Source organism: Marmota monax, unplaced genomic scaffold (assembly GCF_021218885.2).
Source record: "Marmota monax isolate L192 unplaced genomic scaffold, Marmota_monax_Labrador192_F-V1.1 WCK01_AAM20220418_F8-fsc00100, whole genome shotgun sequence".
NCBI classification, from domain to species: Eukaryota; Metazoa; Chordata; class Mammalia; order Rodentia; family Sciuridae; genus Marmota; species Marmota monax.
Genome location: NW_026693872.1, coordinates 3,644,410 through 3,708,772, shown reverse-complemented (window position 1 = coordinate 3,708,772; position 64,363 = coordinate 3,644,410). Strand labels below are relative to the sequence as shown.

At 39.2% G+C, this 64,363-nt stretch overlaps 2 protein-coding genes and 5 non-coding genes across 9 annotated transcripts; 6 read left to right on the top strand and 1 right to left on the bottom strand.

Moving 5' to 3' along the window:
• The first annotated feature begins 33,000 nt into the window (after positions 1-33,000).
• Positions 33,001-39,208, top strand: Eif4a2 (eukaryotic translation initiation factor 4A2). 3 transcript variants are annotated; one of them, XR_006855721.2, is made up of 12 exons: positions 33,001-33,102; positions 33,908-33,953; positions 34,043-34,175; positions 34,459-34,598; positions 35,359-35,527; positions 35,617-35,726; positions 35,958-36,101; positions 36,389-36,526; positions 36,766-36,855; positions 37,092-37,171; positions 37,591-37,701; positions 38,416-38,556. XR_006855721.2 is itself a non-coding variant. In XM_046462603.2 (11 exons), the coding sequence occupies exons 1-11, from the start codon at positions 33,074-33,076 to the stop codon at positions 38,558-38,560; spliced, it is 1,224 nt and encodes a 407-aa protein (XP_046318559.1). In that variant the 5' UTR covers positions 33,001-33,073; the 3' UTR covers positions 38,561-39,208. The 3 variants fall into 3 exon arrangements, 1 of the variants encoding a protein (XP_046318559.1); XR_006855722.2 differs by having other exon boundaries at positions 37,591-37,697; positions 38,416-38,555; XM_046462603.2 differs by lacking the exon at positions 37,591-37,701 and having other exon boundaries at positions 38,416-39,208.
• LOC124105489 (small nucleolar RNA SNORD2) lies at positions 34,290-34,358 on the top strand. Its single transcript, XR_006855744.1, has one exon. It is a non-coding gene; the product is annotated as a small nucleolar RNA SNORD2 (small nucleolar RNA).
• Positions 35,762-35,888, top strand: LOC124105485 (small nucleolar RNA SNORA63). The gene has a single exon (XR_006855739.1). It is a non-coding gene; the product is annotated as a small nucleolar RNA SNORA63 (small nucleolar RNA).
• Positions 36,133-36,312, top strand: LOC124105488 (small nucleolar RNA SNORA81). The gene has a single exon (XR_006855742.1). It is a non-coding gene; the product is annotated as a small nucleolar RNA SNORA81 (small nucleolar RNA).
• On the top strand, positions 36,571-36,702 carry LOC124105483 (small nucleolar RNA SNORA63). Its single transcript, XR_006855738.1, has one exon. It is a non-coding gene; the product is annotated as a small nucleolar RNA SNORA63 (small nucleolar RNA).
• Positions 36,892-37,031, top strand: LOC124105486 (small nucleolar RNA SNORA4). Its single transcript, XR_006855740.1, has one exon. It is a non-coding gene; the product is annotated as a small nucleolar RNA SNORA4 (small nucleolar RNA).
• A 10-nt stretch (positions 39,209-39,218) lies between the features above and the next one.
• Rfc4 (replication factor C subunit 4) lies at positions 39,219-55,158 on the bottom strand. The gene is made up of 11 exons (XM_046462604.2): positions 54,917-55,158; positions 53,541-53,683; positions 51,909-51,987; positions 47,280-47,359; positions 44,209-44,328; positions 41,745-41,888; positions 41,181-41,301; positions 40,481-40,606; positions 39,636-39,716; positions 39,449-39,565; positions 39,219-39,373 (listed from the first exon to the last, which is right to left on the bottom strand). Exons 2-11 carry the CDS (start codon positions 53,669-53,671, stop codon positions 39,278-39,280), a joined length of 1,095 nt encoding a protein of 364 aa, XP_046318560.1. The 5' UTR covers positions 53,672-53,683; positions 54,917-55,158; the 3' UTR covers positions 39,219-39,277.
• Between the last annotated feature and the right edge of the window lie 9,205 nt (positions 55,159-64,363).

Here is a 64,363-nt window from a genome sequence, read left to right as displayed (position 1 = left end):
CTCTCTCTGCCTTGCCTTCTTCACCCTTCTCCTGACTTCCAGATAAAAGCTAGAAATACACTTGTTTACCATTTTTATAATTTGGACAGTTAGAAAAAGATAAAAAAAAAACTTTTGTATTCATATGAGATCTATCATCTTCTTATTATAACCTCCAAAAAGTTTAAGTAAAATTTGAAATTATATTTCTGATCCAGGTAAAGGAGAAAATAGGAAAAATAACAAAGTAAAACATGATAGAGATTTTATATTTTCTTTAATGAAAACATTTATTGAATACCTAGTATAGTCTTCTGCTGGGAGCCATTAGCCAAGTAGGTATGACAATTTCCTTGCCAGTGTACCCCATGTTGCTGACATTTTGCAGTGACATTGCATGTAGGTGACCTTGCTCAAGGACCAAGGCGGATTAGGGTGTTCCCGGTTTAAGATGACCGTGTTTAGGGCGTTCCCGGTTTAGGTTCCAGGTTTAAGGTTTAAGATTATTCCTGCTGGGAATAGGGCGTATCCTGCTGCCTGAGTTCCCCTTGAGTTCTCACGGGATTTAGACAGTATATTTTGGAGATAGAAGCCCAGTGGGATTGGATTTGGGCAGAGGAGGTGGATTTGGGCAGAGAACGTGGATTTCCCCAGAACGTGATTGTAGACGGCTGGTGTGAGTTCGGGAATAAAGAGTTGCTGTTTGAATCTACAAGCTGTGTGGTGGCTCGTGATTGGGTGCCCAGCCAGACTGCGGCATTTGGCGGCTCGTTCGGGGAACGTCTAAAGCTTGGAGGTAAGTGAAATTGCTCACCCCTGAGGAAGAGCGAAAGAATGGGTGACCAATTCAAAAAACAATGTGTTATTGTTTTGATTTATCTTGTTTTTGTTTCAAGCTGCCTATCCCTAGAAATTTCTCAGGCAAACTGGAAAAAATGGTTGACTAAAGGTTTGAAGTTTGTCGGCCCTGAGGAAGAGAAAATTGATACAACGATTTTTTATTCCATTTTTGTTTCATTCAGTTTCGGCTTTGTTTTGTGTTATCTTATTGGGTTGCGTTATCTTTATAGTAGATTAGAAATTAGTAAAAAACAAACCGAAAAGATGTTAAGTAAATTGTTAGAGGTTCAGACCATGGAGAAAGACATTTTAGATCAAGCAAAAGAGAAGGTCTCTCGAGCTAGTCAGACAGAGGAAGAAAATTTAAAGGAAAAGGGGTTATTAGGAAAAAGGCCACAACAGGAGGCTGTTACTAACTCTGTTTTATCACAAGAGGGAGTAATTCAACCAACAGCCCCACCGATGGAGACAGCTGAGTGGCCCTCAAACCCTGTAGTTGATAAATGGGATCCTGAGACAGGACCTCAAAGATTAGCATGCCCTGTACTTGAACAGGCAGGAGGGCAGCGAATTCACCGTGCTTTAGATTTTTAAACAGTGAAGCAGTAAAAGGAGGCTGTAACAACCTATGGCCCCCAAGCTCCCTTCACGGTAAGCATGGTCGAGTCCATTACTAACTTGGACATGACGCCAGCAGATTGGGCTAGCATGTGTAAATCTGTACTAAATGGAGGACAATATTTGTTATGGAAGGTTGCCAATGAGGAATTTTGCGCGGAGACAGCTAGGCGAAATGCAGCAGCCGGTTACCCTCAAAGAAATCTAGATATGTTGTTAGGAAAAGGACCTTATGAGGGTCAACGGCAACAAATTGAATATGATCCTGCTATATATGCACAAATTGCTGCAGACGCAGTTAGGGCATGGAAGACTTTACAAGGACATGGAGATTTACAAGGTCAGCTATCTAAGGTAATACAGAGAGCTAATGAACCTTATGCTGACTTTGTAGATAGGCTAATTCAAACGGCTGCCAAAATTTTGGGGGATACAGAACAAGCAATGCCATTAATAAAACAACTGGCTTATGACCAAGCAAATCGTTGCTGCAGAGAAGTTATTAGACCATGGAGACATGAAGATTTAAACACATATATTAAATTATGTAGAGATATTAATGAACAAGGGCAAGTTTTGGCAGCTGCAGTACAACAGGCTTTAGATGCCAGGCCAAAAACATGCTATGATTGTGAACAAACAGGACATTTTAAAAGGAATTGCCCCATAGGAGGAGGGTTTAACAAAAGTAGGTATCAAAGGAATAGAATACCGGGTATTTGCCCACGATGCCGTAGAGGGAGACATTGGGCTAATGAATGCCGTTCTCAAACCACCATAGAGGGTACTCCCTTATCAAAAAACGGACAAAGACCAGGTATTTATCCACGATATCGTGGAGAAAGGCATCAGGCTCCATTGCCAAAAAACGGACAGGGGGGCCCAATGCTCCGGGGCCCACAACCACAAATCTACGGGGCAGTGGAGGAACCCAGCAACACCATCAGGCTAGTGCCCAGGACACATTGTCCATTAAATCCCTCATCAGACAAACCCGAGGGAGCGCAGGGTTGGACATCTGCACCTCTGCCAGAGCAGTATTAACTCCAGAGATGGGAGTTCAAATCATTCCCACAGGAGTAAAAGGACCTCTTCCCCAAGGAACAGTAGGCTTATTATTGGGACGTAGTTCATCTACATTAATAGGACTTATGATAAGTCCTGGGGTAATTGATCCCGATTATGTAGGTGAAATAAAAATTATAGCTAGTTCTCCAAGAGGTATATCAGTAATTTCACCTGGAGATAGAATAGCACAGTTGTTAATAATACCCAGCCTACATAATAAATTTCCTAGTCATAGTGTAGAAAGAGGTTCCAGGGGATTAGGCTCCACAGGTGTAGATTGGGCTATGTTGTCTTTAAATTTAGATTCTCGCCCAATGCTAAAACTAAATATTCAAGGTCATGAGTTTAATGGGCTACTGGACACAGGAGCTGACCTTAGCATCATATCTCATCAAGAATGGCCAAAACATTGGCCATTACAACAAGCCACTCAAACGCTTCGAGGCCTAGGAGTGGCGACTAATCCCCATAGAAGTTCTATGATATTAGACTGGAAGGATCCTGAAGGATGTGAAGGAACTATACAGCCATATGTATTGGATCATCTTCCTGTAAATTTATGGGGACGAGATGTCCTAGATCAATTAGGTTTGACGTTAACAAATAACATCAATCCTAATGCGCCCACTACTAGGGCTAGACAAGGCTTTAGGAAAGAAAAAAGATTAGGAAAACAAGGGCAAGGTATAGCAGCACCAGTACAAATAGATCAAGGAACAGACAGACATGGGTTGGATTTTCAGAAAGGGCCACTGAGACAATCAAAATTACTTGGAAATCAGAAAGACCAGTGTGGGTTCCTCAGTGGCCCCTGACTAAAGAAAAGATACAAGTAGCCCATGATCTGGTCAAACAACAATTAGCGGAAGGACATATACAACCTTCCATATCTCCCCATAATACTCCCATTTTTGTCATCAAAAAGAAATCTGGTAAATGGAGATTATTGCAAGATTTAAGAGCCATTAATAATGAGATGGTTGTTATGGGACCTGCTCAATCAGGGATTCCTCAATTGTCTGCTTGGCCAAAAACCTGGCATGTTTTAGCTATAGATATTAAAGATTGTTTTTTTTCAATTCCAATTCATCCCGAGGATAGTCCACGTTTTGCATTTACTATCCCTGCATTAAATCATGAAGGTCCTGATCAGAGATACGAATGGAAAGTACTCCCTCAAGGGATGGCTAACAGTCCAACTATGTGTCAAATATATGTTAACAAAGCAATCCAGCCACTTAGAAATCAAAATCCTGAACTACAAATATTTCACTATATGGATGATGTATTATTGGCACACAAAGATAAAAACATATTGCTGGAATGTTATGCCACACTTACAAACTTATTAAAAAATTATAATCTAGAGATAGCAATAGATAAAGTACAATTAAATTTTCCAATTAATTATTTAGGAGTTCTATTATCCTCAACCATGGTCCATCCACCAAAAATTCAAATACGAGTAGATCAACTCAAATCACTTAACGACTTTCAAAAGTTATTGGGAGACATAAATTGGATAAGGCCTTATCTAGGTATACCAACAGGAGAGTTGGGACCTTTATTTGATATTCTAAAAGGTCCATCAGATCCAAATTCACCCCGCATGTTAACTCCTAAAGCAAGAAAGGCATTAAAAATTATTGAAACATATATGGAAAATATACATTTGGATAGAATTGATATAAGTTTGCCTTTATTATTTATTGTACTACCAACAAAAAATATTCCTACAGGAGTATTTTGGCAAGAAGGTCCATTATTGTGGATACATTTATCTTATTCTCCTAACACTATTCTTACTAGGTATCCTGAGGCTGTAGGACAATTAATACTCAAAGGAATAAAAGCAGCGAAGGGAGTGTTTGGAATTTCTCCCAATAAAATTATTACTCCATATACTATGGATCAAATTGATGAGTTAGCTAATGAGTTAAATACTTGGGCAATAATCATGTGTAAATCTAATGTTACCTTTGATAATCATTTACCATCTAATCCTTTGTTGTCTTTTTGGTCTAAACATCCTGTAGTTTTTCCTAAAATGACAAGAAAAACACCTATCATGAATGCTCCAAATATATTCACTGATGGGTCAAATAATGGTACAGCAGCAGTAGTTACCCCAGATCGAACTTTTACATTTTTAGTACCCAAACAATCAGCTCAAAAGGTAGAGCTTAATGCAGTTTTACAAGCTTTTTTGATGTTTAAAGATTCTGTATTTAATTTATTTTCTGATAGTCAGTATGTAGTTAATGCTATAGTATCTCTTGAAGATGCTGGTAGGATTTCCCCTTCTTCTACTGTTTTCTCTTTGTTTTCCACTATACAAAGTCTAATCTGGGACAGAAAAGATCCATTCTTCATAGGACATATTAGGGCACATACAGGATTGCCTGGAGCCCTTAGTTTAGGCAATGATTTAGCAGATAAAACTACACATGACATGCATATTTTCTCTACATTTGAAGAAGCTACAAATTTTCATAAAAGGTTTCATGTTAATGCTAATACTTTACAAAAGCGTTTTAAAATAACTAAGGAACAAGCCAGACATATAATAAAACAATGTCAAAATTGTGTGACATTTTTACCACAAGTTAATCTTGGAGTCAATCCCAGAGGACTGATACCTAACCATATTTGGCAGATGGACGTCACACACTTGCCAGAATTTGGAAAATTAAAATATTTACACGTTACAGTCGATACTTCTTCCGGATTTTTGATGGGCTCCCTTCATGCCGGAGAAAAAACTAAAGATGTTCTAGCTCATTGCTTACAAAATTTTGCCACTGTGGGCGTTCCTAAACAGTTAAAAACCGATAATGGTCCTGGCTATACCTCTACCTCTTTTAAACAATTTTGCTCATCATTTGGTATTACTCATATAACAGGAATCCCATACAATCCACAGGGTCAAGGCATAGTTGAAAGAGCTCATCAAACTATTAAAACATACTTATTAAAGCAAAAAGAGGGAATTGGAAAGGGGTATATATCCCCCAAAGATAAACTTAAAATAACGCTTTTTACTCTAAACTTTTTAAATTTGGATTCATCAGGACTTAGTGCTGCGGAAAGGCACATGTATCCAAAAAATGTACATAAGCCTAAAGTACTTTGGAAAGATATTCTAACAGGACAATGGAAAGGTCCTGACCCAGTGATTGTCTGGAGTCGGGGCTCTGTTTGTGTTTTTCCACAGGGAGAACAGCAGCCGATTTGGATTCCAGAGAGATTAACTAAAATAATTTCTACAGATCAAAAAGAAGATGATTTGACTCAAATCCATAACAGCTGATATCCAGAACTCCAGCTTGGCCATTCTTACATCTGCAACAGTGATTAACCAGGATGCTTTTTTCAATAGCTATTTTATTATTGCATTTTCCCACATCATAAAGTTCTATTTTATTTTTTGAGCTCATACAAACCTAGGTTAATGTTTTTCTGATCATTTTTATTTTTTGACTGTGGAGTTTTTAAACATTGCAATGGAGATTTCACCTAGATAAAGCTACAAGGCCTTTACTATTTTCTTATGTGTTGTACGTTTGTGTGCACTCTTGTGTTTTGTGTTGTATGTCTGTATGTGCATATGTCCATATTTCTTATATGAGGAGCGCTCTTGAAAAAATGGATCCGAATTATTATTATTTTTTTATTCACGTGATTTAAATGGTTTAATTTAAATTAGGTAAACAGCTGTTAAGGATTGTTTTTAAAGGTGGTTAACAGATCTGTTTGTTTACTAATTTAAATTAGGTAAACAGCTGTTAAGGATTGTTTTTAAAGGTGGTTAACAGATCTGTTTGTTTACTAATTTAAATTAGGTAAACAGCTGTTAAGGATTGTTTTTAAAGTAGGTTAACAGATCTGTTTGTTTACTTTCACCTTTCCTTTTCATTATATTTAATAATTCTTTTCAGGATAATGTCTTTTTAGCATCATTGCCAGAATTCCTATCTTCATCCCAGTGCCGGTGAAAACAAAGATAAAACCGAACTACAGCTTCTATGATAGCTATCACAGTAAACTGTATAAACTGATGCATCAATGAGTATAACTCAACAAGTAATGCTCAATCAAGGAGTCAACTTACTTTGGGAGGAAATGGACATATTGATAGATTCCTCTGCTTTGAACTGCTTGCAGAACTTGCCTGGACTATGTAACTATCGTTTGGTGCAGCGAATTGTGGTAATGCTGGCATATCTTTGCTTATGGTGTCACTAGTGATGCAATTTTTATTTCCTTGCCAGGGCACCCCATGTTAATTGTGGTAGTGCTGACATATCTTTGCTGATGGTGTCACCAGTGATGCAATTTTTCCCAAGGAGCCGTCAATTGGCTTGGTGTCGTGGCATTTCTGTATCCTCCTCCCTTCTGCTAGTGATGGTCTAAAATTTGGGGGCCAATGGCTATATGCTGGACCAGTAGTCAGTGACGGGTATGATCCAATTGCAGTGGTATCAACCTAAGACAGGAGGCTGACGCCTAAAGGGCAGTTTTCCAATGACGGGTAAGAACCATATGTTGAATTGGACAACCTACCAGGCACGGTCCTTAAGCCACATTGCTTGTTGTTTAATTAATCAGAAGGGGGGAGATGCTGGGAGCCATTAGCCAAGTAGGTATGACAATTTCCTTGCCAGTGTACCCCATGTTGCTGACATTTTGCAGTGACATTGCATGTAGGTGACCTTGCTCAAGGACCAAGGTGGATTAGGGTGTTCCCGGTTTAAGATAATCGTGTTTAGGGCGTTCCCGGTTTAGGTTCCAGGTTTAAGGTTTAAGATTATTCCTGCTGGGAATAGGGCGTATCCTGCTGCCTGAGTTCCCCTTGAGTTCTCACGGGATTTAGACAGTATATTTTGGAGATAGAAGCCCAGTGGGATTGGATTTGGGCAGAGGAGGTGGATTTGGGCAGAGAACGTGGATTTCCCCAGAACGTGATTGTAGATGGCTGGTGTAAGTTCGGGAATAAAGAGTTGCTGTTTGAATCTACAAGCTGTGTGGTGGCTCGTGTTTTTGTGCCCAGCCAGACTGCGGCAGTCTTCCACTGTGGTAGACCATATACTTTCGTTGTGTAACTTAATCTTTGCAACCCACCCTGAGGCCCGATGGTCATCTGTCTTTTATAATGAGGAAATTGCAGTTTGCAGTATCCTGCCCAGGGTCACACAGTTAATAAATGTCAGAGCTGGCATTCAAACTCAGACCTTTAGGACTCCATTATGCCATGTCATCCTGGAGTTTTATTATCAATATTATCATTATAAAAAACACACCAAGATAATCTTCTGACTCTGAAATGGTCGATATCTCAACCCCCGCCCCCTCCCCAAAAAATTGTTATTAAATATCTCATAGCTGATGCTATAATGAGTACTGTTCAGGATAAACCAGGGCTTTGTGGTGAGACAACCCAAGTCCAAAAGCTGGCAATTTAATTACCTTTTCAAAACCACTTCCTAAGAAGAAGAAAAATAAAATTGAAAAGATATAAATCTTTTCCTTCAAAGAGCTTGCAATTCTCTTGGGAAGACAAGACAAAAACTTATGATACAGAGACTTAATCCAAGCCATGATCATTTGTGGAGCAGTAAGCAGATCTGAGCAATGTAAAAAGAAGATTCAAAGAGGTGGAGCGACAAACTTTGAAAGGCAGAATGAAGCCCACTGGGTTTACAGTAAAGTAGGCAGTAAAGTCCCTGTCATAGTTCCTGACATGCTCAAAAAGTATTTAAGACCAATTATCCAGAAGGTTCTGGGTAACATGAGTCAGCATGAGATGAGACTGCTCCAGCTATCTCCAGACTACCACATTTTAACAGATGCATAACTTCTCAGGGATGACGTATAAAGCCTCTAGTTGTCTATGCAACATGAAGTACTGTACTTCTACTTAATGCCTTTAATCTAAACATGAGTTCCCTAGGACCTAGCACCTAACTCTCTTGCTTTTTTAAAAATTTATTTTACAGTGCTGGGGATGGAACCTATATATGCATATATGTGTGCTAGGCAAGCATTCAACTGCTGAGCTACATCCCCAACCCCAACTTCTTCCACTTCTAAAATATCTGCACTCTCCCCATATCAGGAGCCAAAGGCACACCCCAGGTGTATGACCCTGGCTCTGGAACCACATAGCTTCATCCATTTATGCTTCTCTTCAGTGCAGGAATTCCCCTGGTTCAGTCCAACTCATGTTCTCTACAAAGCCTGGGCCTAACTTCTCAAGCAGAAGGCCTTTGCCAGCTTTTTACCTCACCCTTTTTTCCCTGCTAAGCCTGAAATACTTAACTCATAGGAGGATACACACCTGGGGACTCCGTGCCAGCCTTACCCATGCTTCCCATCCACTGTATCTGTACCTTGTGGGAGAGGTCCCATCTCTCCGATGCCCCTCTGAGAAGGCTTGAGAGGACCCAGGGGTTACAGTGACAACCCACTCAAACCTTAGTGGTTTTTCCCTGTGGAAGTTTTGAAGATCAGAAAGCAAAATACCATCTCAATGTCTTGCAAAAAATGTTTTTGTTAAAGTATTTAAGGTTGTCCCTCCAGCCTTTACAAGAATCTCCATTTTGAACACCATTCTGTCTTTTGCAAGACTTTGATGGGAAGTATTTCTCTGTATATTCACATTAGAAGCAGGACAGTGAGATGGTGAAGAACCAGGGCTCTGTAGTGAGACAACCCAAGTCCCAAAGCTGGCAATTTAATTACCTTTTCAAAGCCCAAGTTTCCTCATCAAAAATATCAGGTTAATAATATACTCACCTCATAGGCATGTTATAATGATTAAAAAGGAGAAATTCTTATAATTGTCATAATGCTTAGCACATGATAAACCCCCTGGGAAATATTTTGTCAGAAAAGGAGATTCGTGTGACACAGCATATGTCCCTTTGTGCCTTTGCAGGTAAACTCAGGATTCAAATGTTGTAATCAACTCATAACAAGTGGTTGGAAATATTTTCTCCCTCACTTCCACTTCCTTAGGTTCTTAATCTTGGCCACACATTAGAATAACCCAGGAAGCTCCAGGTTGCCTGTGTTCAAAGCTCTGGGAATAGTTCTGGATATCAGTATTTTTGAACTATTGCTCACTTAGTTCTAATGAATCCAGGTGTGAAGCTAATGGTTTAGGCCCTCCCTATTTTCCTTAAATCTAATTATTGAGTTTTATATTGTTCTACTTTATCAGCACTTTCACATTTTGGAAGAAATAGGAAGGAAGGTTATAAAACTCATGAAAAATGGATGGAGGGCTGGGGTTGTGGCTCAGTGGCAGAGCACTTGCACCACGTAAAAATAAACAAACAAAATAAAGGTGTTGAAAAAAATGTTTTTAAATGGATGGAAGGATGGGTGGATGGGTGGGTGACTACTGTATGCATTAGGATTATCACAATAAGAACAGCAGGTATAAGATGGATATAAATGGCATTTCAAAGATATATAATAAAAACAAACAGAAACAAAAATAAATGAATTATTGAGTCTGAAGAATGAAGGACAGTAATGAATAAATCTAAGTGACAATTTTTCTAGTGTAGGTGCCTTAAGAGAATGGTAAGACCATTAACACAATCGAGGAAACTGAGAGTTAGTTGATCTGTGCTTTCTGGTAACTCATAAAGAAACATACCAGGGCTGGGATTGTAGCTCAGCTGGCAGAGCATTTGCCTTGCATGTGTGAGGCACTGGGTTAGATCCTCAGCACCACAAAAAAATAAATAAATAAAATAAAGGTATTGTGATTGTCTACAACTAAAAAAAAAATATTTAAAAGAAAGAAAGAAACATACCAACCTGCTGGGTGTGGTGGCACATGCCTACAGTCCTAGGCACTTGGGAGGCTGAGTCAGGAGGATCACAAGTCCAAGGCCAGTCTGGACGCCTTAGCCAAGCCCTGACTCAAAAAGTAAAAAGGACTGAGGATGCAACTGAGTGGTAAAGTGCCCAGGGGTTCAATCCCCTGTTACCACCCCACCCCCGCAAAAAAAAGAAAAGGAAAAGAAACACCTACCACATTTTAACAGCTGACTAAAGTCAATATGCAAATTAAATGGAAAACACTATTACTTCCCAGTTCAAATTGATCAGAGCCAAATGGTCAGGGTCATTTCATTTACTTTGATATTTGTGACACTTGTCACACAAACAGGATAGTGTCATTAGGCACTCTTGGACTAAGCTTATAGAAAATGTGGGAAATGTCAATTACATATCATATCAAAAAGAACAGAAAGTAATTATTCTCTGAAAGTCATCATAACTTCGGTTTCTACTACTGAATAAGAAATGACCCTAGCAAAAGTTTTGGTTCTAGCAACTGCCATTCTGTCTTCTCTAATGCAGCAATTACAGATGGCACCGTCTCTAGTGGCATTTAATATTCCCATTAGAAATGGATGGAATGGTAGTTCTTGAGGGAAAAATAGTGCCAGCTTCTTATCAAGTACTATTTACTGGCTGGGTGATATTACACTGTGCCTACTTGCCTAAGCAGGAATTAAGTTTTCAAGAAGCCCCTTTACTATCTGTTTCTAAGCTAGAATTACCCAAAGGAGAAGTGTGTGAGAAATTTGTAAGACGGTATGAAGCAGTGGCCATTGTTCTCTGAGTGTCACCAGGCAAGATGCAGGGAGAGATGGCTGACAGATCAAGGGATTGCAGCCTGTCTTCTCTTTCCTGCTTTGCAGCCGCTCTCCCTGTTGCCCACCAGCCTGGCCTATTGCCACACTAGACCCACCAGGGGCAAGAGCCTTCCACAAATTTCTTTACTAGCTCCCCTGCCCAGTCCTTCTGGCAGATGGCTGTGCATGTCCAGGTTTGATTTGTCCAACATCACAATGCTTTCAGAAGACTGATTAGTAACTTCACTCTAATCCTTTAACTTCCCTTTTCTGTGCTTCACTTTTTTAGTTCCTCCTTTCTGGGGAGAAGAGATATTGCCAGAAGAGGGTCTGGAGGAGTTCCAAGGGAGAGGGAGAAACCCAACGCAGGACCAGCAGGGTCCTTAGCTTGTGTGATGGAAAAGAATTCTGCAAGTGTCACTCAGAGGCATAGACAGAAGTTTATTTAGGAAAGCACCTACATGTTCTAGGGAGATTGTGGGCTATTGAGAGAGAGAGAGAGAGAGAGAGAGAGAGAGAGAGAGAGAGAGAGAGAGAGAGAGATGTTTTGGGAGCTCCCAGCTCTTTTTTAAAAAGAGAATTTGGTAAAAAGTGGGTATGGGAAAGTGCATAAGGATGTAGGAATATCATCAGTCTGGTGATTACAAAAGGATTTATGGTGATCTGGTATTTCTCAGGATCCTAGTGTGATGGAGTCTCCATTATTGGATCGGTAGACAACACTGGGAAGTCCTCTAAATTATAGGCTTCTTAAAGTGTCATCTCTCTCTTGGCTTACTTGATTTATTGAAGGGCTAATTAACAACGCAAAAGGTAGATATATAGATTTCCCAGGAATTTGGGAGTGATAGGCTTGGGAGAACTGACTTGGGGGAATGACAGGCCTGGAAAAGTATGTGGAACCTCTGAACTCAGACTTTATTTCCTTGTCCTTCCTTTAGATCTACCTATATTTATTTCTTCTATCCTGCCTCTCCCACAATGCAGATCAACTTCCTATTGCAAATTCCCTAGGCCATAGTACTCGTGGGGTTCTGCTTCCGTGATCCAATCTTGACAGAGTAGAATATGTTCTTAGCATGCACCAAGCTCTGGGTTCAATCCCCAACACCAAAACAAAACAAAATCAATCTTGACTATCACCCTAGACTTTCCCCCTTACCACTGTACACATTCTATTCTGTTGCTTTCAAATACCGAATCAGATCCAGTAATGCATGTGCAATTGAACATGTCCTAAGGAATGATTAAAGGCTGATCCAACCCTCAAGGAGATCCCAGGTTAGTGGAAGACACAGGCATATAAAAATACATATAATGAGCACAATTACAATGGTAGAGCTCTGTTTAAGCTGCAGTCAGAGGACAGAGAAGTCTGAGAAGCTGTAAGAAGCTGAGAGGTCAAGGAACCATCTCACACATCATCATGTTCCCAGGGCTCAGGCACAGTGTCCAACAGAAAATTAGTGTTCAATAAATATTCTGGAACTGATTAACTAAACTGATTTTGTGTGTGGCACAATGTAGAGCCCCAGGCATTCAGCATAGTAAAAGGTAAACACAGTGTATGTTTTTTCTCAGTTTACAATTGAGTGCAGCTATTCACAAATTTTAGCACACATCAGAACCTCCTGGAAGGTTTATTAAAACCCTAGTTGCTGGGACCCATTTCCAGAGTTTCTCATTCAGCAGGTCTGTGATGGGTCTCTAGAAGTGGCATTTCTAATAGCTTCTAGAAGTTTCTTGTGCTGCTGCACTGGGGACCATACTTTCAGAATCACTGGGAAAATGCAGTGTTTCTCAATCCTGGCTATATATTAGAATCACTTGGGCAATTTATCTTTTTAAAAAATACTTAGTTAGGAGCATCAGCCCACACCTACTAAATCAGATTTTAAAAGCTCTGTAGGTAATTTTAACATCAGGTCAAGACTGAGACCACTGATATGACAAATAATGATCTCGGAGTTATCATTAATTGCTTGTTTCCTATATACCAGGTATGGCCTGAAGATCTAATACATATTATCACCTCTTTGAACCCCATTTTGCAGGTGAGAAAGATGAGGCCCAGAGAAATGGGATAAGCTGGCAAGATCACATAAGCAAGTGTTAGTAGGGAGGCAGGAGTGAATCAGGACTCACTGACAAGAGTTCATGTTCATAGTTGCCAGATGACAGTGCGATATGCACCTCACAGAAACAGTGTCCCTGATTTGAATATTGAATAATGAATTGTTCTCTAGTTAGGCAAAGGGGCAAAGCATTTCAGGTATAAACCCTGAGTTCCCCATGTCTGCAGGCAGGAATTTGTAGGTATTATGGGAAGGATTTCTGAGCTAGTTAGGAGGACAGGAGGAGATGACCTTGGTGGCCCACACTCTTCTGAGAGTCAAGAATTCTATAATGAAGAAATCTAGAACCTGGGGCTGCTTCATTTGTAGAGACCTAATGAGACCAAGAGGATAAGGAGAGGTAGGCATAAATACTCAATCAGAATTGTCCTGAAAGAATAATAAGCTTATGTGTTTTTACTGTATTTAATACCTCTTTTTTGAACATGTATTACTGCTTGGTCCTGAAATCTTCTCCATCCTCAAACAACTTTATGCTAGTTATTTAAGGTCTATAAATATTAGTAAATAAAAGCCAGGAAAAAGTAGGACTGAAGTCATTTTTATTTAAATATTCTTTTAAATGTTAAAATTCATTACTAATTTTTCTTGGGGCTAGAGTTGTGGCTAGGTGGTAAGTGGTTGCCTGGCACATGTGAGGTTCAATCCTCAGCACCACATAAAAATAAATAAATAAAATTATCATGTCCATATACAACTAAAAAAAAATTTTTTTCTAGGTAACTGATCAATGTCCATTTTTGCTTTTATACACTATTTTTATGATATTTGCCTTAATGTTTAATGTGAAAAATAGAAAATACAGAATAATGAGAAGATAATAAAAACTATTGTAAGCTCACCAACCAGAGGAAAGTACAGTTGCAATTTTGATGATATCCCACTCTGCTAGAATACTGGCGCCAGCTGCTGCACACTGGCAGATTCCTTTGGTGGGTCCTGCCTGTGAGCCCCAGGCCCGGGACATCCTCTACCAGCCAGACAGCCCCCCCACACACACACCACGGGACACTTGTGTCCACAGCAGCTGCTACTGAAAATATTTGGAAACTCTGTGAATACATCAAAAACCACAATCAGTATCCTTTGGAAGAGTGTTATGCTGTCTTCATATCAAATGAGAGGAAGATGATACCTGTCTGGAAATAGCAGGCGAGATCTGGAAATGGATCGGTGATCTGGGAAATTTAGAGTGATCTGTGCAGATTGCTACCTGAAGAACTTTGCTTCTGACCGATCTCACATGAAAGACCCCAGTGGGAACTGGAGATCCTCCTTCACCCTACCCTTGCATTGAAACTGGAGACTCCAAAATGAACTTGAATGATTTCATCAGCATCGATCCTGAAGTAGGATGGGGCGCTGTCTACAGGCTGTCTAAATTTGTACCTCGGTTTAACAGTAACTACTGAATTTGACATCAGGAAGTGGAACTGTGCAGAAATTCTAGGACATGGACAAGCCATTCTTTCATTTAGGACAGCAAACATTATGGTACAGTTGGCTTGGAGTTACATTTTTCTCTTGATTCAATTGAGGGAAAACAGAGTGAGCACAAATATCAGTGAACTGAACAAAACCTTTTTTGGGCTGAGGTTGTAGCTCACTGGTAGAATGTGTGCTTAGCATATGTGAGACTCTGGATTCCATCCCCAGCAACTCAGAAATATAAAATATATGTGAGACTCTGGATTCCATCCCCAGCAACTCACAAATATAAAATAAAATGCAATCTTTTAAAAAAATATATATCAAGTTGAAACTTGATGTAGCATGTAATTGCTAGGTTATTCCTGTGGCTTATTTGCTAAAACATGTGATGACTTATGTGGGTGATTGCTCTTGTTAAGGTAGAGGTGTGGATTTGGAGCCAGCTCCATTTGTATGTTCTGGGTGTTTCCTGTCTCTCTGGCCACACTAAGCTTCTTGTGGGCAGGGCCATGCCTGTGGCTGTGGAAATCTCTGATGCCCATAGAAGGTGCCCATAAAATATTTCTAGAGACAGTTCTGCTGCCTGGGAAAGGATAATACTGTGAGCTAAATCAGCAGTAATTATTAGTCTTTTTGGACTATGATGTTGTTAAAAAGGTTGAAGTTCTCTTAGGCTGAGTGATATTTTGGCCTATTTGTAAATTGTTTTAAATAAAATAGATTTAAAACTAGTTTTGTTTTGAAGATTTTGTGTTGCTCTTGGTGATCCAAAATGCCTAAGAATGTCTTAATCATAGATGAGAACCATTGCTTTAAAACACATTGATCATGTCTGCCTTCCTGAAGATGCCTTGGAAATGTGGCTTTAATTGTAAAATCCCAAATAAAAAATATTTATAATTACAAAAAAGAAAGAAAGAAAGAAAGAAAAAGAAGAAAGAAGGAAAGAAAGAAAGAAATTTTGATGATAGCTTTCCAGAAAGATCTTTTCCAAAAGTCTTCAGGCATATGTTTTCCAGAAAAAAGAATCATACTACAGAGACACACTATAGAGACAAAAGAATCATACTATAGAGACAATATGTATTGTCTATTTTTCTCTCTCTTGCTACCTATATATATAGATGTATAATACATATATCTCAATATATCATGATCATTTTTGTATCTTTAGATTTGATTCCCATAAATTATTATATACTTATAATAAATATCTGAATGCCATTCAATAATGATACACTGCTGAAAACAGGAAGAAAATTTATTAAATATTGTTGCTGTGGTTGTGGTAATCTCTGAGCCATGATGAGTATAGATCCATAAAATGGGTGGAGTCCCATATATCACTAGTAGCAAACTCACAGAGGGACCCAGGATTCTTACTTTATGAATAATGTTCTCACTTTTTGTTGTTATTGTGGTGGGGATTGATTGAACCCAGAGACGCTTAACCCACTGAGTCACATCCCCAGTCCTTTTTAAAATTTTTATTTGAGACAGGGTCGTGCTAAATTCCTTAGGGCCTCCCTATGTTGCCAAGAGGGTGGCCTTGAACTTGGAATCCTCCTGTCTCAGCCTCCCCAGTTGCTGGGTTATGGGGTGCATCACTGCTCCTACCATGTTAACCACTTCTTTGAGAGGTGGTTCAGCTTAATTTTGTAAATCCTAGTCAGGTGAGTGAGGACTCTGTGAACCTGGAGCCCCTGTAGAGTGTTTTTCCTCACCTCTAGTAAAACGGGAAATGGAGTGTCTCTCCTCCAAGAGGCTAACTTCCTTCCCAGCTCATTTCCCTCCTTTGCAGGGAACTGCTGCCCCCCAGAGGATAAATGCATAGGTGAAGGTATTTATGAGGGCTATGGCCCCTGGGAAAATGCTTTTTCTTCTTTAATGACAGTATTTCCCTCCTTTCTGTTCCGTGTTCTTGCAGGACTTTTGTGTAATTTCAGTTTACCTAAGAGTTTTCTAATTTCTTTTATTATCTTTCTCTAATTTTTGCCCCTGGAAAGCCCATATGTACCCAGAAAGCTCCAGGACCTCAGAAGTGACTCCAGCCTTTCTGAAATCTTTACTAGTAAAAGCTTTCTATTCCAGGAAAACTAGGGTTGAAATGTCACCAATGACAGAGAATGGGAGACCTCCCTGGAAGAGGTCTTTGAAATACAGTATAACTCAATTTCAGGAGGAAATTAGAAAATAAAGCTCAGTAAAGTGTCACAAATGTAGTTGGGGTATAGGGTTATAGCTCAGTGCTAGAGCACTTGACTAGCATGTCCAAGGCCCTGAGTTCAATCCCCAGTATGCAAATAAATAAATAGAATGCAACTGGGCTTCTATAATTAGAATCAAAAAACCACTACAACTCTATGTGAATCTAAGAGAAATGATCTTAAAGATTATCAAGAAAAGTGGGACATTAAGCCATAAAGCCTGACAGAAGAAGGCAAACACTTTGCTGCCACACTGTCCACAGGTGCCCAGCAGTAAAATTATATTTATGGAAATGCAGCAAATAGATTAAAGTTAGTCTTCAGAAGACTGAGACTTAAAAAGGAGTTTTTACTGGGAAAGATGACTTCAAAGTGGAAAAGTTAAAGTTTACATGAGAGCTTATATTTGACCAAAACAAAATTAAAACTATTATGATATAAAGATAACTCGATTATTAATAAAAAAAATTAAAATGTGTCTTTTATGTTCTAACACATACACTCTCAAAAACATTTTTTAAGATGAAAAAGGAAAAACTTAATTTTCATTGAATGACCTAGTATACCTCTTCAGTTACAAATTAAAGACTGGAGGAAGGCATGATAACATGAAACCAACAATTAGTAAATCATAAAAAGCCAAAGAACGAGGAGCAAGAGAGGGAGAAGAATAAGAAAGGGAGGGAGGGAGGGAGGGAGGAAGGGAGGGAGAGAGGGGCCTGGGAAGTATTTCAGTGTTAGAGCACCTACCTAGCATGACCAAATCCCTGGTTTTAATCCCCAACACTGCAGAGGGGAAAAAAAAAAAAGAAAAGCAGGAGGGAAGGGCCAGCCAAATGGCCAAGGATTTTGGATAAACTGAATTAAAGTGTTCAGAAATACTGCCCAGGGTAAAGAAGTGAGTAGCATTTCTGGGGAGAGGAGTTGGAGGGGAAGGGAAATGAAGAAGACTTCTCTTTCACAGTGTATCTGTCAGATCAGGAGAGGCGGGCAGCCACCAAAGGAGGCAGATTTTAAAAGGGCTACCGAAGGAGGCTTTACTGAGATATCACTCCCGGGTGGAACTCGTTCAGACTGACTGAGTGGACAGGAGAAGGGTCTGAGGAGCAACCTCTGGAAGCTTAGCTGGACTGGACTTTTATGGGGCTTACAGCAGAAAGGGAAGGGCTTGGGACAGGAAAAGGTGTTTTTAGGGTCCCTTGTCCCATTGGAGTTGGTCAGGGGAGCTGGCCGAACCCCAGGATTGGCCAGGGGTTCCTGCTGATTGACAGGCATTAGTCCAGAGATCTCGCTGATTGACAGGTGTTTCCACTGGCACCTGATTGACGTTCCTTTCCCCTGCGGGCTGCTTTGTCCTTTACTGAGATATCACTCTGGGGTGGAACTCGTTCAGACTGACTGAGTGGACAGGAGAAGGGTCTGAGGAAACAAAACTGGAAAAAGACAAGAGGAAGGGGAACTTTGTTCTTCACCCACCTTTGCTCCCAAATTTTCCTTTTTATTTTTTTTTTGTCATCCCCACCCTTTAAAAAAAAAATATATATATATATATATATATATATATATATATATATATATATATATATATATATATATACTTACTTACTCATTTATAGCAGGTATCTCACTCAGGCCCAGGCTGGCCTTAAACTTGTGATCCTTCTGCCTCTACCCCTTCAGTTGCTGGAATCACAGGCATGTGCCATAGTGCCCAACCACAAGGTTTTGATAGAAAAAAAAAAATCTGTGAATGATCTATTTAATGAAAAGGTTGGAATTCCATTCCTGGGTCTATTATCAAAAGCAATGGTTCCTAAGTGCGGTCCTCAGACCAGTAGCCTCAGCATTATCCAGGAACTTGTTAGACATTCAAATTCCAAGCCATCCATGTTTTAATAGAATTGGGTAGTTTTGAAGCCTGGAGTTTAAGAATCTCTGATTAAAAGAATTGTTTTGATGACTAAAGAGAAATAAAGAGAAAGAAGGAGAGACTAACAAGAGAAAGGAGGGGCTGGAGGTGTGGCTCAGTGAGAGAGAACCCCAGTATGTGCAAACCCTGGGTTTTACCCCAGCTCTTTAGGAGAAAGGAAAATCCTCAAGATGGCAATCAGCCTGTGAGTTAACAGGAAGATCTTGTTTCACAGCTTACTTGTTTGCTTCTTTAAAAAACTTTAGATTGTGCTTTGTTTCTCCTAAGTACAAGCTTACCTTTGTGATTCAAGGTTTAACCTTGACTTATCTGTCTTTGACCAGAGTGAAATGGTTCCAAAGACCAAGAAACAATTCTAATAGAGCTCCCATATTGAAAACCTCCTCTGCCAGAAGCCAATTGATCACTGTCCTATTAGGAAAAAAGTACAGTATAGGCAATTCTCTCTTTGCATGTTTTTTTTTTAATTTGTTTTAATTAGTTACACATGACAATACAATGATCTTGACATATCATACATTTGAATCAGATGGGATATAATTTCTCATTTTTCTGAGTGTACAGGTTGCCAGAATCACATTGGTCTTGCAGTCACATATATAACCACAGCAATAATAATGTCTATTTTATTCTGCTGTCCTTCCATTCCCCCTGCATGGTTCTTAAATGCACAGATTTCAGTTAAGATAATCTAGTTAAAAATAACACCAGTCCCCAACATCATTCTGTGACATGGTGCAAATTTCAGTTACTGCGTAAAATTGTTGTCAAAAACTGAGTCCTTGTGAAAGACCCAAGCAACCTCATTTTACTTGGGATCTCATTTTGCTCTGAAACTTAACACTGATCTACTGCAGTCCTAAAGTCAGGAAATACCACAGAAAGCTCTGCAGAACACAGATGGTGATTGCCTAAAATAGGCCAAGATATCGAAATATCTGAAATTCCAGATGGCCCCCACCTAGATGTGGTGACCAGAAGCCCTGCAGCTTGGCACGTATGCCCCTTGCGACACCCTCATGGTTTAAACCAATCATTTTTAAGTGAACTAACCAATAATCCTTTCCAGATTCTTTGCTGCCACTTGATATGCTAATCATGTTTTAGAGTTGTTATTTGATTTTCCCACGGAATGTGATGATTTGCTAAGAGATGCTATGATGTATGTGAAGTCCCTGCCTTCCCCAAAGAGTGTATAAAACTGCTGCAAACCCTGGGCTTGGGGCCTCTCAGCATCACCAGTTGCTGTGTGTGCACAGGGGACTGAGCTAGCTCGCAATAAACGCCTCTTTGCTGCTTACATTGATGTTGATCTCTGGTGGTCTTTTGGGGGTCCCAAATTCGAGCATAACACTTGTTCCCAATGCCAATCCAGTAATGAGGACATGGTTTTGAGAAAAAAAAAAAAAGCTTGTAACAGTGGTCCACTATATTCTTTGAATATAACCCTTGCTGCTTTGCCACGGCAACTTATTTTTAAAATGGACATGTTTCTTTCTCTTCCTCTCTCCTGCTCCTCCCTAATCTCTTCCCCCTACCTAATCTCAGGAGAAACAGGGTTACCTTTCTTCCCCAACCTTGACAAGAGTTCATTGTCCTTGAGTAAACACCCACCATATGAAGGAAGTAATCCAGACTTTGGGGATGGTACCAGAAGATCTCAGAAATATCTCCCAAATTAACAAGTGAGTAACAACTCCAACAGAGAACACATGGAATGTAGCCTTTGAATCACCTGTTTAAAAGCCCCCTGTTCCTGCTGGTGGTCAGAATCACAGCCTCTGGGACAGGAGTCCCCTGTGTTTCTCCTTGCTAGTGAAAGGAAAGTGAGGAACGAGAGACAGGTAAGCAAGAAATGAAAGACGGAGACCAGGCAGAGATCCACACAAGAGCTTATTTGTCAGAGCTGACAACTAAAGGCCAACTCTCTATAGGAGAGAGAGGCAAAACAGGCTTGGGTTCTGGGACTTTTAGGGGAGAAGCTCAGGAATCAGAGCCTGGTGGGTCCTAATGTGGGTGGTGAAGGGTAGGGTTGGTGGGCCTTTCTGAGAAAGGCCCTTGGGCGGGAAAGCGAAACTTTTTCCTTAAAATGGCGTCTGTCATTTAAGATGGCCGCCTAGATGCTAAGCAAGGACCTTACAGCTAGCAAAGCAATAAAATTCTTGCCAAAAGCTTGGTCCTTGTCCCTGATGACAATCCGATAATGAGGACATGGTTTTGAGAAAAAGGAAAAAAGAAGGTTTAATTGAAACCCTGTCTCAAAATAAAAAATGAAAAGGACTGTGGATTTGGCTTAGTGTTAAAGCTTCCCTGGGTTCAGTCCCCAATACCAAAATAATAATAATAATAATAATAGGTGGGAGAGGCAGGAGGGTTAGAGTAAAAGAGATGACAAAGACAGAGGCATAGTAATGTGGCCTCCAGAAGAAACAACGCTCTGCTGACTGCTTCATTTACAGTTTTATGGGACCAATTTCTATGTTTGATCTGTACAACTGTAGGTTGTTGTTTTTAGGCACCAAGTTAGTGGTAGTTGCAGCAGTGATAGAATACTAATGCAAGCATGAAGGCATTGGGCTTCACGTATGGGGGATCCAAAGGTGAATCAAACTGAATCCCTCGTCTTGAGATGTGTACACTGTGGTTGAAGAGATGAAATACATATTCTAAACTATAAACTAGTACATATGTGTAACACCATGGCTATGGGAGTCCAAGGAAGAACTTACTTTATTTCTGGGGTAATCAGGGAGGGCGTAGTGGAGGAGGAGTGTCGTGAGGGGGCAAAATTGCGACCTGTGCAGTTGAGGGGAGAAATAAAGAATGTCCACGTGCTGCTTCTGCCCCTTTGAATGCTTTCTTCACTCAAATTACTCAATACAGTTTCACTCTATAGGTTCATAATCAAGAAAACGACAATCCTTAATGCTAGGCACTGCAATAGACATAATCAATTCACAGCAAACAATTCTAGATTAATTAACCCACAGCAAACAATTCTAGATTAATTCTAAGCACTGCAAAATACACTTAATCATGATAGGCTAATGACAGGCATTTCCTCTGCTTGCTAAGTTCAGAAGTCTTAAGCCTTAGGCTTTAAGTCCAGCAGATGCACACTCACTCAGACCGCAGTGACCAGGTCAGGAACCAAGGCAGGCTTTTCCTGGCGTGGAGTAAACGACCGTATGAGGAGGGGGTCATAGGGAGGAGTTGCGGCTCTCATCAGGGTCCAGATGAGGCTGTAGAGTTTGAGAGCGGTAAGGCTCACGCAGAGGCTCAGGAACAACGACAAGTGATGGAATGACAGGTCCTCTCAGGCTCTCCACTAGAATGCATCCTTGTTTCAGCTGGCTGAATCCCTGTTCATTTGCTCTATCATTTAAACTAAATTTGGGGTTTTTTTGACTCCCCCTTTCAATGCTTATCAATTACCACTGGATTTCTCAATGGCATCATTTACCCTGAGGTCAGAAACATCTGGTCTGGTGGTTCCACCCTGATCTTCTCATCTTTCCCTCTTATCAGAGGAGGACAGCTTGGTAGGGCTTCACACTCTTTATCAAGGTGAGGAGAAGTAACTTGTTTGAGGCCCTTGGGGAGGGATCTGTGGATGTGCCTGCTGAAACTGCAGGTTAAAGTTTAAGCTGGTGGTTTTAAAATGGAGTTGCTTAGGCTCAGGCCTAAGGCTATCCTAACAGGAGGTTTTTGAGCTTCTCTTAAAAGGGTGATTTTTTTTTTGTAATATTTATTTTTTAGTTGTAGTTGAACACAATACCTTTATTTTATTTATTTTTATGTGGTGCTGAGGATTGAACCCAGGACCTCGCATGTGCTAGACGAGCACTCCACCACCGAGCCACAATCCAGCCCCTTAAGAGAGTAAGTTTTAAGAGAGAAAAGGAATGAGACAAGTGACACACTTTTACAAATTAAATCACATGACAAATTATTTTAAATAAGTTTTTTATTAGTTATTTGTTAAAGGAAACACACTACCCCTGTAATAAAAAACGATTACACATTAACATATCCTTTATACTAAGCAAGATATGTTTAGATTTGCCTGAATGTAAAGAATGACACCCTAGGGATGGGGTTGTCACTCAGTGGTGGAGCACTTGCCTAGCATGTGTGAGGCACTGGGTTTGATTCTCAGCACCACATATAAATAAATAAAATAAAGATCCATTAACCACTAAAAAATATTTTTTTAAAAAGAATGACATCTAGTAATGATTATCTTAAAAATTATAAGTGTAATATATATTTATAGTACTATATATATAGTATGTATACATTTATATACTATATATAGTTTATATATATACATATATATAAATTGAACAGTACTTGCCAGTAAAAAGTAGATTTTTCCCCTCTTCCATTTGTACTCTCTTTAAATAAAGATATTTAGAGGATATTTTTGTTGTAGAAAAGTTTAAAATAACTTTATATAATACATGGTTCCTATGTGTATATCTATCCATTTTAAACCACAGATAGAATCTTATTAACAATAATTTCTTGAGCTAGATTTTTTTTTCTTTTTTGAGGTGCTAGGGATTGAACTCAGGTCCTTGGGTACACTGGGCAAGTGATCTATCACTGATCTTCATCTCAATCCTTAACTAGCTTTTTTTTTTTTTTTTAAACATATACCTTTATTTTATTTATTTATTTTTATATGGTGCTGAGGATCGAACCTAGGGCCTCACACATTCTAGGCGAGTGCTCTACCCCTGAACCACAACCCCAGCCCCTTAACTAGCTTTTTACATTTACAATATCTTTAAAATCTTTCCATTTTGGTACACATAGATCTGGTTACCTCACTACCATTGTTACAATTTTTTTCACTAATGCCATTATGTTACACCGGGATCTAATCCAGGGTACCATGATACCTTTAGCCATCATTCTTTTTTTTTTTTTAATTAAATCATTTATTTTGAGAAAATGTTAGATTGACATGCAAGCATAATAAATAATATAAAGAGCTAGTGCTCCTTAGCCTGTTCTACTGATGGTAACTCTTGGTAAAGCTGCAGTATAGTGTTATAATCAGGATGTAGTTAAGTCAATCATGAGGATCTTCAGGTTGCCCTTTTATAGCCACACCCACTTTTCTTCTACCATCATCCCTCCCCCACTCCTGGCCACCAGTAAACTGTTTTCCATTTTATCTTTATAATTTTATCTTTTCAAGAATGCCAGATAGGGAGAGTGCAGTGGCACACACCTGTAATCCTAGCAGCTAGGGAGGCTGACACAGGAGAATTGTGAGTTCAAAGCCAGCCTCAGCAAAGGACAGGCGAGGTGCTAAGCAACTCAGTGAGACCCTGTCTCTAAATAAAATACAAAATAGGGCTGGGGATGTGGCTCAGTGGTCAACTGCCCCTGAGTTCAATCCCCTGTACCAAACAAGCAAATAAACAAACAAAAGAATGCCATATAGATGGAATAATGCAGTATGTAACAGGTTACCTTCTGGGATTCTTTATTCAGCATGATGGTTTCAACATTCATCCAGGTTGTTGTATATGTCAATGAATATATTCTCCTTTTTTATTACTAAGTAGCATTCTATGGTGTGGATACAACACAGTTTAAGCACACACTGTTGATAAATAACTGGATTGTTTTCAGCTTTTGGCTATTTATAAATAAATCTTCTATGATCATTCATGTATGAGTCTGTGTGTGAACATAAATTTTCATTTCTCTCAGCTAAATGCCCAGAAGTGATATTGCTGGATTGTATCCTATGATGTTTGCATGTTTAGTTTTATTTTTAAACTACCCAATTGTTTTCCAGAGTGGTTGTACCATTTTACATTCCCATAGCCCTGTATGAGATCCAATTTCTCTGCATTCTTGCCAGAATTTGGTATTGTCGCTTCTTAAATTTAAGACATTCTAAGTTGTGTAGAGATAATCTCACATTTTTCAAAATTTGTGTTTTGCAAATGGCTACTATTAAACATCTTTCCACGTGCTTGTTTGCCATCTGTATATTCTCTTGAGTGAAATCTTTTTTACTTTTGTTGTATTAGGATTTTTTGCTTTACTGTTAAGTTATTGAGAGTTTTTATATATTTTAAATACTAATACTTTGTCAGTTATGTGGTTTGCAAATACCTTCTCCCAATCTGAGACTTGTCTTTTAATCCTTAATTTAACTGGGTCTTTCAAAGGCCAAGGTATTTCTGCACCCGCTGTAGCTGTGGCCACCTTGGCTGCTGACTGTGCGGTTGGCGTGTGCTTGGTGCCCCACAGTGATCAGCGGGGCCAGCTGGACCAGAGGCGGGGCGCGGTTCTCCCAAGCGCCCGCTTCCCCGCAGGTTCCATCACGGTCTGTTAGGCAGAGTGTCCCCGGCAGCACGCACCCGGTGCTCCAGGTCGCCCCCTACTTTCCCACCACTGGCTGGGAAGCTGCGCTGCGCTGCATGGTGGTGGAGGGGAACCTGAGGGGCGGGAAGAAAAGGTGTAAATGATGGAGAAGATGGAAGAAGAACACGAGAAAGGAAGAAAAAGGAGGTGGAAGAGGAAAATGTCATCAGAGGCTGCCAAGAAGCAAATTCTGAAGTTGCAGGAGCTTTAGGTCTGACAGAGAAGTACCTTTTTTTTTTTTTTTTCCAGCTCAAGAAAGTTTCTATGAGGAAACTTGGATACAAAGGAAGCAGAACCCCATAAACACTGTGACTTCAGCTGTGTCCCAGCTGATGCTGACTATTCTTACCTGAACTCACCTCCTCTGCATGCAGGGAGTACTGTAGGGCACAAGCTGCCCAGGATAGCTGACAGCCATACAGATGTTCCCACCCCAATTGCTTACATCCTGTATTCCTTGGGCTCAGCAGCTGCTTTTGCAGGGCCCCCAGAGCATGGGCAAGTCTGGCAGTCTTGGTGGTGTCACTGGGGCTGCTCAGCACTCTCCTTGCCTTGGGCGAGGTGGCCTGCCAATGATTCTGACCAGTCTACAGTTCTGGTGAGCATGGCTGAGCAGCTCAGTTTTTCCTGATGCACAGTACCTATCTCAGCCACAGTCATAGACTATGTCCTGCTGGGTCACTTTCCTCCCCAGACAGGGTTTCTCTAGCCTTGTAGTACTCTATTCCTTGAAAAACAGATGGAACATATTAATACAAAACTGACTTTTCTGGTTTCTCTTTCCTGTGTCCCTATATCCCCAGGCTCTTCACCTGGCCCTGGACTCCTTACGTACCTCCAGCTCCCCATGCAGGTGTGACCAGCATACATGTTTGGACTTTGCACCTACCAAGTAACCTGGCCCTCAGCTCAGCTTCATCCTGCACAGCCAGAACCTCAATTATCTTTAATCTCAGCCCCCCCAACACACACCATGGTTGTGGGTCCCCACTCTATGTGTCCCAGTCCCAGGTCATTAAGACCTACCTGGCATTAGGGGAAAAAAAAATAAAATAAAGAGAGAAGAGAGAAAGGGAGAAGAGTGAATAAGCAAAGGTTTTTCATTTTAAGGATGAATACAATTAACTTTTTCTTTCTATTTCTCATTTGTTTCAAGTGTGTGAATAATTAGTCATTGAAGCATTTTATTTTTTTCATGGTTGCTTTACAATCTTGATCTGACAATTTTAACATCTCTGGGATGGCATCTATTATCTTTTTCAATCAGGTTGAGACCTTCCTGATTGTTTTCATAGTGATTTTTCTATTGAAACCTGGATGCTCTTATATGGCTATGTGACTCTAGGGGTGTTTTTTTTTTTTCTCTCTCTCTCTCTCAGTATATTGCTTTTTTAAGACAGTTAACCTAGAACCACATGTTGGAGGGGGGAGAATTTCATTCTGATAGATTATTAGATTAAGACATTTAAAAACAATTTTTATGGTAAAAATAAAATTTTGCATAACATATATTTTTTTAAGATGGAGTTTGCTAAGTTCTCAAACTCTAGATCCTCCTGCTTTTCTCTAATAAGTAGTTGGAATTATAGGCATGCACCATAAAAGTTTTAACCATTTGTAAGTGGGCAATTCTGAGGTATTAAGTATATTCACAATGTAGTGCAAATATGAACACCTATCCATCTACAAACCTTTTTCCCAGAACTGAAACTCTGTACCCATTATGACTCCTTGTCCTCCCCTCACCCCACCATTTTACTGTTTGTATGCTCACCTAAGCAGAATCATACAATTTTTGTCCTTTTGTATCTAGCTTGTGTCGCTTAGGATGATGTCCTCAAAAGTTCTAAAAAAGACTATGTCCTGCCATATTGTAGCATATATCAGTATTTCATTCCTCTTTAAGATTGAATAATATTCCATTATGTGTATAAAACACATTTTATTTATTTTTGATCCATCAATGGATGTTTCGGCTGTTTGCATTTTTTTTTTGTATATTTTAAATAATGCTGCTGTAAACATTGGTATAAAAACCTGGTTGAGGCCTTGCATTCAATTCTTTTGAGGATACACTCACACATAGAATTGGTGGATCATAGGGTATCCTCTGTTTAATATTTTCCACAGTGGATACACCATTTTACATTCCCAACAGCAATGAATTAGGTTTTCAATTTTCCAACTTCCAGACCAATAATTGCTATTTTCCCACACCAATAATGTTATTATTTGTGTGTGTGTGTGTGTGTGTGTGTGTGTTTGCTGTTCTAGGAAAGTGCTCTGCTAAGATATACACTCTAGCTTCTTGTTATTATTTTTATATCTCCCCCAATGGATGTGAAGTGGAATTGATAGTGGTTTTGATTGCATTTCTCTTACAATCTGTAATATTATCTTTTCAATTGCTTATTAGAGCTTAATTAATTCTGTTTCAGCTAGTTCTCTAGGCTGAAACAAGGCTCTGGTTTGGAAGGAAAGCACCCCTCTCCATTGCCAAAAGGTGGCACCCCCTCACACATTTCAGAGGGGATACCTCTTGTTACTGACAGGCTGGTATTGGGGCTTCGCTGCCATTGTATGATGTTTAAGTCCTGATTTTCCATCAGGCGTCCTCTGATACCACACCATTTGAATGGTAAGGAGCATCTTAGTTATTGCCAGGTATCCCAGAAGTCCAGGTTCCCTTGTGGTCTCCTCCAACAATGTGGAGGTGGTGGTAGTTGTGATACTGATGACAGGATACTTGGCCTTTGCTGGCATGGCTATGGGTAGGACCCAGTTTCTTTTGTGGTGTTAAGACTGAAATAATGTGATATGCCTAAAACTGTTCTTCCTAGGATGCCTCTTTACTGGTTGGTTGGATAGAGACAGCTGATTTTTGTTGGGAGTTTTTCTTGTCTGTGCCTATTGGTTTTTCTGGGTTGCTGGCTGCTTCTGTTTCAATCTGGGATGTAAAAAAAACAAGAAGAAACTGCAGGGAACTTACCACCAACTCAGTCTCAAGGTTCCTAGCCAGTTTATCTTTTGTATGCCTCTCAGAGTCTTTTTGTGTTTGCTTTATATACTATCTAGCCTTTTAAATTGTACTTAGGAGGAAAAATAGGGAAAAAATAAATCCATTCCATTTCCTAAAAGCAAAAGAGGACCACATTGTTTTTAATGGCTAATATGTGTGTATACCATTTATTAATCAATGTCATTTTGATACATACTTAGGTTATTTCCATTAAAATAATGAGGAACCAGGCCCAGTGACACATGTCTATAATCCCAGCACTCAGGAGGCTGAGGGTGGAGGGAGCACTTGAGCTTAGGAGGTCAAGACCAGCCTGGGCAATATGGTGAGACCCACCTCAAAATAAATACAATACAATACAATACAATACAATACAATACAATACAATACAATGATGAAGAAAGAAACATCCTTGTTCACTGTGGGGATGATGAAGTGGAGGAGCTGGGTTCTGGTTTCTTGTGTTAGTAATGCATAGCTTAAGATTACTAACTTGAATACTTGGGGAAATTAATATGTGCATTTTAATTCTTCATATTGCCAAAATATCATAAAAATGTTACACAAATTAAAACTCCCACCATAGAATAGAAGTACATCTGTTTTCCCACTAAGTCTTGACAAATTTTCTGCTCTTTGGTCTTCTGATTGACAATTGTTCTCTTAAATTGTTTTGATGTGCTTATTTTCCTTTCTCAATTGGATCCAAGTTGAGAATTCTGTCCTTTTTCTTGATGCCTGCAAGGACCCACGTGGTGCCATATACTAATGGTTGTTTTTGTTGACGGGTTTAGCAGTTCAAATAAAGGATTAGAGCTGACAATACAAAACTCTACTAGAGTTTGATGACTTCAAAACAAAACACAACATTGCAAGGTTTAAAGCAGGATTTTTCAAAGTGTGGATTAACCTGAATGAAAATCACAAAGGGGTACTAGGAAATCTAACATTATGTGCTGTGCCTCCTGATGGGATGGACTGAGGACATTTCACAACTTATACATAGCACACTTGTCAAAAATGTAGAAATGTAATCTAATAATGAGGGAGAAATCAGAAAGATTAAAAATGTGGTACATTCTAAAACAAAGAATAATGAATTGTCCTGGAATCTAAAAAAAATGTCAAAGTCATAAAACACAGGGAAAAAGTAGGAGGTACTCTTCCAGATTAAAAGAGGCTAAAGAGACAGGACCATTAAATATGTGTGATCCTTGATTGGATCCTAGATTGAAAACATAAGAAACTACAGTATGTCATTGGAACATTTAAGAAATTTTGGATATAGACAGATTTTAGACATATTCTTATATCAATAGTAAACTTCTTGGGTGTAATGGTATTTTTATAGTTTTATGAAAGGAGAATAATTTTATTTTAAGATGTAAAGGATGTCTGGCTGAAGAATTAGGAGTGAAGTGTCATTGCATCTGTGACTTTAAACATAATTAGAACAAAGAAAGCAAATGTGATAAACTCTTAACAATTGGTAATTGTGACATGTTTGTCATTCATTGCTTTATTCTGGCAACTCTTTAGTAGATTTAAACATTTTCAGATCAAAAAGCTGGCCCCACATCAGACCAAATCTAATGAATCTGTGTGGGAGATCAGAGTCCACAGGTATCTGCATTTCAAATAGAACTTGAGTTTATAATTAGAGCACTTCCCTAACAAGCTCAAAGTACTGGGTTCAATCCCCAGTACAAAAAAAAAAAAAAAAAAAAAAAAGAAAGATATAAAGAAAAAGTGTCTGGTCTGCTCTTATAGAACCTTGAAACTGCATCAGTTTTTATGCACACCACATTTTGTGTATGTACGGTGCTGGGAATCAAACCCAGAGCCTCATGAATGCTAAGCATGTCCCTTTCCCCTGAGCTACACCCATAACACAGGTTTATATTTCTTGATTTGAAATACAGAATGTACTTTTATTGAATCTCTATGTAAGGGTAGGAAAACATGCATTTTGGTTACCCAGTAGAATTTAATAACCTTGGAAAAATGGATTCAAAGTTAGACCTTATAAAGTTCAATAGTTCCTTCCATGATCCTTTTCAGTTTTCTCCATTTTCTTCAATTTTATTACCTTTACCTATTTTCATGCCAGTGGTTTTATAAGTTATGAAGAACATGGCAGTGAGTGCCTCCTTCCAAATTGCTTCAGGGATGCTGCCTACCTACAGGCAGAATCTATCCTCTCATTTCCTCCAGCAACTAAAGAATAAAAAAGAGATGAGTAGCAGCACTAACTACCACTCCTATCCTGCTTGAGGCAATTCTTTTCAAACACTAAAATTACAGATGTAGGAGCAGAAGGTATTATGCAGTTTCCTTACTAAATAATAAAGAACATTAATAAGTAATAATTAGATCCAAAACATATACATTAACAAACTTTTTATATATCAATAAATTACCAACATACTGTTGTGTGGCTATCGCTTAAAATCCACTGATGGACTTAATGTAAGAATCTCAAGATAGCACACAAATGCTTCCCGAATGATGAGACTATATGGTATTTCATTAGGAAGATGTCACTGCCAACAGAACATATTCATTAAAGGTTTTGCTATTGTTTTTCCATGTAGCACTGACAAATTTGCACCAATTCCATGCTTCCTTTGATGAATGTCAGCTCATAGCTGCTAGATGGGATTGTAACTGTCAGGTGAGGTTACTGAAGAGCAAGGCTAAATTGGATGGCTCATACAGGAAATGTGACTTTTTGCATTATTTGAGGTCTCACAGGTGCCAGGCTGGGTAAGAAGCATCTATAGTTGACTTTTAGAAGGCAATCTAATTTTAGATCCCTGGTAAAGAGAAACATTTATCTTTAATTTCAGAGTGTGAATGCTCTTTGTAGATCTGCAGAACGTTGTTAAAGCATATGCTTTGATCATTAATTCACTTATTACCTAATGTTCCTTATTATTTAGTAAGCACATACAAATGTGGTAAGCACAGCACTTATTAGGAATACATTGTGGGGTTACAGATATTGTAGATCTGAGTTTCTGACTACATTATTCTTTTTTATCTTGAAACTTCATCAGTGCTTGTAACCTAAAGGTTAGCCCTTTGATCATTTCCTCTTAAGAGACTTTGGAAAATCCTTCACAGTATCTAGTGGTAATGCTAGTCCTAAAGAAAATACTCCACAAATAGGTGTTAATCGCTGATTGATTTCAGCCCATGATCACTTGATTTTACCAAACTAAAACTCAAGTAAGACTAAGCAGTTGGTGCCCTTTCTGATTTAGTATTTTCCTCACTTTCTTAGATTTCAGGGTATTGTTTTTTTAGTAGTTTTTGAATGAGACAATAAGGTTCTCTGACCACCATCCTTCTCCAGAAATGTCTGGCATTACCTCAAATCTGGATTTGAATATTACAGACCATCACAAAGAATGAGAAGCAGCATCTTTAGACCAAGAGCCAGGTCCACTTTGTCATTTTGGTATTAATTTTTGTTACAGTTCCTGGCAATTTTCAAGTACATATATGATTTTTAAAAATTAAAATGTTATTTAGAGCCAGATCTCCTCTATAATATAGGAAATTGAATCAGTTGCTTCAGTAATTAGACTTTGTTTTCTGAATTAACGTGAAAACGTTCTCTTGAGTAGTCATGATGCACTCAGTAGGACTGTTTTAAACTTCAATGATCAAACATTTTTATTCTTAATAAGGGGCTTGTGTTCAGGCTAAATGAAAATCTTTGAGACTTAAGAAGCCATAAAGTTTAGATAAGCAAGCAGCAAGATTTGTATTGCTCTGAATTTCAGTTAATCAACATTTCACTACCCATAGGCAATTAAAACTCAAAGCCTTAAAAAAAAAAAAAAAAAAAAGGAACCCAAACTTACTTGGTCCCAAAGTGGCATGGAATTGTATCTGCCAGAAGTATCATTAAAATTTCTGCTTACTTGGTTCTAAACCTCTACCCATGTGCCAAAGTTAATAATGACTTTATCAGGCTTTCCTTACACCACCTGTTATGTTAAAATCATTAGCATTATTTTGAAAAGACCAGAAGCAACAAGAGGCGAACAGAGTTGTTACTCGGAGACATCTGTAAATGGCAATAGAAATTTTTTTTATTTTCTTTTTGTCTCTCTGCAAAATGTACCGGCAAACCGGATTTTCTGGCATGTGCTGGGTGGCCGACATTTTCCCTAGCAGGGGTCTCACACTTTCAAGATCTAAATGGATGTTAAATGATGGGGTTAAACGCCTGGCGGCTCTTTACCGTCAAATTAAATAGTGGTGAGAAGAGGCGGAATAACCTGATTCTCCTCCAGTCTACAACACGGAGATGCCAGTCCCTCCGTTACCTCACCCCCGGCTGCGACCTCGGAGCGGGGCCCGCGGGCGCCCGGCCGCGAGTTAACCGCGCGCCCCAGGCTTCCGCCTCCCGGGCGGGCCCCCGCTCCCCAGCCCGCCTCTGCGTCGGGGACGCGGAAACCCCGTAGGAGCAGGGCGGGTGGGGAGCGGTGTTTGTCTCCCTGCTGCAATATTCTTCCGCCGCGAAGTAAAGAGTTCCAGCCCTCCTCTCGATCCTAGGATTTCCAGCGATCCTGCAAAGTCGAAAAACTATGAAATCTGTATTTTCTCATCGACTCGCTTAGGATTTCACCTGAGGTAATGACCTCAGGATCACAATTTTGCGGCTACCGATGAGAGACAAGTAAATTCCTCCGCAAGAAACGGGTTCCGGCCACGAGCCTATAAAAAACCGGTGGCGGGGTGCTGCTGTCTTTTCAGTCGGTCGCTGAGTGGTTCTTCGGATCATGTCTGGTGGCTCCGCGGATTATAACAGGTATGGCGCCTTTCCGGTGGTGGTGTTGAATAGTGAAGGTTACGTAGCGCCAGAGATTGTAGTGGATGGCTTGGAGGCACGAAACTCCAGGTACATCGACGTTTCCTTGGGGTACTATGCCCCTATGTGCCCTTCGAGAAGCTTCCATGATGGGTTGGGCCCCGAGATGCGGGTAGAGAGAGCGAGGGCCCGGAAACGGAGTGTGAAGGGGGTCTTTTCTGACAAACGCATTAGAGGAAAGTGGCTGCTTCCCCTCCCAGTGCAGCAAGGTATACATTTAGTTTTAAAGCCCTCGTTCTGTGTAGTGTAACCCAGTCCCAAAGCTTTATTTGCCGCCAACGGCCCGAGTTGGGGGTCCTAGGCTGTAGCTGAGGGCGGTGGGTCGCTGCGGCGCGCACCCCGTGGCCCGAAGACAGTGGGGCCTGGGCCTGCAGCTGGAGCGCCGGCGAACCGTTGGCATAGCCCTTTGCAGGCCCCTTCGCCGGCGTCAATCACCCCGGCTTGCGCAGAGTTAGGGGCGGAGCTCCTGGCGTGAAGCTCTCGCGAGACCCTCCGCTGCCGAAACGGGAGCATTTGGAGCTCTGGCCTAAGGGGAAGGGGGCTGATTAGTATTTGTGGGCCTGCTTTTACAGTTGTCCACAGCCCTGAACCTTGGGGAAGGCCCACGGTTCCTAATGCGCCCTGCAGCATCTGCTTCGTTTGCTCTTTTAAGACTACACGTGTAGGGAGGGCATTGACAAAGTTTGAAAAGGTTAAGGTGGCTTGGGAAAGGGATGTTGCCTAACTGCGGTGTTCTTGTCATCAGAGAACATGGAGGCCCAGAGGGAATGGACCCCGATGGTGTCATCGAGGTAAGAAATGGGTGTGGATTTTTGAAGGTCTTGAAAGGTGAGTGTCTTCATCTTACTTAATTGTTTTGTAATTTTTTTTAACTTAACAGAGCAACTGGAATGAGATTGTTGATAACTTTGATGATATGAATTTAAAGGAGTCTCTTCTTCGGGGCATCTATGCTTATGGTTTTGAGAAGCCTTCAGCTATTCAACAGAGAGCTATTATTCCCTGTATTAAAGGTAAAAGAAAACTCTTGGCATTTAAAAAGAATTCACTGTTATACCTTGATGTGGACCATAAAAAAGGGAAAAGTAACCTCTGGGGGACTACTAGCACCTATTTGTATTCCTTAAAAGTGAAATGATGGCAAACATCTTTCGGGACTGACCTGAAATGAAGAAAATACTCATTGCTGATCACTTGAATATTGGGCATAATTCATGTTCCAACTGGAATACATGGTGTGAAGTAGAAGTGACGATTTGATGTGGGATCGGTAAATATGTATCCTACTTTTTTTAGGGTATGATGTGATTGCTCAAGCTCAGTCAGGTACTGGCAAGACAGCCACATTTGCTATTTCCATCCTGCAACAGTTGGAGATTGAGTTCAAGGAGACCCAAGCACTAGTATTGGCCCCCACCAGAGAACTGGCTCAACAGGTATTGATAGTGTAGTTCAAAAAAACTGCTTGCGTGTTGCATAGGTTTCAGGTTTCACAACTGTCAAGAATTTAAAACAGCTTAAATTGGTCCTTTCAGAGCCCTCCTTTTTAAATTGTCCATGCATGCAGGGAGTTTTTGTTCAAAGTTAAGCAGGAAATGTGTGTGTAGGTATGTTTTACTAGGGTTGTATACCAAAAGATTGTGAATCCAAAGCTTTCTGTTTAGGGTGAACTAGATTTGTACCTGTTTTTTAGTTTGAATGCAGTTGTGCAACATGAAAACTGCAGTGACATGTTACCATTTGACTGTCTCAGTAGTTTGTGATGCATCTGTTGCATGCTATGTTTTCAAAGCTCACTGCTGTATTGGCTTTGAAGTAAACCTTTCTAATAAAGCTGCAGGCTTTATTAAGGTTAAGGCACCATACCCTGTGGGAGAAATCAATATTTGCCCAAGCTGTAATTACATTCATTACTTGATTCACTGTTTACACCTTACACAGTGAAGAATAATGTAGGAAATGTTACTTAATTACTTGATATCTGGGTCAGCAGGATCCAACTTATGACAGGGCACAAGACAGAAAAGAATTGTATCTTGAAGTAGTTAGGTCAATCTGCATTTTAAGCTTGGAAGTAGTTCTGTGCTATGCATGCATACAAGCTGTTGACAGACCAAAAACTTGCCATTATGCTTTGGAAGTTAGTCACGGTATATACTTTTACAGGACAATAATTAATTTTTAAAATTTTTTTAGATCCAAAAGGTGATTCTGGCACTTGGAGACTATATGGGAGCAACTTGTCATGCCTGCATTGGTGGAACAAATGTTCGAAATGAAATGCAAAAACTGCAGGCTGAAGCACCACATATTGTTGTTGGCACACCAGGGAGAGTGTTTGATATGTTAAACAGAAGATATCTTTGTAAGTATTATCTTAATATGGTTTATTTTTACTATTAGACTCAAATTCATTAATGGAGAGATGATACAATATGACTTTGTTATTAACAGCTCCAAAATGGATCAAAATGTTTGTTTTGGATGAAGCAGATGAAATGTTGAGCCGAGGGTTTAAGGATCAAATCTATGAGATTTTCCAAAAATTAAATACAAGTATTCAGGTAAGCTTTATTTCACTCTTCAGAGGTTTTGTTTAAGGCAGGTACAGTTACAATATAACTGAAGTGTTTTATTGTCGTTCCCCCTGCTTAAAGCATTTGATACATTACTATCTCTGTCTAGTTCATTCCATGATAAGACAAGAGACGCTTGGTGTCAAACATTATTCTGTTTTTTTTGTTGTTCTTTTTGTGCTATCTATTTCCGTGACAACATTTTTTTCCCTCTCTAAGGTTGTGTTGCTTTCTGCCACAATGCCAACAGATGTGTTGGAAGTGACCAAAAAATTTATGAGAGATCCAATTCGAATTCTGGTGAAGAAGGAAGAATTGACCCTTGAAGGAATCAAACAGTTTTACATTAATGTTGAAAGAGAGGTAATTTTGTCTATTGTTACGAGAGATTTTTACCTTCTTGTATAAGCACTGTGCTAAAATTGCAGAAGCTAGGATCATATCTTGGTTTTTGCAATAATGCTAGCAGAGTACACACAAGAAGAAAATTAACTGCACTGGATCCTAAAAAGACTGGGGTGGACCTCTTTCTTAATGTCCAGTGTCCTTTGTCTTAAGATTTGGTGCAACATATATTACACAGACTTATGGAAAGAATTTCTAACGAACAGTAGAAATCTAAGTTTGTTTTTTTCTTTGAAATGCTTTAGGAGTGGAAGTTGGACACACTTTGTGACTTGTACGAGACACTGACCATTACGCAGGCTGTGATTTTTCTCAATACAAGGCGCAAAGTGGACTGGCTCACTGAAAAAATGCATGCCAGGGACTTCACAGTTTCTGCTCTGGTAAGAAATGTTCTTAGTAATCTAAACATTGAATATTCATTTTTAAGCAGGATTCAGACTACAATATAGCTGTTAAGTGCTGTGTTGTCGTTCCCCCTGCTCAAAATAAAGTTGTTTCTTACCTATACCTGTCTGCTATACCCCTATAGCAGCCAGGGACGCTTGGTCTCATACATGTTCATAAAATTAAATGTTGACCTGACTGGTGATTCTTGAATTAAGGTTTTTTTCATTTGCAGCATGGTGACATGGACCAGAAAGAGAGAGATGTTATCATGAGGGAATTCCGATCAGGGTCAAGCCGAGTTCTGATCACTACTGACTTGTTGGTAAGTATATATGTACTTTGCTGTTTTTTAAGTAATATACCAAGAGTTAATATATTTGGGAAGGTTTTTTTAATAGCCTTTACCAGATTGGGCTGTTTGGGAGAAAAATAAAAGACCACGCTCCACAGTGGGCTATACCGCTTTGTATAGTTCATTACTATTTTGTGGCCTACATTATATAGGCATCTCCCAGTGTTTTTGAATAGGACTCTGAAATATACACTGTTTTATTTCAGGCTCGTGGGATTGATGTGCAACAAGTGTCTTTGGTTATAAACTATGATCTACCTACCAATCGTGAAAACTATATTCACAGGTGAGAACATCTTGACTTTGTATATTTGAAATAAATTCATATTTCTTTTTTTATATGAAAGGCACTGTCATCAGGGAATAGTCAGTAAAGATAGTAACAGATGTAATTTACATTGTACTTGGGAAGATTGGTCAGAACAAAGTGGGAAAACTTGTACTCTTTGGCCCAGTTTGTGCACATACAATACTGAACAGGTTGCTTTAGATCTGTTGGTTGTCTTAGCGTATGTTTGAGCTTTATTTTTAGTGATGCTCTTTGTCCATGTGCTTTTTCTTGGTGATTCTATAATTGGGATTTTTCTTGGTGTCGCCTGGTAGCAATTTGAGTGATCCCTGGTTTAGTTATAGTGGCTTTATCCCTAAATAAATTGAATTGTACTTTGTTATATGATGTAAAAAAAGACTTTTTAAAAAATACAGGAGTCGATAGCAGCAGTTGATGACGAGATGGCGCTCAGAAACGGCGTTGACGTAATTTAGGACGTGGAATCATAAGCGAAACAGCACACTGTTTGAATAAAGAGCGAGTCGGTATTTATATTTGTTTTTCTTTTGTCATGATTATTTGATATTTTAAGTTGCTCCAGCCAAGGCATTTTGTATGCTAGCATTTGTTAGGGAGCATTAGGTGGTTGTATTGTCTGGTTTCTATAGGAAGGTAGAGAGCTGTTTTCGAGGTAAACACGTTTGAGTAATTTTGAGTATAACGTGTGAAACTGAGCAAAAAAAAGCAGTGATAAGTTTGGGTTACCATACCAAAATTAGTTTTCCCACTGGAAAAAAAGTTGTGAGTTTTAGAAAATAGTTAACCTTGCAGCATTTGTATTTACAGTTTACAGTTCCAGAAGTGCGTCGAAATGGATTACATAACTGTTCTCTTTGTTTTATTCCTGGTGTTTACATCTGTCCCAGGCTGACAACTGCTCTTGGCTGGCCCACTTTGGTATGGGCTTTAATTTCACTACCCCAAACACAATACTTGTCATCTGCTTTATAATAATGCTCAAGACGCCTGATAAAATCTCATTTTGCAGCCAGACAAGCCTTGAATCCTTTTGGCACTAACTGCAAAGGAAGATTTTTTTCTCTAGATATTGATTTAGCAGCTAGTGCTCCAATTAGAAGCACGATAACCTTGATAAGTAAACAGCAGCTGATGGTTAACAAGTGGATCCTCATGTTCAGTAGTTCATAAAAGTATGCAAGAAGTAATTTTCTGATTGCTGGTTTCTTTCTCTTATACAGAATTGGCAGAGGGGGTCGATTTGGGAGGAAAGGTGTGGCTATAAACTTTGTTACTGAAGAAGACAAGAGGATTCTTCGTGACATTGAGACTTTCTACAATACTACAGTGGAGGAAATGCCCATGAATGTGGCTGACCTTATTTAATTCCTGGGATGAGATATATTTGAATGCAGTGCTCGCTGTTGCTGAATAGGCGATCACAACGTGCATTGTGCTTCTTTGGGAATATTTGGATCTTGTCTCAATGCTCATAACGGATCAGAAATACAGATTTTGATAGCAAAGCGACATTAGTCGTGAGCTCTTGTGAGGAAAGTCATCGGCTTTATCCTCTTTAGAGTTAGACTGTTGGGGTGGGTATAAAAGATGGGGTCTGTAAAATCTTTCTTTCTTAGAAATTTATTTCCTAGTTCTGTAGAAATGGTTGTATTAGATGTTCTCTATCATTTAATAATATACTTGTGGACTAAAAGATATAAGTGCTGTATAAAATCAGCCAATTATGTTAAACTAGCATATCTGCCTTTATTGTGTTTGTCATTAGCCTGAATAGAAAGGCCTTTAAAATTGATTTTTTTTTTTTTTTAGAAAGCATTTGAATGCATTTTGTTTGGTATTGTATTTATTCAATAAAGTATTTAATTAGTGCTAAGTGTGAACTGGACCCTGTTGCTAAGCCCCAGCAAGCAATCATATCCTAGGTAGGGTGAAACCCCCAGTAAAATTGCCATATTGCACATGTCTTAATGAAGTTTGAATGTTAAATAAATTGTATATTCACTTTAAAAAAGATGCTCTGGCCATTTTATTTTCTCTCAAAACCTTTTATTTACAAAAGTCATTTTATTCACTTTATTGACCTTAACAGTTCTGAGTTAATTGCTGCATCAGGGTTGCACACAGGCCAATCAATTGCAGGTGTTCATCAGCGCCATCTGCTAAGCATTTATCAACTTCCTACAAGAAATAATTTTTAAAAAGTTGGTAAACAACTCAGATAAATAATCTAGGGTAATCATGGTATGTACTCACCGCAAGCTTTTCTGTAATGATGGACTTCTGTTTGTCAGAAAGGTTATCATTTTCTACAACCACATCATGGAGTTGATTTATAAGTTGAGTGGCTGCATGACCCTCATCTATCAATTCCTGTGTAACAGAAAAAATTGTTACGGTAAGATCACTTAAGTTTTACCCCAAGTTTGGTAACTGGTTTTACCTTCACTACAGCTTCCAGTTTATCAAAGGAGCCACTCTGACATGCAGCAAATATTCCATCAATTGCCTCAGCTGGTATGACCTAAAAGGTATAAAAAAAAGATCATTTCAGTATAGATTTCATACTTAGAATAGTGAGGTGGCCTATGTGTGCAAAAGGAGTTATCCTCATCTTCCCAACTGATGAACTCTTGTGAAGAAGAAACTTGGAACAAGAATAGCAGTACTCTGTCTGGTCAGTGGGTGAGTGAGGGTACCCACCCTTTTCCTGATCCTTAAGGGCAAGCAGTTTTCTGAAAAATGGGAATGATGTTTTGAATGTAATCACTGAGGTGAGTTTTGATAATGATTTCGAATGTTGAAATATACCTTTTGTTTAAAGTTTTGCCCTGTATCCATGGATTTACCCTACTGCAGATGGAAAATATTTGAAAGTTTGCATGTGCCCTGAATTTCCCTAAACAACATAAAAACTAGCACAAAGAAAGGTGAATACAATTGATTACATGTGAACATTACATAATTTGCATAAAGGATTTGAATGAACTTTCTTGGATTTTTTGTGGGGGAAGGGCTGTTCTGGACTCAATCCCCCACAGATATTAAGGGATAACAGGGTGCTTTAACAGAATACCTAATGTGCCTAATGCTATACCTTTTATACTTAAAAATCGAATAATGTACTTGATGAACTGAAAAAGCAGCGTTACCTCCTCTAGTATCCTGGTACCCAGTTTATTCCCATATTACATATTCTAGTGTACATAATAGCACCATAAATATCTGGGCAAAATTTTCAAACAGCCACAAATAAAACAACTATAATGAATTTATCTAGTTTCTTACCCCAGCAATGTCTGTGATCACTTTTTCCATGACTTCCTTTCCACCTGTTAATCGAGTAGCACTTTGAAGAAATGTAATGGCTTTCCTTAAGTCTCCCTCTGATACTTTAACTAGATAAGCTATTCCCTGAAAAGAAAATAGGGGGGTTTTTTAATTTTTTTTTTTTTTTTTTTGTGTGTGTGTGTATGTGTGTAGTGGGGATTCAATCAAGAGGCTCTTCATCCCTGAGCTCCATCTCCAGCTCTTTTTCATTGTTTGAGATAGGGTCTTGCAAAGTTGCCCAGACTGGCTGGCTTTGAAGTTGAGATCCTCCTGCCTCAGCCTCCCTAGTTGGTGGGAATAAACTATGATGACCAGTTAGAGCCTTTTGATTTTAATGAAATCCATATTTATCCTATTTCCTGGATCACAGAAAATAAGCAAAGGAAATTCAAATTATGGTTGAGTTCTGAGTAAGGACCTTATCACTTGAAGTGTATTATTAGACTATTTGTTGCAGTATTTGTCTTGTATATGTGACCTCAATTTTGGGTGTCTGAAAGAAATTAGCTTAAATAATTTAACAGTAGTAAACCTTTAACTCCTAGACATTCCAACTGTTGCTCATCTAGCTTCAGTTTGCCTGAAAAATATAGTAGGGTCACAGTGATAAATTTCTTTCCAGACCTCTTCATGGACATTCATCAAAGGAATTACTTACCTCATTACTAATTTTGACATTTTCCTTCTCAGCAATGTCTAGTAATCGCTGATGTTGAGTTTTATCTGATAAAGGCTTGAAGCGGAATTTTGAACATCTAGAGGTCAAGGGTTCAATTATTCTACAAAAGAATGAGAGGGAAAAAAACCCCACTTATTAAGAACAAATCAAGATGGAATGTTAATACAGTCTTTAAATCAAAATAAAATTGCCTTACAAGTGGTATCAACAACTATATTTGAAGTGATATGCTGATTACTCTGATCCATTACATGTATATATGCAGAAAAATGTCACGTTAGCCCATAAATATGTTCACTTTCTACATGTCAATTAAAAAAATAGACTGGCCAGGCATGATGGTGCATGCCTGTAATCCCAGAGGCTGGGGGGGTGGGGGGGGCTGAGACAGGAGGATCACTGGTTCAAAGCCAGCCTAAGCAACCTCAAAACCTCGAGGCACTAAGCAACTCAGTGAGACCCTGTCTCTTGAGTGTCCCTGAGTTCAATCCCCAGTACCAAAATAAATAAGACTGCCTAGCATCTACAGGGAAACATACATACCTACTAATATAGTTACAGATGAGACAGAAACGTGTGGTTTTAGACTCTTTCTCCATAGTTCGTCTTAAAGCTGCCTGAGCAGCTGAGGTCATGGAATCAGCTTCATCCAAAATTACAATTTTAAAAGGAGGACATGGCTTCCCACTAAATTGGAGAAACACATAGGAATCAGATTTTAGCATGTATTGTTTTTAACAGCTTTGCTGATATATACATACAGTTCACCCAATTAAAGTATACAATGTTTTTTAGTATATGGTAGTCCCCAGTGGATGTCTGAAATTGGAGTATTAGTCCATACACACCATGTTTTTTTCCCCTATACTTACATAGCTATGGTGAAGTTTAATAGGCATAAGAGATCAGTAGTATTTAGCAACACATTTCTTTCCAGACCTCTTTATGGGTATTCATGAGGCCAGCCAATAAAATGAAATAATTTTATCAAATCATCAATATATATTTAGTGATTGCCAGCATCACTCTTTTTGTGTTTGGAGGGTATTACGTGTTACTTGAACACAAATTCCATGATATTGTGACAGTTCTGATAACCAAGATGGCGACTGAGTGACTAATAGGTGGAATGCACATACAGCGTGGACATGACATGCTGTATAAAGGAATGAATGATTCATGTACCAGGCAGGACAGAATTGAGATTTCATCACACACACTACTTGATGGCTTGTAGTTTGAAAATTGTTTATTTCTAGAATTTTCCGTGTAATATTTTCAGATCACAATTGACCACAGGTAACTCAAATTACAGAAAGTCAAAACAGTGTGCAGTGGGGGCATTACCATGTTCACGAATTGTACAACCATTACCACAGTCTAAATTTACAATATTTTTTACACCCAAAGAAATCTTGTATCCATTAGGAGTCACTCTTATCGTCCCCCAAATCTGCCAGCTCTAGGCAATCACTATTGTACTTTCTGAACTATTTATCCATTAATCATTTGGATATTTGGGTTTCCATGTTTTGGTTATTAGGAATAATGTTATGGATTTTATTCACATTTTTGAGCAGTCATGCATTTTCATTTTTTTTATGGGTTATGTACCTGGGGTAGAACTGCTGGGTCACATGATAATTCTGCTTAACTTTTAGAAGAACTGCCAAACTGTTTTCCAAGAGACTTTATTTTACATTCCATCTAGCAATGTATGAAGTTTATAATTTCTCCACATCTTTGTCAACAACTTATTCTCAATTTAGAATAATTTTAGCCAGGTAGTAGGTATAAAGTAGGATTTCATCATGGTTTTGATTTTTATTTGCTTAATGATGTTGAAGAGCATTGTTTTCACATTTTTAAAAAATATTTATTTACTTGCAGATGAAAACACAATATATTTATTTTTATGTGGTGCTGAGGCTCGAACCCAGTGCCTCACACATGCAAGGCAAGCACTTTACCACCGGGCCCCGGCCCCAGCCCCAGCCCCAGCCCCAGCCCCACCCCCTGTTTTCACATCTTAAAGGCCATTTGTATAGCTTTTTTTTTTAATTGAGAAATGTGTATTTGGATTCCTTTACCCATTTTTTAGTTGGGTTATTACTGTTATTTGGCATTGTGAACTGAACTAAGAGCTATATTCTGTTTTTTTAATCTTGTTTTGAGATGAAGTTCCTGCCAAGTTGCTTAGGCTGGCCTCAAACCAGTAATCTCCCTGCCTCATGATCCTGAGTTGTGCTGGGCTATTATTGAGTTTTAAGAATTCTTTATCTATATTAGTCACTTATTAGAGATAGATTGAAAGAAAAAAAAATTAGTCATTCACTTTCTACAAATTTTAAAGTGTTCTGATGTAAAATTTAACTCTGCCACCTAAGCTCTGTGTGCTTCAGGCATGACAGTCATATTTTAATTACCAATAGTGTTTTTTTTCACTCTAAAACTATCCCAGTTTCAAAGAAATTTTGTGGTAACTCAAGCTATGAAATATACACTAAACTAAAGAGTTTATCTGACAAGGGAGGTAACTTGTTTTCTAACATAATTATAAAAGTTAAAGAAGCTCAAAATTTGGCAGGACATTTATTGTCTTAGTCCATTTTGTGTTGCTACAAAAAAGCAAAACCCTGGGCAATTTATAAAGAAAATACATTTATTTCTGTCAGTTCTGGAGGCTAGGAAGCCCACAATTGAGGGACTGTATGTATCTGTTGAGGGCTGTCTTGTTATAACATGGCAGAAAGCATCAAATGGCAAGACAGAGGCTGCTTATGCGATCTCGCTTCCTCTTATAAAGCCACTGATGTCATCATGGGAGCCCTGCCCTCTCATCTATTCTCCTAATTATCTCCCAACATTTCACCTCCAAGTACCATTAACATTAGAATTTGAAGATTGTTTCAACATATAAACTTTTGTGTGGCATATGCAGACCACAGCCTACATTTAAAACAAATAAAATTACATGCCATGGAGAAGGGAAGGCAAGTTTACTTACTCTGAACGACTTCCTGACACAGTTAATTGAGCAAAATTTTTCACCTTCTCTCGAACTACTTGTATTCCACGTTCATCAGATGCATTTAACTCAAGAACTCTTAATCGAAACAGTTCAGGCCTATTTAAATATGAAACAAATATACAATAAATATGAAATATTAACACTGCAAATAAATATGAACATAAATATGTTCATAAATATGAACACTGTAGACCATTCAAGTAACCTAGGCCTATCACATTTTAACATTTGAACATTGAAATAGTTTAAAATCCACCTAGTATACAAAATACATAGAAGGTATGTGAGCAAGTCTGTGTTCTTTCTTTTGCAGAGTCATGTAGTTAACAAGTTAGCTTTATTCATGCATTAAAAAAAACGCTACATAAGAAAATATGTAAAATTTTAGTCCTCTTGATATAGTATAATAATTATTTTGCCATGATATAAGAACCAATGTAACCTGGGCGTGGTGGCACATGCAGCTTGGGAGGCTAAGGCAGAAGGATCAAGAGTTAATAAAGCCAGCCTCACCAAAAGTGAGGTGCTAAACAACTCAGTGAGACTCTGTTTCTAAATAAAATTCAAAATAGGGCTGGGGATATGGCTCAGTGGTCAAGTGCCCCAGAGTTTAATCCCCGGTACCGAGGAAAAAAAAAAAAAAGGAACCATTGTAAATGTTATTTAATGGTTATATAATAATTCCTTACTGGATTTACTTAACATACTTAACTGTTAGAATTCTTGATACTTGAGCACTTTTCAAATCATTTCCAGAGTGTAGCTTATTATAAGGAAAGTCACTGGATTAAAACATGAACAGGTTTTTTTTTTTTTCCTCTGTGTGTGTGTGTGTGTGTGTGTGTGTAGCTTGAGATCAAACCCAGGGCCTTGTACATGCTGGATAAGTGTTCTACCATTGAACTATATACACCCTCAGCCTTAACATGAACAGTTGCCCCCCACCCCAGTACTGGGGACTGAACTCAGGACCTGGTGCATGCTAGGCAAGTACTCTCCACTGAGCTACCTCCCTAGCTCTGGCATGAACAGTTAGATGAGTTTTTAAAAACATTACTAACAGTAGTATACGCTTACTATGGAGAAATCAAAAGAAAATAAAAATACCTGGCATGCCCCGTCAAACCACTGGTCTGAAACTACCCTCTAGTCTTTTCTCTACATATATTTTAAATTAAAAAAACAAAACAAAACAACAACAACAAAAACAAGACTGGCTAGAGGTATAGCTCAGTGGTAGAGTGTGTACTTAGCATGTATGAAGAACTGAGCTCAATCTTAAACACCACCCCTGCATCCCACAAGAGATTTAGTTTTGTTTTTATTTTTCCCAATTGAAGCACCAAGTAACACAGTGAGACCCTGTCTTTAAATAAAATACAAAATAGGGCTCGGGATGTGGCTCAGTGGTTGAATGTCCCTGAGTTCAATTCCCAGTATCAAAAAAAAAAAATCTGAGAAACAAAAGTTGCTGGTCTAAGCTGGGTGTGATGGGGCATCCTTGTATTCCAAGCTACTAGGGAAGCTGAGGCAGGAGGATCCCCAGTTTGAGGCCAGCCTGGGCAACTTAGCGAGACCCTACCTCAATATAAAAAAACACAAGAAAGTCTGGGCAGTGGTAGAGCATCCATGGGTTGAATCCTCAGTAATGAAAAAAGAAAGTTGTCATCTAATAAATCTAAGGCTATAGCAGCTTCTTCTTTTGTCTTCCCTTACACTGTGACACAATTATCCTTTCATGTTTGGTGTTTCAGAGGCAACTATTATTTTCATACGTAGGGTTTCTGATGTACCCCATGGCTATAGGCCTAATAAAAAATTCTGGGTAAATTCAAGACAGCCTTTGTTATGTTTGTGCATGTTTCACTATATTTAGATGCAGGCCACTATCAATACACATTTTGTATATGTATTACATAAGGTAAAAAATACGTGAGAACTGCGAGGGTCCGCTTTTTATTGAGATACTAATTTATTAGACAAATTGCTCAAAACTACAAGGCGTCTTAAATAGCTGATATCTGAGCTCATTGTTTCACAGCAAGAGGAAGTGGCTTTGAAATTATTACCGTAGTACAATATGTACTACAGTTAATTTTATGTAGTTAGAATTAATTACTGCATCTTGACATTTGTTTACATTTCTGACTTTGAATAGCATTATATACAAATTGTGTCTGTACAGATAAGTTTTGACACATTTTTAAATTTAGATTTGTGTATATTTTATGGTAGTAATGACAAAATAGACTGTTATTGACATTTTATGCATTTATGACATGCCCTTTTCTTAAATTTTTCAATATTTACAGATTACATGATTCTTCAAGTTTTTCCAAATTTTTGCAAATCTTCAAAAAAAGATACATATAATTATACCTATACAGTTCAAATCCAAGTGGTTGAAGGGCCAACTGTCCATCTATTAACTCCTCTAGAAGAGTTGACTATACCAGTCAGTCAAACAAGGAAGAGGAATCGAAGAAGAAATGTCACAGGGAGACTTTTCTGGTGTACCTGGAATTAAACTCCATCAACTACCACTTACTCTGCTTACACTCAGGAGGCTTGAGGGCAGAAGCTCGCCTGGCTGGCCACTCAAGGCAGGCAGGGACTAAGAAATCCAGATCAGGGGCAACTCAAGAGGGGTGATGCAGAAAATAATAGCAGTTTCTATCTCAAAGATACAGATGAAACATTACAAGGGTGCTTGTAATTAATGACCAGGGACAGGGTGGTCCTCTGGGCTCCAAAATCATAACAAAAAAGTTATAGAAAATAATTTAAAGAAAAAAAATCACAAGCTCCCTATGTTATAGTACATTCAAATATTTGAACAAAGTTCAGAATGCAGGTTACAAAAGATGTAGGTAGCTAATTTACTGGGGAGGAGGGGATGAATTGGGATTAATAAAAGTTCAGAAATAAAAATAAACCCAAGAACCTCACAGAAACTAAATGAAAATTTTTAGAGAAAAGTAGTACCAAAGATTTTTGGTGTCAAATCTTTAAAAAGGTGAGAGAGTGTTTGATTAAATTCAGCTTACCCAAAGAGTTCTCTAGCAGCTGCCAAAATGGTGGATGTCTTCCCAGTTCCAGGTGGCCCATAAAATAAGAGATTAGGTAGCTGTGGAAATTAAATTTTAACTTTTATCAATTGTATTCGGCACAAATAGATGAAATGATGACTGCAAATGTCTGTGGAACAGTTTAGTGATCTCCCTAGTAGAGAAGATACATGTGTGTAGCTATTAAGATTCCTTAATCTAACTGGTATCATAGTACTAACAGTTCTAAATACTGCTTTTTAATATACTATCACTTTTTTCCCCAAAGTATCTTTCTAATCTCTTAAATTGAACCAATATCTATGTTTCTTGTATTTATGACCTACTTATGTCTGAAGGGAATCTCAGGCTTTTGATTTCTTTGTTCAAGATTGGGTGAGACTTTATATAAAGATGTAGCTGTTTCAAAGGGGAAAGAGATCAAAAGGGTAATGGGATTTGGCCAACACTGAGGAAAAAGGACTGAAAAAGGCATACAAGAGCTTTGAATGAGAACAAAAATATTTAAACAACAACAAAAAAACCCCAAACATCTATAAAGCCCTAGACACTACACCACATCATGACTGTGTACCCTGTAGGGATGCCCACAAGAAAGGGAGAATTCATTAGAAGAAAGGATAAAATGAAATGACTAGCGATCTTCTTTTATACCTTTAATCTAGCTAGTTTGGCTCCTATCAACTAGGCAATTGATCTGTGGTAAAGATTAATAAATGTATTACATTTTAATGAGCTCCATTCTAAAACCATGCATTCTTTTTTGGGGTACCAGAGATTGAAACCAGGATCAATAAATCACTGAGCCACATTCCCAGCCCTTTTTTATGTCAGAGTCTCGCTAAATCCTTAGGATCTCATTAAGTTACTGGGGTTGGACTTCAATTTGCAATCCTCCTGCTTCAGCCCTGAAAGTTGCTGGAATTACAGGCATGAGTCACAGTGCCCAGCTGAAACTACATTCTTCAGTAAGTCCTCTAAGGTAAGGAAATCATTACATACAGGACACTAGGAAGTAGTTTATTTGCTTTCATTTTTGCCTGACCACCCTGTCCATTAATTCTTCACCAAATCAAATATCACTGTGCTTGTTATTTAAACCTTATCACTGGCTTCACACTCTACTTAGGAAGAAACCACAAAGGGCTCGGGATATGGCTCAGAGGTTAAATGCTTGCCTAGCATGTGAAAGGCCCTGGGTTCAATCCTCAGCACAGCCCGCCTCACTTCCCTGGCAAAAAAGGGAAAAAAACAGACAAAAATCCACAAGCTGCTTACCATGACCTGTAAGGACTTCTATGACTTGCCCATCACCCTCACCTTCCAGGCTCCAGCTTTAATGGCTTCCAATAGCTAAGTATTTTCAGGCCCAGCAATATATTGTTCCCATGACCTAGAATCTGACATTACTCTTTTTTACCTGGCAAACTCCTAATGCATTACAAGTTGGACATCTTCCCTCACCATCCAATCTAAAGTGGGTCTCCTCTCTTATTTGCTCACTTGTTTTTGTTGCATTTATTTCAGTTTACATTTATTTATGGTTATTTAATTGATGGTTTTAATTGTAAAATACCTAACTCCCTAGATGGTTTACTCAAAAAGACCAAGAATCTTATTTGTCCCAGTCACTTCTGTATCCTTAGCATCTACTATAGTATTCAGTACAGTGAATACTACTACAGTGTTTACCAAATAAATCAAAAACCAACATACAGGTAAATATACTAATTAAAAGACTACTGATTGGGGGCTGCGGTTGTGGCTCAGTGGTAGGCCACTTGCCTAGCCTATGTGAGGCACTGGGTTCTATTCTCAGTGCCACATATAAATAATGAATAAAATAAAGGTCCATCAACAATTAAAAGAAGGATTAAAAATAAGACTATTAATTGGTAACATATACCTTAAGATACAAACTATGAGGCTCTATTTAAAAGATTAAAAAAAACATTAAAAATATTCCTAGATTCCTTAGTTTTTAAGGTTATACCTGTTATTTTGATTGATGCATACCTCAACATTTGTAATGATTCATCCAAGTAATTAACTTATAACATACAATAATTTAAATTCTTTAAAACAGTAGAATTATCAAACCTTATATAATAGTCTGATATAAGTGGTACATTTAAGAACTGTGGAATATCACATCTTAAAACTGATTTTTTTTTTTTTGGGTGGGAACCAGGGATTGAACCCAGGGATGCTTAACCACTGAGCCACATCCCCACATCCCCTGCATTTTTAATTTTTTATTGTGAGACAGTTGCTTAGGGCCTTGCTAAGTTGCTGAAGCTAGCTTTGAACTTGCCATCTTCCTGCCTGAGCCTCTTGAGCTGTTAGGATTACAAGTGTGTGCTACTATGCCTGGCATAAAACTGATTTTGGAAAAAAAAAATTATTATAATTCTACCTTTGAAAGTAAATGAAGAAAGTATTTTTCTTTACTATTTAGAAGTTGAAAAATTATTTTTTGTTTTGTTTTGTAAAATTTGGTTTGAAAAGAAGCATTTTGGGTTTTTTTGTGGTACTGAGGATTTAATCCAGGGCCTTGTACTGTTCATGCTAGGCAAGTATTCTACCACTGAGTTATATCCCCAGTCCACAAAATATTAAAAAAGGGGTCACAAAACAAAGACCTTTATTCAATCTCAAGTCAAAAATTAAATCATAATCCTATAACATTTATTTAAAGAGCTGAAAATACTAGTAATTAAATTGGACCTATCTTGTGATGCAATTAAAATTGTACCACTGTGAAATTGTGAACCAAAACAAACACAATTAAAGAAAAGCTTTTAAATAGTTTTGTAACTGTAACTTCTTTCCAAAGGTGTACTGTAATACAGATTGAATGTCCATAATCTAAATTTCAGGCTCCAAAATCCAATCATTTTGAGTGTCAACATGATGCTACAAGTGTTTAGTTACCCTAAATACGTTATTTTTTTTCACTATCAGTGGAATGTCAATTTTTTTAAACTGTTAAGTGTGATGTATGAATAAATGTAGAAAATGATTGCTTATCAGCAGTATCTAAATTCAGAGTCAGGAATGACAGTGAAACCAAACAACCACACACTGTCTATGTGGGTGGATGATATGGTAACACTGCTGTTTCCTGATGGTTCAATGCACACAAACTTTGTTTCATACATGATAATTATTAAAGGTATTACATAAAATTACTTTTAGGGTTATGTGTATATGAAACATAAATAAATTTTGTATTTAGACTTGGATTCTATCCCTAAGATATTTCATTAGGTTTAAGACAAATATTCCAAAATTTGAAAAAAATTCAAAATCTAAAACATTTCTGGTTCCAAACATCTTGGATAAGGTATATTCAACCCACAGGGTAATTATAAGAGAACTATGGAAGCAAAAACCAAAGAACTTCATATTAAAAGCAGCCAGGTTTAAGGAAGTATATCTTGATTAACAAAACAAGCAATCCAACCATATCCTACTTTCATCTGTGACTTTCTTCATTGAGTTCTTAAAGTACTTGGGCACATCTTTATATACAATCTGAAATTTCTAATTCTTTACATGGGTTTATTTTGTCTCTGAATAATCTAAATGACAGGTTACTCGAGGATTATTTTATCTTATACATTACAGCTGGAGACAGAGAGCTTAAGCAGAATTAAATGCTCAATGATTTTATTTTTAATTTTTTGAACTGGGGATTAAACCTGTGGCACTCTATCACTGAACTAAGTCCCCAAATCTTTTTTATTTTTTGTTTTGAGGCAGGGTCTTGCTACAAGGCTTTGAACTTGCAATTCTCTTACCTCAGCCTCCCAAGTAGTTAGGATTACAGGCATGCAGCTTTAATGATTTTCTTATGCTGTAGTTCAAGCCAAATCGTAAAGTTTGAAAAGTGTGGCTCTTTATAACACATAACATTATCTATCAATTTCTTATTTATTTGGCTTGTTTATTGTCTCTTCTCACCAAAATAAAAGCTCATGAAAAAAGAAGCCCAGTCTGTTTTGTTCATGGTCTTTACTTACTTGAATACTCTGTAGCAATGCTACATATGACTGAACAGAAGATACTGTTATGGTTTATATCTTAAATCACTCCCAAAGATAGTATACTGGAGGCTTGGTTGCCAGCCTGGGGCACTACTGGGAGGCAGTGGAATCTTTAGGAGGTGGAGCCTAGTGGAAGGAAGTTAGGTCACTGGGAGCATACCTTGAAGGGAACATAGGGATCCCAGCCCCTTCTCTTGTAGCTTTCTGGCCACCATGAGGTGAGCAGCCTCCTCAGCCATGTACTTCCACCATGACATACTGTGCAGCCACAGGCCCAGAGCAATGTGGTCAAGCAACCACTGAAATCTCTAAAACTGTGAGCCAAACTAATCCATTCCTCCTGTAAATTGTTTATTTTAGGTATTTTTAACACAGCAATGGAAAGCTGCCTTATACAGATGCTTAATAAGCATTTGTTGAACTAACTGTTTGTACAGTTATCAAGGCATTGCTATACAGACTGGTATCTAATGAAGGCAAAAGGTTATAAACAAAGGAAGAGGGTGAATAAATTAATTCTTAAATTTCCCAATGACATTGAGCATCATCTGGTACTCACATCAGCTCCTTCTAAAGATTTTTTCAACACTGCAACTACTTCTTCTTGGAAAGCAACTTCATCTACACATTTTGGGCGACTGAGGGGATGGAAGGAAAAAAAGTTATTTAGCATTGGTAGCCACAGAAAAGACTCAAGTGTTTCTTCTTTTAAAATACCAGTAATAATTCTCACATATTGGGAATGAATTGGAAGAAGGTAGAAACCTCATTTGTATTTACCTTAAGTAATATATACTACAGAAGTAAAATAATTTTTTATCTCCCATCTGCACTGCTTGCAACAAGAATTAAGCAATGGGATTTTATTTTATATGCCACAAATGCCAACTGGATAAAAATTAAACGCTTGCCTAGAAAGTGTTATATTTTGACAAGATAAGATTATGAAGCTGATCTGAAAAGGGAGAACTATTTAATAATCTAAAGAAAGATAACTATGTTGGTTACATATATATACTTTAAAATGTGAATTGGCTAATGCCATTTTTTTCTTATTATCTAACTGTACCAAAAGGGCTAACAAAAACCAAGTTTAACCAATGTGAAGTATAAATTTCATCCTAAGTCATTAATTAGTGTTCTTAAGAAAAGCTAGAACAAAGTTATATATTCCCATCCCTGAGTAGACTTTGTGTTTAGTTAAGTAATCAAGTTTTTGATCCACATTTTCCTAATGAATAAGATTAATGCTAGGCAGGAATCATACCTCTATATATTACAAACCAGTGTCTCATGTTCAAATACTGCAAGTATTAGGCAGACAATGAGAGTGAAGAAAGCAGATGTACAGCAAGAAACAAGATAATAAGGACTATGGCAAATTAAGGAACACATGACCTTCCCAAAATGAGAAGCAATACACAAGTCCATTTAATTGTCATTGAGATCTTGCAGCCAATGCTGCCTGATCTCCTGAGAAGCTGAAAATATAGATTTTTCCCACTAATAATTTTTTAAATAATAAAAAAAAAAAATCTAGATTTTTGGGCTGAGTGTGTAGCTTAGTGGTAGAGTGCTTGCCTAGCATGTGGCATGCTGGGTTCATTCCTCAGTATTGACAATTAAAAAAAAAAAATCTTAAAAATCTAGATTTTTATAAGGAATACTGGTACCAAACAAAACATATGAGTACCTTACTTGGCCAATAAATAATTTGCAAACCCTTAATAACTGAGGCTATATCAATCCATTCAATGGTTACAATGACTTCTTATAATATCATTTACTGATGAAAATTAAAATGCCATTTCAAGGGTTGTGATGCCAAAAATGTATAAACAAAATTAGACAATTTCCACCTACTAGTAATAAAAAAGGAACATTTGGGTTATTTGGATTTAAGTAGAATTCCTGACAGCCAGTTTGCAAAAACTGTTTTCTTCATTTCTGTATCCCAGCCCCCCAAACTACAAACTTTAGCTATCAAGATTTACCAAATAAGGGAATTAAACTAGGTCACTGTAAGGTATCTTTCAATACCAAGTTTCTGTGATTTATATAATTGGGTGATTTTCAAGAACAGCATCTAAACAAAATGAACTAATTTCCCCTCACATTTTAAAAAAAGAAATCAGAACAGATTACAGCAGTAATTTATTAGCTATTTCCACAAAAATATAAGCGTTCTTACTATTTTTCCACCCATGGAACATGTTTGACTTTCTTGTTCTCACCACTGCTCCCTGCAGTGGCAGCTACTCCTCGATCCTTGGTTAATGGTGGTTTAGTACTGATAGATGTGCCTTTTAGAAATGCCTGCATGGTTACTTCACCCTGATGAAGTGCAAGACAATAAATAAATAAATAAATAAATAAATAAATAAATAAAATAAGGCTTTCTTGAAATCATTAAGAGAAAGTTTAGCCTGAAAGCACAATTACCTTGTGCAAAGGCATTCATAAATACTTATTGTAAGAACATCACCCCATGCCCCAGGATGCTCTGAATGCTTTGTACTGAAGGTTACAAGGGACACAAAAGAGGCCAAAGTTCTTAAGGAACTTAGAATGTATTTATAATGAAAAAGTTACAAAACAAATATAAATTGCGTATCAGAAAAAATTTTAAGAATTCCAAATGCATTGATAAATATGACACCACTAATAGGCAAATTGTATATGGACTTCTACAGTTTCTTCCATTTCAGTTATGGGTGAGATCTAGCTACACCCTGAAATGGACTCTGCAATTAGAAGTGCTGGGACCACAAATGATAACCTTCACTGCTACTTCAGCCGAGCTCCACTCAATGATCTATTTCATTGGCAAAGCCGGTGTCCAATTAAAGAAGCCCCCCTCCCACCCTCAATGGAGTAGGAAGAGTGGGGGACTCTTGTTAAAATGAAAATAGTTGTTTCTCTGTTAACATGTTCAATTGAAGAACCCAATACAGAAAAGCATGAGAAATCTAAAAAATTCAAATGAAGTCCCTTATACAGAAGATAGCTACTAACATTTGGGTAAATATTCTGCCAGGGTGTTTTCAGGGGGGAAAAAACCAAACAAAACACATCATTAGCCTGCCTGAAAATCCTTAGCATTAGTGGCAACTCTTTTTTTTTTTTTCCCCACTGCTGTATGCCCTCCGTGTTTAGAACCGTGCCTGGCACATGACAGATGCTCCATAACATTTGATGAATTAATTACCACCCACAAGACGGGATTTTCCCTTCTGCAAAAGGAGCTAAGGCCTATCCCATAAGACAGCTGAGTTAAGAAAGAAAACTGCGAACTCTCAGCTCTGCATGGCACTGACTATACATTCAATAAAATAAATTATTAATATCTGTAAGCGGCCAAGGGTCTTAACGTCTTTAGACTATTTCATCCCTGCTACAGGCTGCTAAAAATAATACGGCCCAAAGCTGGGCTCTAAGAGACGCTTACACCGAAACCCCGTCTCGCTAAGGGATGCGGGCGTGGGTGGGTATGCGAGATGGAAGACCTCACAGGGGCATTACGGGACCGGCAGGGAAGGCAAGCTCCACATTTCACCCGCTGGTCACCTGCAAACCCTGTTTCCCGCGCGGGAACCGCAGAGCCTGGGTCTTTCAGCCTCTCGTCACCGAAGCGAGTGGACTGCCGGCTCGTTCTGGGGTCTTCCGGAATGAGAAAAGGACGAGGTGGTGGCAAAGTCTCAGCTCTGTTCCTAATTCAGACAATAACGGGACCCGAAGACTTGCAGTAGGTGCAGTCTCTACAGTAGCCTCGGTTCCCGCCACGGAACGGCCGCGAAGGGCAGGGCGGGAGTATGCGCGCAGGACACGCGTCACTTCCGGCGGGACTCGCGCCGCGCGATGAGAACCCTTTGCGGATTGACACTTTAAGGCGCATCTTTAAGGCGACAGACGTTTCTAGAGGCATAGACTGGAACGGGCATAACTAAGGAGATGCGAATGAAATTTCACCCTGTCCTTTGCACCCACTCGAGACCGCCGGGTAAGGACACTTTAGTGCGACTGTCTCCAAATTAGTGGGTCCCGCGGACACGACGCTCTGGCGGGAAAGCGGCGCGCGGGCCGAGGGCCTGTAAACTTCATTTGTAGTCGTGGGGCATCTTGCCGGCGTTTCTGCGACGACACAGTTCGACTTGCAGCCTACTTTATCCCAAAGGACTGGGGTTGGGGAGCGTGGAGTCGATCTTTCGGCAGAAGAGGACACACTGTGGATCTTGTGCTTCGGTCCTTCTTGGTCACAGAACAAACCATTTGCCTTAAGGGCAGAGACATTTGAAGAAGGTGCGTATTGAAGGTACGTATTGAAGGTGGAGAGGAAGAGGATCCTCGAATGAGGGGTCCTCCACATTCCATGTCCATGCAGCCGTGGGCATCTAATTCCTGAACCCTGATCAGAAGTCTAGTAGCACACGTTTAATGAAAGCTAAACAATTGATAATAATGTCAGCTCCTCCAGGGTTCGTGCACTGTGGGCTCCAGGCAGGTATTTGAGATAAACCACCTTTATCTTTTCCAAATACTGGGTTTAGCCCTGAATTGTACATTAATCTTATTGAAATCTGATCCTTCTCAATGCTGCTGCCTCCACAGACCTTTGCTAATTAAAACTGTAAGGTTTGACGGGCACGATGGCTCAGGCCTGTAATCCCAGCCGCTCTGGAGGCTGAGTCAAGAGTTTCGAGAGTTCAAAGTCAGCCTCAGCAATGGAGAGGCGTTAAGCAACTCAGGGAAACCCTGTCTCTAAATAAAATATAAAATAGGGCTGGGGATGTGGCTCAGTCGTTGAGTGCCCCTGAGTTCAATCCCCAGTGCCCAAAAAAAAAAAAAAAAAGAAACAAAACAAAAACTATAAAGTTGACAAGGGTCTTCTGTAAGTGAACATGGAAAACCCAAACGCTGTGATAGGTGCTGACAATACAACAGGGAACAAGCTGGAAGATGCCTGCAAGTGGCTTTATGGACTAAAGTATTAGACAATGCGATGAGTTATGCAGAGGACCTAGTGAGGGAGGGTGAAAGGGAGAACATGCAACCCAGGCCCTAATCTAATCAAAGGGTTAACCAGATTTAACTAAGGGTATTTTATGCTACTTTGTATCTTCCACAGGTCCTATTACAATCCCTGGATAGTATAAAGCACACAGGTGCTTTATCTGGTCATTGCTTTACATTATTCTGATTAAACTGTACACTTAATGTTTAGACATTTTATTGCATGTAAATTAGACCTCAATAAAGTTGATAAGACAGATCTGTGAAAATAATGTGTGTCCATTCACTACTTGAACAAACACCATGACTGCGAAGAGGAAGTATTGTAATCCCATTTTACAGATAAGGAAGCAGTAGTCTTGTCCATTTGAACTGTTATAACAAAATAGACTAGGTGACTTATAAACAATAAACATCTAATTCTAGAGACTGGGGAGTCCCGAGGTCAAGGCATGAAGATTCAGTGTTGGGTCAAGGCTTGCTTCCTCATAAACACCCAGTCTTCTCACTTTAACCTCACATGGTGGAATTAACTCCTTCTGGCCTCCTTTAAAGGGCACTACTTCTTGTCAGGCAAGATGGCACATACTTATAACCTAATTTGTAATTCCAGCAGCTCTAGAGGCTGAGGCAGGAGGATCCCGAGTTGAAAGCCAGCCTGAGCAACTTAGTAAGGCCCTAAGCAACTCAGGGAGACCCTGTCACCAAATAAAATACAAAAAAAGGACTGGGGATAAGGCTCAGTGATTAAGTACCTCTGGGTTCACTCCCTGGTATCCCCCCCCCACACACACACACACCAAAAGACTAATCCATTCATGAGGTCTTCACCCTCATGACCTAATCACCTCCCTAAGCTCCCATGTCTTAAATCATTATCTTTGGAGGTATTATTTCAACATATAGACTTAGGGGTAACAAACATTCAAAGCACATCAAAGGTTAATAGCAAATAGGTGGCAAACATAGAATCCACATGTAGGACTGCCTGCCTGACTATAGAGTTGGGGCTTGTAATCAGTCACTGGGCAGGTCCAGAGTTGGCAGAAGGGTGACTTTATGTTAAGTAGGAAAAAAAATGCTAAATGATTTTTTGGGGAACGATAGCCAGTCTCTTTGCAGGGTTATTTCTGCCCAGGGAAATCCAAGCCACCCTAAAACTAACAATCTCAGATAATTAATTAGCAACAAACACACAGAAATATATTTATTTAATGTAAAGACCCTGAGAGATCTAGTCCCCATGGGTTCTGGAACAAGACAAAGGGAAAATGGCTCGGGTAGTTTATTTAAGGGGTACATCAAAGACCAGGATAAGGTTTCAAGGGCTGAGTCTTTGTTGGGGATATCTTGCAGTCAGCAGGTGGATTGACATCTTGGCAGGTCACACCCATCTCAGGTGCTGTGTGGGCCACAGCAGAGTGGGATAGAGATTCACATTGTCCCTGGGCAATTGACCAGAGGAAATGTCCACTGGTTATTCCCAGACACCAGATGTCTCTTTCTACAAGGCTTCCATGTGCGGTGACCCACATGCAACCCATGAATGGCTTGTGACAAAATGATAACTTGTTTCAGCAATTTGTTTAGAAAAGGTGCCACCATCCTCCAGGCACATTCAGCTTTTGATGGGGTGAACTTAGTAAATAAGAGATTGGGCTAGATTTCAATCTCTACTTGCTTCTTCAGGTGACCATTCTATTCTTGTACACAACTATAGGCAGTATCCTAGTCTAGGGAGTTCATAAATTTATGTGCACACAAAGCATTGTCATTAGAACAAGAGTTACCTATATAAATATACATCTTTTGTATTAATACATTCACAGGTGCTTAAAACAGTCCATAGTTTATAATAGCTTTTATTATTTGTTTTTAATAGATATTCATTCAGTTACTATTATTGCATTACTATTAAGCGGAAATTTGTGAAGTTTTTTAATGTAAAAGAGGGTTTTGAGTATGTTGCCCTTTGGAACAGACAAGACAGAACCCATACCTGGATTAAGTTTTATGGGGTCACTAGAAAAGGAAAGGGAAGCACTAAGGTGGTAAATGAAAAAAAAAAAAGTTTTTTGGGAGTGGGAAGAATTAACTCGCGGATGACAATACTACCATTTTAAAACCAGGGAGTACAGATGCAGTGGATGCTCTGGTGTGTCTCCTTTCAGGACTGAGATACTACCTAAGTTGCTGGGAGTATGACAACTGACAGTTCTTAGCTGAATCATTCTCCAGCAACTATCCTCAGCCAAACTAAGCCACTTTATCTGAGTTGCCAATCTTCCCTGAGGGCAAACCACCTCCTAGGACTAGTTAGAGGGGTAGAAGAGCTTAGCTCCTTTTTCTTAAGGCAGCACTCTTTATACAAGTTATTTTAACCCACATCACCAAACAGTTTCTTCTGCCTACTTCTGCTTCCTTCAGCCCTCTCATGTTTTATTTTTGAGAGTATCAGGAGATAAAAAATTATGCATGCAAATATCAATATCTGTTTCCTAAGGGATTTAATCCAGAAGCAGTTCTAGAAAAAGGCTCTGTAGTTGCTTAGCATGTGTAAGGTCCTGAGTTTGATCCACAGCGTGCGCACACACCTGCAAACAAATACACAGGGTTTAAACTGGAATTTTGAAGCCAGATTACCTGCCAGCTGCTGGTATGTGAACTTTAGAACCCCATCACTGGTGGTTGTGGAGCACTGACAGCTCCTGGCATGCTGTGGAAATTGTTCAAACTTTCATCAGTGGCAAAGTGAATTGTGCTGTGCGAGGGTTTGCAGCAGATGGAGGATCTCAGGGATTTGGGGAAATAGTAATTGTAACAGCTTTGGAATGTGATAGTCATTTGGGAAGGGAGTGATTAATTCATTAAAGATAATGAAAGACTGGGGGTGATTAATTGCCAATATAAGATCAAACATGAAAGCCAGAGAGGTCCTATTTAGTAGCATATAAAATGATTCACATATCCTGCAGCCAGAAGGTAAAGAAATCTGAGCCAAATTGTGTTTGGAAACACAATTATGAGTGACAGCGCCCCAGAGAAGGTTAAATTCTCAATCCCAGCAAATCTGGTACACCAAGGTCAAGACCTGTTTGAGAAAAAAAACTAGGATACTGAGACTTGAAAGGAGGCTATTTGGATTGATGGACTTGACAATCTCAAATGTCCAGATTCTCCTGACTTCTGTAGATCTATAGAAGCAGCCCATCAACCATGTTACATACAGGCTGGTGCTCCTCTTTTTGGGATGTGTGTGGACATTTGATGATAAGGAGGCTTTCACCTTGTACAACACACATTTCCCCTTGCTTCCCATTGGTTTACCTTCTTCTCCATTCTTCCACCACTGAAGGGGAGGGAATTATCCACAGTGTGAATAGCTGGAGGTAGGGTCATGGGGACAACCTTAGAGTCTAGAGTCAGCCTGCCACAGAATGCATGGAAGATTCTTCATGAGCATCTGACAGAGGAGGAAAATGCTAAACTTGATTCATGAATGATCCAGTTGGTATGTGGGTGCAAGGCAAAAATGGGCAGCTGCTATACTACAGCCTAACTCAGGACAGCACTGAGGGAATATCCTCTTAATGGCAGAGCATCAGGCAGAAGTGATGGCAGATAGAGACTCATAGGAGGTGGTTGAGTAGCTTGGCCTGTTCATCAGGGATGTGATAGGGAAAGGATGGGAAGAATGGCAGTGAAGGTGTTTGGAGAAGAGGTGTGTGGACCAAGGCAGTGAGAATGAGGTCTGAACATCTTTATAATTGCATTAATGCCCAGTAGAGAGCATTCCTGGTTGGGGAGGCACTAATCAGCCAATCAAATAAAATGATTTCTGTTGTTCTCAGCCAGTCAGCCTCTGCCCTCAGCTGTCCTCATGTTGGCACAATAAACTTCTGAACAGAGTAGCCATGGTGGCAGAGACAGAGGCTATACATGAGTCTAAAAGCATGGGTGTTCTAGTTACTGCAGTGTACAACCTGCTCTGTACAGAAACCAAAGATCAGCACTCCTCTGGCCCAATGCCCATTCCTCAAGGATATCGATCAACCTTTCCCCACAAATAAAGAAAGTATCACTTGTTTATCCCAGGAATAAAATTCGGCTCTCTAGATTATTCTAAAAATCCTTACTCCCTAAAGTAATGTTTCTTAAAGGATGGTTTAGGGCTATTGCATCAGGACTACTTGAGAGGTTTGTCCAGTCCTCGTCTGGACCTGCAGAATCAAAATCTCTTTAAGTTTTCTGTTTGGGAATATGTATTTGTGGAACATGGAGGTTTTTGATTAGTAGCTGCTATGGTTTAAATGTTTTTGTTCCCTCCAAAACTCATGTTGGAAACTATTACCAGTGTAATCAGTCCCAAATATAGAAATTTAATCCCTAATAATCCCAGGATTAATGCTACAGTGAAAAAGGCTTTTGGGAGTGGTTTCTGCTCTCTTCTGTGCTTGCCCTACCACCTTCCACCATGTGATAACTCAGCAAGAAGATCCTCCCCAGAGGCACCTCGATCTTGGACTTTCTGACTTTCAGAACTGTGAACTAAAATACCCAGTCTTGTTATTTTGTTATCGCAGCACAAAACAGAATAAGGAAATGACCTTTCACTACACTACTCAATATTCTAAACTTCTCCTAGAAACTAATTCAGTTGTGATGAGATGAGGCTTGAAAATATATATTAGGAGCATCAAAATTGAAGTCACTTTGCCATATCAGTAGGACAGATCCATATTCGGTTTCCAATATCAAATCACATTTACACGGTCTCAAACAAACCTGGCAGTATACTGTAGGTGACAGAATGAAAAGCATATGGTTTAGATAAGAAGGAGAAATGCCTACATAATAAAACATTGGAACTGGAAAGCCCCACAGCTGTCCCAGTCCCTTTCTTTCACAGCAAACTGAGGGTCAATTTCACACAACTTGTCTGCTGCTGAGCCAGATCTCCTGAGCCTGGAGCACCAGACAGGGTCTAATGAAATGTCGCCATGAATAACTTGATAAGGGCTCTAAGAACTTGAAGAGGGCCCATAGCGGACTGTGTGAGTGAGTGGGAGGCAGGTCCTTGAGGACCTGTGAGGAGATGAGACTCTCAGGGGCAGGATAGAGACTCATGGGCACCAGGGGCAGTGCGGAAGGGTGATACCCAAGTTCCAAGTTCAGGAATGTCAAGAACATCAGCACCTTGTATATGTCTAGCACTTCACAAAGCTCTGACATAAATATTATCACACTACAGCACTTTTCATCCTTTGGGATTCTTAGGCATAAGGTACCTGGGGGACATGACTGAGAAGGACACTGGGAGCCAGTGAAGGATTGGAGACAGCCCAGCAGAAAGGCATCATGTCCAGAGGGTGTTATGGAGTGAGCTAGGGTTGGGGCAGGGAAGAGGAGAGTTGTAACCGGTACATGAGGCCCTGCAGCTAGAGAGGCAGAGGAGGGAGGCAGGCCCTGTGGTTTGGGACATCTTCATGACCACTTGTGATAGGGGGGTAGGGGACTGTGGGGAAAGCCCACAGGAGCAGGCAGCACTCAGGTGGGATACAGGGCAAGGCCCCAGTCCTGGCAAAAATCAAGGCCACAGTTCAGTTCTAGCAACTGGGCAACATTCTTCGGTCACATGCCCAGGTGCCCCAGGGTCCTTCAAAGACCATGGAGCAGCCTCCAAGCAAACATATGCAGTGGTGATTTGAGTCCTGGCTTGAGAGATTCATCAATAGAGTGGGGGAAAAAATCAAGAGAGGGAGGTAGGCCTCAATATCAGACTGAGAACTTTGCCTTTTATATTGTAGGCAACAGGGAGCCACTATAAGGTATGTTCACAGGGAGTGTCATTCTTATAGCTAGGATGACACCATGTCTGAGGTTTCACCCACAAACCTTATTGTTGACTTATCGCTCTTCTTTTGGTAGAAAAATGGGGAATTTGGTGGGCACACTGATATTGCTGGACTCAGAAATAGTGCAGCTAGCTATTGAGACATGGAGGGACCCAGAGTCAAGGTGTGCAGGGAGCCCAGCAGGATAGGTGGGAGAAGCAGGGGAAGAAGCCAGGACCAGGCAAATTGGACTGCAGAAACCTTTTCTAAATGTTGGGGGTAGAAGTGGAGAGAAGGGGATGAGAAATCTCAAATCTCAAATGTACATTTAGATACATAGTTGTAGTATTTTTATGTGTGTCTCTTTCCTTGACTAAACACTCAGGATCACTGCAGGTGAACTGGGCTGCACGAAATAATCACACAAGAGATAGAGATACGTTTTTCTTTGGGGTCCTGTGTCAGCTCCTCTGACTTAAGGGTCCACAGAAAGAGAGAGTGAGCATATGCTGAACCCTTTTATTGAGGCGAAGCCATTCAAATGAGGCAAGGTATCAGGTTTCAGGGGGTTGAGTCTAGCTTCATGATTTTTGCTGTCAGCAGGTTGACTGACATCTAGGAAGGCCACGCCCAAAGCAAGGGCAAGACAAGGGGACACACAAAGGGCATTTCCATGGAACATTCTATCCCAAATAGGGCAATGGGTAATATTACAAAGGAATAGGTGAGTTTAGCTCTATCCATGGGGTAACACACCTACATGTGAAGACATGCCCTCAAACTTCTTGGACTGGGGCAATGTCCAGGTCATTACGAGATGTAGTGACCGATCAAAGCCTCTCTGCTCCAGGATGAAAGGCATGAATCATTCAGAGCGGCTCCCCACATATGTGTGTGGTGGACTTATTCCTTTAATACTTGCTGACTAGATTGTGTGTATATGTAAAATAAACTAAAATTGGCTTCAATATGATTACTGATTTTTTCTTTCCACTTGAAATAAGCTTCTTTCTGTATGAAACATGTAAATTTTTTTCTTTAGAAGAGATACAAAAAAGAAATATCAAATGTTTTGAGAGTTCATGTTGATAATCGATTTTCTTAGCTTACTTTCAAGGTGCTTTTTAAAAAATTTTTATGAGAAAGTTTCCAATTCTCTCTTGGTGATTATCATTAACTCTGATTCTTCTTGGTCCTAGACTGGTTTAAAAAGGAAATACATACTTCAGAGATACAGGAATCTAAATGTACAAGTTTGAACTCTGGGTCACAGACAAAAATTTGCAAAAGGTCTGGATCCAGTTTAGTAATCTATATCATTTCAGAGAGATATAGGTGCTAAAGGGGCAGATTACGTAGCAATTAGCTCTTAACACCCACAAAGTGGCCACCGCAGAAGCAGCAGCACAACTGTTAGAAGGTCCTGTACCTCAAAGCTCAAATCTAATTCTGTCTCTTGGGATAAGTTATCTTAACTCAATGTGTCTTGAAGAATTATCATCATCATTATTATTATTATTTTGCAATGCTGGGGATTGAACCCAGGGCCTCATGCATGTTAGGAAAGTACTCTACCACTGAGCTATATCCCCAGCCCCAAATTCTTGCTTTGTATTTTATTTACAAAGTGAAGGTGGCGCTTTATAGTCTCTCTGTGAGGATTAAATGAAATGCAGCTGTAAGCACAGCTTAGAGTGAACTTTCACTCATGTTAGCACAATGGTACCATCCAAATCCCTCCAAAGGGTGTGGATAAGGTCACTACTCAGGCCTGAAGACAGGGAATCAGAAATTAAGAACACTTCAGCTCTCTCAGTCAAAATGAGCCTGTTGTGCTATAAGTGGCCATTTTAAATCTTTTTATTCCCCCATATCTTATACATGTACTTAGGGTAATGATGTCTAACTCATTCCACCATCATTCCTCCCTTTTGCCTCCTCCTTTCCCCTCCCTCCCCTTTGCCCTAAAGTTCATTCATTCCTCCCATGACCCCCCCAGCCCCCCAGTCACCATTATGTGTCAGCATCATCATGTCAAAGAAAACATTCAGCCTTTGGTTTTTTGGGATTGGCTTGCTTCACTTAGCATTACATTCTCCAACTTCATCCATTTACCTGCAATGCTATGATTTTATTCTCTTTTAATGCTGAATAATGTTCCATTGTGTAT

Excerpts from the sequence above, each read along its gene's own strand:
- Eif4a2 (XM_046462603.2), top strand. The coding sequence starts at position 33,074 with ATGTCTGGTGGCTCCGCGGATTATAACAG. Across the intron at positions 34,599-35,358 it reads CCAGAGAACTGGCTCAACAG|ATCCAAAAGGTGATTCTGGC; the intron begins GTATTGATAGTG and ends AAATTTTTTTAG. Across the intron at positions 36,102-36,388 it reads ACATTAATGTTGAAAGAGAG|GAGTGGAAGTTGGACACACT; the intron begins GTAATTTTGTCT and ends GAAATGCTTTAG.
- Rfc4 (XM_046462604.2), bottom strand. The coding sequence starts at position 53,671 with ATGCAGGCATTTCTAAAAGGCACATCTATCAGTACTAAACCACCATTA. Across the intron at positions 39,566-39,635 it reads AACTGGAAGCTGTAGTGAAG|GAATTGATAGATGAGGGTCA; the intron begins GTAAAACCAGTT and ends TCTGTTACACAG. Across the intron at positions 39,374-39,448 it reads TCATTACAGAAAAGCTTGCG|GAAGTTGATAAATGCTTAGC; the intron begins GTGAGTACATAC and ends TATTTCTTGTAG.